Source organism: Telmatherina bonti (assembly GCF_933228915.1).
Source record: "Telmatherina bonti genome assembly, chromosome: 9".
Lineage (NCBI taxonomy): Eukaryota > Metazoa > Chordata > Actinopteri > Atheriniformes > Telmatherinidae > Telmatherina > Telmatherina bonti.
This window is the reverse complement of record NC_136627.1, coordinates 17,528,301-17,600,389: the sequence shown is the minus strand read 5'-3', so window position 1 is coordinate 17,600,389 and position 72,089 is coordinate 17,528,301. Positions and strand designations below refer to the sequence as shown.

Sequence of the window (72,089 nt, the reverse complement as noted above, 5' to 3'; positions counted from 1 at the left end):
ACGAGAATAATAAACATTTCAATAACAATAACTTCGTATGGCTCGGACCCTAAATATGATGCATACATATACACTTTAATCAAGTGTCTTCCTGTTAACCTTCTTTGTGGGCACTGTGTTTCTGATATACTGCTTAACAATAAAGACATATATGACAGTGTTTATGTAGATTCATTTATCCAGTTAGAGGATTCTTCAGAAATTATTTTATTTAAAAAATGGAAAGATTGGTATTAATAATAAGCAAGATGTTTCAGTGTTCATCCAAACACCTTCATCAGTTCTTTGGTGCACTGGCACTTGTAAACACAAAAGAGTCACATGACAAGTGTTGTGTGGTCGTGAAAATGGTATGCCAGTAGCCTAAACAGATGCTCCTCCCTCCACTTGTGAGGTGGTTGCTTGATCTCTAATGTGTCGGCCAGCGTCTGATGTCTCAGTCCTCCCATCGTCTATTCAAAGTGGGTCACTTGACTTTTACATTGATGGACTCCTTAACAACTCTCTCAAACCCTCAATCCTCTTGGATAATATGACCAGATTCCCAAACATCAAAAGACTAACCTTGCGTATGCAGTGAAAATGCACAGAGGAGTAAAAAAAAAAAAACTTATACACCAGGAGAAGAAACAGCCACTCAGAAATTCCATGTCTCAATAAATGAGGAAGAATTCTTCTGAACACGGTACAGCAGTTTACATCCCCCTATAAAAAGAACAACACAGTTGTAAGGGACAAATGTCCACATCCTAGGAGAGGATGGATGGTTTGAGAGTAAAAATGGATAGGATTAGTTAACAAGTAATGGACTACCCTGTCTCAATTCAATTCATTCATCTGCAGTTATGTTGAAGATGTTTCACCTTTGTTCAAGTCCACTTGCATCCTGCCATATTTCTATAGTTTAGGGCCCTAACTTTCTGTACACCTCTCACTCAGCTATTAGACTCTTCTATCTTTCTGAACGACAAGTTACTGAACTGAATAAAATCTTACTAAGTAAACAGGGACATAAAATTGAGCACAGGTATGGGTAATTTCTTGTTTGAAAAGTCAACTCCTGTGAATCCATCTAAAAACATGGTCTCATTCCCTGCTAAACAGCCTTGTTTTTCAACTCAGATAGTGCAGCTCATTCTGTGATACCTGAAGACATGATAATTAAAACATTCAGGAAAATTTGGAGAGGACTAACACAGCTGAGTAGCTGTCAAAGAAAACAGGGTTTTTGCTTCTTTGGGGAATTGACATTGTGCTAATGTAGAAATTGCTGACGATATGTCACATTTTATATCCCATGATGGCAAAGCATATGTGCTATGCCTCAGAAGGCCCCGGTCCAATTTAAATCCATGCATTAATGGTGGCTGAGTTAGAAGCAGAAATTTTTATGCTAGCGTAAATTCCTTTTTTTTTCCAACAGTGGGAAAAATGGAACCATTTCACAGGGAGATGTCCAACTCAGGCTCTTTGAACTATAAAGTTTCCGTATCTATGAGGACAGGCATAGTCGTTTCATGATATTACAAAAGTAAAAGTAGTAATGTAACACCTTACTTGTCAAGTGGGAAAGTTCTGCACTTTATATAATCAGGGTTTCTATTTACGACCTAAGAGTAATGTCCTGGGCTTTGGATTTAGCACCAACAGAACATTTCAGGAAGTGGTAGTATTACGTATTACTGCAAAAATGGCTAACACTTAAACTGACCTGATAGAGAGCCGTTATTTTTTTCTCATGGTGCAGGGCTCACAGCACCTTCTTGAGATTCATTGGAGGGACAGCTGGCCTTTTGTAGTGAGGAATAACAAAATGAAACTGGGACAAACAATCCCTGAGGGATGCATGAATATCTCAAGTTCAGGCAAGAGATCCTCTCCCAGCATTCAATCATATGCAAACGCCAAGAGGGCACACACCAGGCAGTTATTCAAGTAACATAGCGTGTATTCCTGCTTCAGAAGTACAGGGGAGTTGTCTTTTACAATGTCTGAAACGCAAAGCACTAAACAGAAAACTAGTCGCAAAATAATGCTGTGTCCTTATCATCTGTCCCTGAAGGGGTCAGACCCCATAAACAAAGTTTACCTAATCAGAAAATAAAGCCACTTGCCTAATATTTGGCTTGTCCTCATAATAGAATACCTCTGATAACTAGACCTCTGTAAATGCCCTGTGGTATCAGGTGAAGTCCACCACACCTCTCAGATGGTTGTCCATATGTCGGTCAGTTGAGTTTGGGGGGCATGTCCGACATGTCAGAGAGAGAAAGTATGACTCCTGGAATTTGCAGTGACTTTTCATTTAAGCTACTGTTTTGCCTAGCTGCTAACTTGAATCTCGTGTTTATTCTGCAAAAAAGTGAAAGACTGACAAGTTTGCATTGTTATTTTTTATCAGCCAGACCTTTACATCCCCCTTTCTTTGACACTGAACACAGTAAATGTAAGTGGACGATGAGCCACCCCCAAAATATTTTGTTGGGGTTTTTTTTTAATACATTTTTCAGTGTTATACATATTTTTCAAAAGCTGTCTTTCCAGACCCACAAGATATAGCACCGGCAAGCATGCACTATTTCCACATCTCACCAACATAAAGACTGCCACCCCTGAAGTAAGCAGGCCAAAACTGCAAACTGCCTGTCAAGCATGACAAGCCCTCACACAGATGTGTAACAGTGTGTTATGTCTGCTTGCAGGTAAGCTGAGTATTGTAAGCAACACTCAAGTGTAAGTCACAAGTTATGTTAATTATGTAAGTCACAAGCTGCAAGAGAATATAGGAGTTGCATGTTTACCCATACTGAGCCTTTGTTGTTTTATCATTTTGTCTATGCAAATTAGCAGCAATGCTAACAGTTAGCCGGCAAAGCTAATGTGCACACCGCATGTGGATATTGTGTAGCGATGAATGTGTTGTGATTTTCTATTTTTATGGGGAAATTAAACAGAAGTTACAGTAGTGACCTTTTGTATAAAAAACTTTATGTTAATGAAAAAAACTGTAAACTTCCTGAACCATTTAGAGTATGAGAAGCTCCCAGACAGACATGTAACAGTGTAGTTTGGTTGCAAGTTAAGTAGTTTCAATAAAAATTAATGCAAATTCATACTAGTTGAGCCATCTTTTTTGAGTGTGCAACATAAACAAATTTTTGATAAAAGCTATTTTAGGTTCATCCACACATAAGAATAAAGATCATTCGTTTTACTTTTGTCTACATGCATCCAATGTGTCCTAATGACAATGTTTGTTTCCTCTTTATTAAATATAGTCAGGTCCTGCCTCTGATAGATTTTATTCATTAGTTAAACAAAATTAAATAATTTGAATTGGAATATGTGGAACGAGATCAAGGGTGGTGTGGGACAAATTTTCAGTCTGGGAGTTTAATGGGCAAGACTGTCCCATTTTTCGCCACATGAAAAATTAGGCAACAATTTTTCACGTAGTATAAAAGTTTTATTACAGTATGGAAAATAATCATAAATGACAAATAATAACAAATCAGTAATTACAATTTAAAAAATTGCGGGTATTGTTTCACAGTGTAATTATGTAAACAAAGAAACAAAGGCTCAATTTAACTATTTTTTAAACATTTGAAAAAACATAACCATAATAACTCTTCAGCATAAGTAACCGCCTCAGAAGTCCACTAGTTTCTGCAAGTCTTACTTTTCTCTTGCTCTTCTTTTCTCTGGTAAAGATGCTTCCATGTTTACATGCCTCATTTCACAAATGGACCACTTGAAACAGGTGCAAATACCAAGCACAAAGAACCAAAAAGTGATTGTGATTTGTCGGAGTATGTTAGCCATTTCCAGGTTGGTGCCATGCTTGTTGTGAAAAACATTTAGAAGTAGAGGCTGTTTAACAGGCTGCCGAGGATGATGCTTAAAAAACATCTCTAGGTCAAATTGTTCAGTTTCGTCTACACTGGCCTCTTCTTGTCCATATGCCTATGGTATACCCTGGACTGTAGACTCACTGGCTACTGTCTCTCTATCCCTTCTCTCAGCATCTGCTTCACCTCTGAAATCGTATGCAGATGGACATCCTAATGCCAAGACACAAACAACATCTTTGGTATGTTAATATATTCAACATAATGAACTTTAAGCAGTCTTAAAAAACAACTTTTGTTGCAACTTTTTTTATGTACCACTCCTTTCAGCTGTGCCTGCCCCCTCCTTAATTTCAGTCTCATCAATATTGTTTGCCTGGCTTTGCTTCTCAGATGCTACGAAAAGCGTGCAATAAAGGGATTCTTTAAAGCACATTTATTATACTTTAAATTATTTAGATTATACTTTTAAAATATTGGCATTTACTTCAATAGCCATTGCCTTTGTATACAATGCAAAAAATATTTATCTTTTAAATGCTATAGTTTGGTTTGGTTTCTAATTGTGAGAACGTAACACAACGTTCAAAATGACAAGGTTTTTAGTTAAATTATCAATTAGGCTTCACGTTATATTTCCCTTACCATTTGCCTCTTCTGTCTGTCTTCTTTCAAATATGTCTGTGAGCTTTGCACATTTGGCAGCATCCTCAATTAGTGCCTTTCTCTTCTTCAACCTGGATTGTTCAGCCTCACCTGGTCTCTTCCTATCCATTTTTCCTTGCTAACCAGCAGCTGGCCTGTTTGTCTGCCCTGCCTCAACTTTTTGATTGAGACATGCTATGGTGGACACAACCAACTGTGAAAGGGTGTTTGTGCCACATAGTAGCTCCCAAACTGCCGGTGCCATTTCCTAAAGGGCAGGTCGAATCAGAGTGAACAGCGCTGTAAAGATTCATTCATTTTGTACCGTGAGTATTTTTCCTTGATGCCAACCGACCGACCCATGAAGGACGGGGCCCACCGGGAATCCTCCCAACTCTCACGATTACCCACTCCACCCTTGAAAGTGACATATTTGGATTCAAAATATCACTAAAATCATATTTCAAATGTTTCTCCTGATTTCTCACAAGAAAAAAATATGATCAAAAAGAGATGTAATATGAAAGTAAAACACCATAACAGAGAATAAATAAATTTATATAAATGCATATACTGTATGATTTTCTTGTTTCAGTATCTATACATCTTCTCATGTTGACTCCTAATTATATGTTTAATTTATTACAACAGGGAAGCAATGGGAAAGTCGTCAATGGCTGTAAAATATGGAATGTAACAACTTGCTTTGTCAAAAAGCAAACAGATCATTTTGAGCTTTGTCTTAGCTATAATATTGTTTAATGCTATTGAAGATTTTGCATGGCAACGGGCTTGTAGCATGTGGGATGGCAATACTTCTGCTAAAAAGAGTTTGTGTCGGTACATGCAGTTTCCTGTTGAGTTTTGTAGTTTTGCTTGTGTTTCCTGTCTAGCTTTTGTTCCTGTTCATTGGCTCACCTGGTTTCATTTAACTTATTCTTTCCACCTGTGTCTTGTTATGTTTTCTGTGTATACAGACCACTTGGTTTCAGTTCGTTGTCTTTCTAGTCAAGGTTTCCTGTCATCTTTGTTTTGCCAAGTCGGGTTGATATTAAACATCTTTCTTCTTCATCCTGCCTCATGGTTGGCATTTCCTCATCACTGCTCCATGACAATACTGTCATGCTATTTACACACCATCAGTGTTTCAGATAAATAATCAATTGTTGTGTGGGTACATATGGTAGTCACGCTTCCTGCTTCTTTTTTTTTTTCTGCTTGGCAGGCCCAGGGCTGTTGGTACACTGGCTGCCAAAGGTTTTTGCAATAATTTTATGTACAAAAATAGATGAGTCTGGGAAGTCTATGTGGGCTGAAACTGATGAAGGTGTTCTAAAGAAAAAAAAAAACCAAAAAAAAAAACATTAGCTCCTTTGAAATAACTTCCACTTCCTGTTGAGTCACAAGAGCACAAACACACAGTAAGATGCCAACACTCTAAAGCATATATTTATCAGCTTGTGTCTGCATGTATGCAAGCAACAGACTTATTGAAGTGATCATCAAATGTTTCTGATAAAAATAGCACGTGAAACATTTTACTGGCAAGGTGCTGGAAGTCGTGTGCTGTACACACAAACCATGTTACAATTTACTCAACTTTACAGCAAAAAAACAAAAACAAGATGCTTAAACTCATCTTAAAAACCCTCACAGACTACAATACTGTACATCTAATTACATTATACATAAAATAATCTAAACTGACAGTGTATGACTGTTACATAACTTTTTATTTGTTTTAGGTCTTTCTTGGATCTTCCAATGCAAGAAAACAATGATAACGTGATTAAAATGTGTCTTAACTTGCTATGTCAGCCCCACAAAGAGATGATGCATTAGAATCTAAGGCAGACAGTTAGCTGCTTGCATACTGAGAGATTAATGGACAAACACACTGCAGCAGCAGGAGCTACCCAGCTGAGAAGCCATGGGATAGATATGTGAAGGGCACCAGAGGTGGTGTGACCTTGGGCTGAGACTTCATTTAAAGTCATGTGAAGAGAAAACATGCTGATGTGCTTTCAAAGCAATACTTGTGTGTGTTAAACTGCTACCTTGTAAACTTAAGTGCATAAACGGTCCATTAACTCCACAATCACACAAAGCAATACTAGAGAGTAATCTTTAAAGCTGAGGCCTAATTATACAGAGCAAATAGCCTCCAACATTTAGAAATTGTCAATGAATTCAACCATTGCTGTTTCTGGAACTCAAAAGTGTGTGCAGGTCTTTGTCCCTAACTCAGTGTTTAGTTTTTTTTTAAAGGCATGCACAAAGTGCCTTTACGGCTTATGTAGCAATGTCATCTTTTCTATTTTGTTTACTTGAGTATTTGTGTTGTATTGCTCTTTTCCTTTTTTTCTTTAATTTTGGCATGCACCTGTAGGCATCAAAGTTGGCTGGACGGTGTATTGGTCTAACACGAGGCTGGTCAGCTGACTCCAGCAGAAACTGTTTTATCTCTTTTGTATAGCCTTCATTATGTGTACCAGACTGACAAAAGAACCAACTTCAATTAATTGCTTCAAGTGGTAACAAGCAAGTGAATGAAGTTCATTCAAAGGGACGATGTGTAATTTTCAAGCTGATTGAATTCACTCAAGTACACTGTCCTCACCAACCCTGAAAACTAAATGAGATTCAAGTGAATAGGTACTCTATATCAGCTACAGTTTAAAACTCTGTGGCCAAAGAAAGAAAATAAAATCAATTGCAAGTTTATGCTTTCACTTTTATTTCACATAAAACTTGGTGGCACACGGGCACGATACCATTAAATTTTGTGAACTCTAAGTATGTGTACACATATGCATACACACATAAAAGAGATAGACTGTCTTTGTGTAACATTTCTTCCTGTCTACTGTCTATGCAACCTAATACATTATTGAGACATCTAATACATTTTAAAAGGGGCGATGAAGTTGCAGCTTTCTCCTTGACAAGTAAACTGTAAAGCCTAAAATTAGTCTAAAGCCAACATTTTTTTTCATTTGTTTTAGACCAGAGGTCTCAAAAGTCTGTCCATGAGGGCTGCTGTCCTGCAGGTTTTCCATGTATTCCTTTTCTAACATACTTTGTTTCTATTAAATGTATCTAATAGCCAATAAAGTTCCGCAAACTAACTGATTCATTGAGTCAGGTGTGTTGGAGCAGGGATGCATGGAAAACCTGCAGAATTGTGGCCCTCGAGGACCAGAGCTGGACACCCCTGGTTTAGACAGCATTGCTTATCATAGGCAATGTAACAGTAAAATTTACTGAAAGTCATCAGCTTTATTTGTACAAAAGTGTATGTTTAATGTTCAAAGTTGCGGTAAATGCTCACTTTCGTCACAGAAAATGTCAGCTTAGAAAAGCTTTCCACAAAGCTTTTAGAAGAGTAAATGGATGTGGCCAGACTAATAATGAAATAGGGCTAGACAATGTAGAAAAAGTAAGTAGATTAAAAACAAAGTCAAAATGAGCAATACTGATAATTATCAAAATATTTCAAAAGAGATATTTTATGTACAGCAATGGCCATTTAATGCTCTTACAAATTAGGTCTGTCCATCTTCACTGGTCTCATGAATACATGCACTGTGCATTGCTAATTTGATCATCAATGAATATAAGCAGTCAGATAACTATGAATGCCCTGTGTATTTCTCATTATATCAGAAATCAATTTTAATGTCCTGATGTTGACAAACGTCATAAAAATTATGTTGTTTTCAACTTTATTATTTAACTTTATCGTTCCACTGAGAGAAAATCAAGAAAAAGTGGCTCACCGTTGGCCAGACTTTTTGCAGTGAAGTGGTGTGTTTTGGCCATTCAGAACATTAACTTATATTGCTTCATTACAACTTACATGGAAAGGGTAAACTATAGATATTTATCCTGTAAGTGTTTGTGTGCCTTGCTGAGGTGTAAACCATAATCTCTGTGCACCTTGTAGATGTGCAAGATCACAGATCACAGATGTTGCAACATAAAGCAGTGTACACAGTGAACTAATGATGAACTGTCTGTCTTCAGATGAATTAGCAAATCAAAGGGCATACATGTTTTAAAATACCTCATAAGGATTTGTCCCATGCTGTATGCTAAATGTTCAGTTTAAAAAGAAAGGTTATTTCCTTGTTATGAACTCTTTGTCCTTTCCTCGGGAAGAACAGATCCTCTTGGTGAGAAAGGTTAGAAAAGCCTAATTAAGGTGTTCCTTCTCTTTTGTATCCATTCAACTAAAACTGTGTATTTTCTTTTAATTGTATCAATGAATTGAAGTATCTGAATGAAATAGAGCCGAGCAGGCTGACTTGGTGGCTTTCTTGACATTTTCTCATTATTTATGTAAACCATTTCTTTTGGTTACTAATGTGGCAGTCACACTAGAACTTTACTTGCGATAAATCAACTTTAAATAAACAACAAACAACAAAACACATCCAACACTGATCATCCTAATGCTACAAAATGAATACTTTATTACATACGTCATCATCTGTATAATATTGGGAGACATTGACAAGTGAGAGCAAACATCCCTTCTGGTAGCATGGAATCCTTGTTTGTCTAACACTAACCAGATTAATATAGCACCATTTAAGGGATCCGCTGCCCTGTCAAAGTTAGCCAAAAACAGCTATATCGACTGATGACTATGTCATGACACAAGCAATGATCACTTTTTATTCACATACACACTCAGGAACAAACCTGCACACCGTCACTGAGCTGCTCTACAGACAGGCTTGGGAAATCTATCCTTCCCAGGGATATCACACTATTCAACAACACACTAGAAAGGGTCACCAGCAGGTCACTTTACTTTATTCTTACACATGGCACTTTCAACCATACATGTATATCCATGGTGTTTACTTATTTCTATAGATACATGTTTACCAATGTCAGTTTTTGTCAGTGGGTTGTTGTCTGTCGACAAATACTGCCAAATCAATCCTGCAAGATGGGTAACATACAGTGGAACTCCAGAGTTTGGGCACCCCTGGTAAAAACTTATTTTAATGTGCCAAAAAGAAGCTAACAAAAGATGGAACTTCTCCAAAAGGCGTCAAATTACAGATTAGACATTCTTATAACATGTCAAAAGAAGTTTGATCTTATTTCTATCATTTTAACTTTTAAAATAACAGAAAACAAAAAATGACCTCTGCAAAAGTTTGGGCACCCTGCATAGTTAGTACCTTCTATTCCCCCGTTTGGCAAGTATGACAGCTTGTAAACACTTTTCATAGCCAGCCAAGAGTCTTTCTAATCTTGTTTAAGGTATCCTCACCAATTCTTTCTTGCAAAAGTCTTCCAGATCGTTGAGATTTCTGGGCCATCTGTGACGCACTGCTCTTTTAAGGTCCATCCATAGACTTTCAATTATGTTTAGGTCAGGAGATTGTGAAGGCCATGGCAAAACCTTCAGTTCATGCCTCTTGATGTAATCCACCCTGGATTTTGAGGTGTTTTTAGGATCATTATCCATTTGTAGAAGCCATCCTCTCTTTAACTGCAGCTTTTTCACAGATGGCATTAGGTTAGCATCCAAAATTTGCTCACATCCCATTGGATCCATTTTTTCTTCTACTCGTGACATGTTCCCTGTGCCACTGGCTGCAATACAACCCCAAAGCATAATTGATCCACCCCCATACTTAACAGTTAGATAGAAGTTCTTTTGATTAAATTATGTGCCCTTTCTTCTCCAAACGTGCCTGTGCTCATTCCGGCCAAAAAGTTCAATTTTAACTTCATCAGTCCACAGAACTTGTTTCCAAAATGCATCAGGCTTGTCTATATGTTCCTTTGCAAACTTCAAATGCAGATTTTTTTGATAAGGACGTAAAAGAAGTTTCCTTCTGATGACTCTTCCATGAAGGCCATATTTGTACATGTACCTCTTTATAGTGGAAAAGTGCACCACGACTCCAGTATCAGCCAGATCTTCTTGGAGCGATTGTGCAGTCAAACTTGGGTTTTGACTTGTTTTTCTTACAATCTTGCGAGCTGTTCTGTCTGATATTTTTCTTGGTCTTCCAGATCTTGCTTTAACTTCCACTGTTCCCAATGACTGCCATTCCTTGATTACATTCGGAACAGAGGATATTAGCATCTGAAAACACTTTGCTATTTTCTTACACCCTTCTGCTGCTTTGTGAGCATCAACTATTTTCAGTTTCAGTGTTCTTGACAGCTGCTTAGAGGAACCCATGGTGCCGATTGTTGAGGCAAGGTCAGATGAGTCTGAGCATTAAAAACCTTTGAGACTGACATCACCTGGTCTTTCCAGACACTAACTGTAAACAGTCCAGGACACTGTCAGGTCTCTGTTGTCTAATTGGGGGAGTACAAGGTACTAACTCTGCAGGGTGCCCAAACTTTTACAGACGCCACATTTTGTTTTCTGTTATTTTGAAGGTTTAAATGATGGAAATAGGATGTAACTTTTTTTTTTTTACATGTTATAAGAATGTCTAAACTGTATTTTGATGCCTTTTCGAGATTTTCCATCTATGGCATGGCAGGACATCCATCTCCTTATTTGCACATTAAAATAAATTTTTACCAGGGGTGCCCAAACTTTGGAGCCCCACTGTAGCCCACAAGGACACAGTGAAACAGGGATATGTGGTCAGAGCGTGTGGGTGTGGGCAAAGCATCAATGCAGATAAATTCTAAGCATTTTAATCAAGTTAGTCAAAGTACCGTGTCAGCTCGACTATGTATTTGCGTCATTCAAAAATTGCAATTGATATTCACAACGAAGCTGAAATGATCTTGCATAAAAGCAGTTTTTGATGCCAAGCCTGCTGGTATGAGGTTCATTTGTAGCATATAAAGTGTGCATGCAATGTCACTGTGGCTTTGTTTGTCACTTTGGGGAACTCGGCTGTTGTTTAAATCTGCACTTTCAGGTTTCTCATAATTAAATAATGTTAAATGGATGTCCACACACACCACAGTAGGCTAACCAGACAAGCAAAATATTGTCTCGATGCAAAGGAGAACTATAGCTTTTGAACATTACAGTCTGCCACAAAACTAATGAAGTTCAGGTGGACATGTGTTACCACCACTTGTCTCAGATATAAGTGCTTTGTGTGTGTGTGTGTGTATACGTGTGTGTGTGTGTGTGTGTGTGAGTGTGGTTTCAGACAGCTCAATATAGTTTCTCTCCAGACTCAATTTCAGGCTAAAAACTAAAATGCAATCCCTTAACTGAGTCATTTGTCAAAAAGTGTCATATTTTTACCTTGTAGTAATTGCCTGCTGTCACTCATTTTTGGGGAAAAATGCTCATCAAGTAAGAGAGGAGGAGACACGAGTATATGAGACTACTATGGATACAGTTGAATTGTGTTTTTTACTTGGAACCTTCTAAATCATTTGAATTGCCTAAAGAATCTAAACAGACAAGATACGAGTTGTTTAAATGATCTAAATCCTGAGGGAGTCTTCTGTTCAGAATATCCTTTCAGACAGGAAACGATGATACAGAAGAAAAGTGCAGTCATGCTTGGAAAATGTCCTTCTCTCAAGATAACACACTAATTATCTTGCTGACTTCGTCTTGTCAAGTGAATGGACATCAAATATAGATGGTTGCTATCTAGTTTTATAAAACTGGCGTATTATTTTGCAGGTGTGTGTGTGTGTGTGTGTGTGTGTGTGTGTGTGTGTGTATGTGTGTGTGTGTGTGTGTGTGTGTGTGCAGGGCAGACCAGTAGTATAATGATAGTGGAGGACAGTGTTGATCTAATAATGTGGAGGTGAGGAGTGTGAAGTGGTGTGTAGGGTTCAGTAAGACTGTATAAGGACACTGTTCTGGGGGAAGGAGGAATTGCTCAGTCGGCTGATCTTTGCCCTGATGCTCCTGAAGTGCCTGCCAAAGGGCAGAAAGGAAAACAATCCATGGGCGGGGTGGGAGGAGTCAGTGAGAAGCTGCAAGTTCTGGAGGCCATCAGTGGTTGGGAGAGAAATTCCTGCAATATCTTGGCCAGTTTTTACCACTCGATCTAATGCCTTGCACTCTGCTATAGATCAGTTTCCATGCCAGACTGTGACACAGTGTGTAAGGAGGCTCTCGTCATGGTGGTAAGAGTTCACCAGGATGGCTAAAGACAGGTGTTTTTCTTCACTCTCCTCAGGAGGAAGAGGCGCCATCAGCGTAGGTGTTAGTAGTCCAGGACAGGTAATTTGAGATGTGGGTACCCATGAACTTAAAGCTGGAAACACAATCAACAGCGATCCCTTTTATGTGGATGGGGTCATGTATGCCTCTTCTCCTCTTCTTGATTCCACAGTTAGCTCTACGGTGTTATTAGTGTTGAGGAGCAGGTTAGTTTCAGTTATGCACAAGGCTGGTTGCTGTACATTTTCTCTGCAGGCAGCTTCACCATTATGACAGACATTCCTTTTTAGTAGCTAAAATCTGTTATTTTATTATTGTGTGTGTATGTGTGTTAATGACAAAACGACCTGTGTGTGTGTAATCATGGGCGTGTGGCACAAAATATCTGCTTTAAGGCAGTTAAGCAGTAGCATCCGTTGATCTATGAATGCCTGCAAATGAGAGAAGCAAGTGAACGAGCATTCATTCGCTTTTTTGCTTTGCCATTAAAAGTAGTAGATTCTTTTGTTCTGTGCACAACAGGAATTAAAATGGTCTGTTTAATCCAGGTGACATTTTATCAGGGCATAGAAAATTATGGTTATATGCAGTTTGATATGAATGAAGCAGAAAGCTGGAAGATGAAATGAGAGTGGACAGCTGTGTTTATATTTTATTCATCTTGCCTCAGCTTCTGTAATTCTTGTTAATGTTCTTACTTGCAAATACATTTCACCCCGTGAGATCTAAGAAGGAAGATCAAGGTATTCATCCAGCATCTCAAACTTATATAGCCAATGTATGAATTAATGTATACGGAAATGAAAATGTAAAGATATTATGTTGAAAAGAAAGAAAAGAGATCATGAGCAAAATGTCTGGCACAGGAAAATCTCTAGATGTAATATGTAAGAATATTTTAAGGCGGCCCACTACCTGATTCATTTTCAAACATTACATTAAATCACTAAATGATACAAAATATTATGTCAAATTGACGTCCACCTCAGTGTAAATTGTATCTTGATTTCAGAGATGTCATATTTGCCATCATTATTATTATTATTATTATTATTATTATTATTATTATTATTATTATTATTATTATTATGTTAACATAATACGAATAAGAACAATACAAATAAAAATTGAACATTATTTAAGGCACTGACCGTAAAAATTCAGTCCTGAACTTGTCTATTTCTAAAGAAATATATTTGTGTACATGTTGGGTCAAATGAAAAATCTCATTAGAACTTGCAAATTTGAAGTATTGCATATGTGAGGGAGGGTGGATGCATGTGTTTGTTAGCCCCTGCTAATGACCCTTCTCCTCAAAGCTCTCCAGTACATCAGCCTAATGATGAAGCCAAGCTCATCATGGATATAAGGTGAAACAAGTCTCTGTCACGAGTCTAAATATTCTAGAGGGGAAAAACTCTCGTATGCCTCTTCAGATGCAATCACCAGATACATGAATATGTGTGTCTGAACAGAGACAGATGAATGCAGACTCACACCTCACTGATGAACTCGTAATGTTAATGTGAAATTTAGATTTCTTTCTGACATAAATTAGAACTAGACTTGCCCATTTGTATTTTTAAGTATACTAGCTGTTTTGATAAAGTGTTTGTTGTTCATATTTTTGTAGTCAGAATTGCTTAATATATTATTGTTAAAATATTTATAGTATTTCCAGTTTGAGTGTTGATGTTATTTTTAAATGGCAAAAAGATATGTAAGGAAAAACAAACTGTCAAAGTTAACTTATGGTTTCTGGACAAACTATCCCAAACATTTATTAAAATCACAACTTCAGTTTGCCTCTGCACTACTGTCCCCTGTGTCCTGGTACCAGATAAGCACAACAAGTAGAGTCGGATTAATTTAACAAACAAACAAAAAAGAGCTAATTTAAATTAATTGCAAAATTGTTCATCGTAATTAATGTGAATGCCCATGTATCGAAATCCGTTCTGGTGATTGGACGAAACAGAATTCAGCTCAGCGATTGGTCCATTTTCTGCACCGGTACATAGGTATGTAATGGTATACAAGTGGGTATACAAGGGTTCAAATCCCATATTAAACATTGTGCTGCATGGTGTTGTGGTGTCAAGGTGTCACCCAGAGTGTCATGTACTAGTCCATCAAAAAGCTTCAGCTTTAGATGCAAACTGTGCAGTTAAAGTATGGGGCGGTCTGCACATGTAAGATAATGTCTGTGCAATGCTGGTCTTGAAAAGTTAAACACTTAATACAAAGTGTTTATATATTGTAAAAATTAAACTGTGCAGAAATGACAGTTCAATTTTAAATTATTAAAATGCTTCAAATGAAACAAAGTGGTCTTTCCTGCAAACTGTTTGAAAAGCTACTCCTCCTATATCTTTTGTCTCAGTTTAACCATTCAAGTATCAAACCTTTCTGCCCATTCAGGAGATATGTGCTAAGACTTTTGGTCTTTGGAACATTTCAACTTTTCAAGTTACTCAAGTTTTTGTAAATTTTTAAAATCTGTTCCTGTGATTGGACAAAACAGAAAATGCAGCTCAGCAATCGGTCCATGTTCTCCACTGGCACACAGGTACACATTGGTATACAAGTAGAGGGATCAAATCCAGTCTTGAACATTCACTGTAATTGTATGTCAGTTATGAACAGAGAGAGCTGTGGACTGATCTGATCAAAAAGCTTTGACTTTGGTTTGGCTGCAAACTATGCAATTAAAGTGTGGGCTGTCTGCACAAATAAGACATATCCTGTGCAATGTCTGTCCTCAAAAGCTGTGCAATTAATACAAAGGATTAGTTCAAGGGAAAAAAAACCAAAAACTGCAGAAATGATATTTCAGTTTTGTTGTTAAAATGCTTCAAATGAAACAACATTGCTCATGTTGAACAATAAAGTCTTTAACTGATTACACAAGCAGTTCTAAATGGTTTTCTGCAATGATTTTCTGCAATAATTAATTTAGTTTAAAAGGGTCCTATTGTGGTATTTCGAGTTTTCTGAGCTTTCTACAGTGTTACAGTGTTGAATCCTCATAAGACATGTGAACGGCACTGTTTTTTATCATCTAAACGCATTTTTGAGTTTGTTTTGAGTTCCAGCACGCTGTCTGTTCGGTTTCCATGGCAACGAAAAACACGTCGTTTTAGAGAGTTTTTTTTCTACTTGGAAATCCTTGTGACATCAATGGGGATAAGGTTCGGTGATTGGTTACCTTTTACTGGTTGACAAGGGTATCTACAAATACATCAAGCGGGTGGAAAACGTCGGATAAAGTTATTTCCAACTATGGCTGGTGAGTTTACCAAAGAGAGACATCCTGCTGCATTCGTTGCTGTTTTCCACTTTGTTTTCAGGGTCTGATTATGGTTCGAACATGTAGGGCTGTATGCTATGTGTTGACATTGTATTTTTTTTTTTTTTTTTTTTATTGAGTTCATATCAGCCTAATCCTTCTGTTTATGAGACGTTACAATGACAGTGAAAGCAGTTGCGGTGCACACTCCCGATGTAGTGCAGTGGTGGAAGGCGAGGCTTAATGCAGAAGAGTCTCAATCCACTCGTTTGGTCTCAGAAATAAAAATAAATTAGCCTGAAATGCACATAATAGTTCCATTTTAACTACTGACTTCAGAATTTTAGTTGTATTTACAAACTATTTAAAATAATCTTTGGCTTCTTGACAGCAGTTCAACCTTTCACGACTTTTTGCAATTCTGCTGACTACACACTGGTGGCAAAGGCAATCCCATACTAATACCAAAAAATAATTGTGCTCTTGCCAAGGTGCAAAGAAGGACTGTAGTGGCATAAAGGTAAAATGAATTGCCTTACGTTCAGAAGGTTGTGAGTTCAAATCCAGGTACTAGGTTATCATAAATCATCTCAGATGGTTGTACTTCTTCTCCTAATGCTGATCTATATCTAATAGATCTTGTGTGCTACTTTACACATTTAAATCTTGAGCCCTTTTGCCGATTCCACGCTGCAGAAAGTGTAAAAAAATTAAAAAAAATCATTTTCCAGTGATAAAAGGTTTAGATGATTCTGCCACAATGCAGTGGAGAGCTGTGCTGGTGTAGAGTTTAATTCAATTCAATTCAATTCAACTTTGTTTATATAGCGTCAAATCACGGCAATGCCATCTCAAGACGCTTTACAGAGAGAGAGGAAAACATATTGAAAGCCAATTCATAATAGCCTATATAAGGAAACCAACAGATTGACTTGAGTCCAACTCAATCTCCCATCCTTAGCAAGCACACTGGCAACAGTGGGAAGGATAAAACTCCCTTTTAACAGGAAGGAAACCTCCGGCAGAACCCGGCTCAAGAACAGGCACCCATCTGCCTCTGCTGTGTGGGGGGAAGAGGACAGAAAGACAACAGACAACAGGAACTGCTACTCCCGGCCAGGGAGACCTGCTGAGACAGGAGACATACATGTTAATGAGGGGGATAAAAGAGGGAGATAAAGAGAAAAGGAAAGAAGCTCAGTGTATCAGGAAATGTCCCTCAGCAGTCTAAACCTATAGCAGCATAACTAAGGGATGCTAACCATCCCTAGCTATAGGACTTATCAAAAAGACTGATAAGTTTAAAGAAATGGGCTCTTGATCAGATGTTAGTGGGTTCAAATCCCGATGCATTACCATAATGGTTATTTGATTGCATATCAATCATTCAGCATAAAAGGACATTCACATTTGCTCTTCTGCAAGAAGAGTGTTTTTTTTAGTTACCTTTGATTAACTAATCATCCAGTTAAATTATTTGAAATTATCTCTTCCTAAGAACAAAGTAAATTATTCTCCAAATATGACCTGCTTATACTACTGAAAAATCTCTAACAGATCAAATATTAATTTTCTATATGCAGGGCTTCTCACTACCAAGACAACCATGCTCCTAGGGTCAATTTAGAGTTGACATATTTTTAGACTGTGAGGGAAAGCTGGAGAACCCACAGTGAACCAAGGCATGTGCACAGACTATCCAAATTCCACTTGGAAAGACCCTGTCAAGATTTGAACCGAGGACATGTTTCCTGAGATTATAATGTCCATGATGTACGTCTGTGCAGTCCTAAGATTAAACAACTATTTGGGGAGGCTTTTTTGGAATATGCTTTCAGAGTTTAGTGTGCTGTCCTCTGTCCATGGAAAGAGATCTGTGCAAATTCCTTTCAACAACACCACTGAACACAACACCTCCCCCTTTTCTGTGAATTGCCCATATCTCTCTGTAGTATGCGTGTAGTATTTTCTGTGTAGTGATTTAACATCTGGTGAACCTTCAAATCCATCAACAGCAGCAACAAGCTAGCTTGGGAACCAAGTGAAACTCATATTTTATTTGTTCTGGCAGAATGCATCTGGCTTCCCCTCAGTTCAAACAGAGTTTTAAATACTCTTGTACACGCTGAGCCAATCACAACAATCTATCTCTTTTGTTACTTGTTTGGCATCTTGTTGAGATCTGCGATGGACTGGCGAGCTGTCCAGAGTGTACCCTGCCTGCCCCGTGACCCTGAATTGGATTAAGCGGTTCTAAAAATGAATGAATGAATGAATCTTGTTGAGATATTGACACTTATTCTTATCAGTGGGAAAGCCAGTCCAGCATTACACATGAGAACAACAGCCTTTAACAGGCTCAGGCTGTCCTACAGAGGGAGTAGGATTATTTCCAGAGGCCTTGCCCTCAAACGACCTTTTTGGCCTGTTTGTGTAAAAATAAAGTTAAAAAAAAATCATGATGCTGTACATCGATTCATTTGAATGGAGTGCCTGGTACTGGCATCCACCTCAGACTAAATAATTTCTTGTCTGTCAGTTGTCACTGATTGGCTAATGCCAACTGGTCAATAGCCCTATCAAGATGTTTTTAAAGATTAACTCACAAATACTTAAAGTGGGGTGGATACGCTGACAGGACATGGAATGCGCAAATGGACTGGTGGAAAAAAGAGCACTTTAGGATGAGGAAATGCTCAGACAATCCCCTCTGCTATTTCCTGTGGGGATTATCTATCTGGTAACCAACAGACTGGTTAATAAATGCCTGAGAATAAATGCAAGTTAGACAGCTGCAGAATTTATTTCTGATCACATTATGATGGCTAAAATAATGTGTCTTCATGACACAATTTTTTTTTTTTTTTTTTACCTGTAATAATGATAGCATGATAATACTAACTGTCAAAACTTCATTTAGTTGTTGTTGTGGTTTGTTGCAGCTATGTTGAATATGCTATTAGCAGAAACATTATGCTACTGGTTGTTCCAATATTGGATATAAAGCAGATCCTGAATGGGATTTCCTGTAATACTATATATAATCTCACACAGTATTATGTGGTGGGTTACACTGTCAGGAGAGCTATCTGATACATTGGCAGCTCGGTCTCTACACAAGTCCACATCTGTCCTTGTCCAACTCAGAAACAGCTGCAAAGTTGTGCAAATGAGATACATTTTATCAGTCCAGGTTTAAACACGGATGGAGGAACCTTTTAAATAAACCAGTGTCATCTGGTTGTAAATGGTGTGACCACAGCTTTTTGTAGTAAAATGCAGATGCCTGACAACCCTATAAAGTAATGACACAGCTTGTTATACTGAATGAAATACAGTATTTGATGGGTTATACTAAACCAAACAGACCTCCTCAGTTGTATTACATGATGTTGCTACATGATAAAGTTTGGAAACGCCTCAAAAAGTTGGGGAGTCTCATATCCATCCAACTTTAGTTGATCTTTATATTTTCTTCTATGTCATAAATCACATCGGGAGAATTGTTGGTGACAGCTTCATGTTTTTACTTTTCTAGCAAATATTGGTGACTTGTGTGTAATATGGTGAATTGACATTGAAGAAATATCCTGACTAAATGATAACCAGTTTATCTAAGCACAATACAAACATTACCACAGTCCAAAATTCTTTATGGACTTCTGTATTGAACCCTTTGATAATGGTAGAGAAGAGCAAAACCTTAGACCAGGTGTCTTCAGTTTGAGTTTGACCACCAGCCTGACCTTATGTACCAGACTGGCTCTGGTTGCTAAAAATAAACACTACCAGTCAAAAGTTTGAACACACCATTAAATCTTATAGGAAAGTGTGTCCAAACTTTTTGATTGGTACCATATTTCAGCCCGTGCAAGAAGAGACCAAAAGATAGGGAAAGAGATTTAAACAAAGCAAACAGGAAATGCTTTAATTAGAAAGTTAATAATGGAACCAAATTATTTAAATGGAATTAGACATCGGTATGTAATCATTTGTATGTTTGTGCCCTAAAGGAAACTGGTGCTGTCTGAAGAATTCAAGAACAGTCAGTATCCCTGGATTAGCATAAGAGCCTTCTCAGTTTGGGAAGGAAGCGGAAGGATTCCTGGCAGGCAAGACGACGCTAAGTGGTTTAAATAAAAGGGAGTAACATTTGCCTTGTTTTGTTTTAATCTGGATGATTTTTGGAAAAGCCAAAGACCTTGTTGCCACAAATAAGTTTTACCGTTGACAAATGGTAGCGATACGGTAAACAACTGTCTCTTGTCTGCAGAAGTTATTCTGTGTAGAATGCAACACTGTTGCTCCAGTTCAAACTATTCTAACATTTTTTCATAGTCATAAATTCCAGAATAACAATAATACATAATTTCTGTACAAGATTATGTACAAATAAATGGTTTCTACATGGCTCATTGTGAATGATTCTATTGCTAAAGGGTTCACTTGGACTATATAACATTTTTCATTGATATTGATTGCACACTCATGAAAATGACTATGCAAATGAGATGGTGTAAGGAATGTCAAAGCTTTACACTTGGTATTCCTTTTTTCTAATTGTGCTGTCATGAACTTTAACATTACATTTTCTAAATGAGGCTGTACAGTCTGAGTTAAAACTCTTGGGTTTTGTCCAATTTCCCCAAGCATTGTGAGTTAATTGGGTATAGCTAAGTGGAAAGGGCAGTGTTTGCACTCTGACCACCAGGCAGCAGCAGTGTGGACTTTTACAGTGCATTGGTGGACATGATATAAGGCGGTATAACTTTACAATCCATGTGACAGACAATGAAGTTTGAACTTGATTTTATATAAATATATATATATATATATATATATATATATATATATATATATAATTGACAGGTTTGAAATGAAATAAAGCCAAAATAAATATATATTCTGTGTACCTAAGTACATACAAAAATAGGACAAAAGTTTTTACACCAATGTACTTGCAAAGAAATATATAGGTGTGACTGGGTGCTTCACAAATTGGCAGTTTTACTGCTGTAAAACAGAATAAACCCTGAAAATATAAGCTTTTTAAGGTTTACACACGTTCATGCATGCCAACTACAAAGTCAGGTACATTAAAAAAATGTATGACAAATACAAAGCATAAATACAATAATCAAGTTGTCCAAGAATGTCATAAATCAGATTTGTGATTAAAGAACAATTACATTAAGATCTGTGCAGACTAGGAAATGCATAGGTCAGGTTGACCAGCTGAGAAAACTTGAGAACAGATGGAAAAACTGCGGCAAAAATTTCTATTTTGGAGACTATGCATGTGCTTTCAGTACTAAAACATCTCCAACTGACCCCTATTTTGCTTTAAAAAACTTGACCTTTTGAAGAGATAATTTTCATCTTGACTGTGTCTGTTTTCATATGATTATTTTTTTTATTTGATCCCAATTTTCAAGCACAGCACTCAAAGGATTTAACGAGAAGTTTGGAAATAGTGACTCATCCTGCTTAAGGTGTACCCCACCTTTGTGCTAATTTCAGCAGGAGTGTGCGTCAGTGCCACATGTCGAGCCTACAAACAATACGACAATCAGTGTTTACCTGTTGATATTAGTTATCTTTAATATTGAATAGTATGAAAGGTTTCTCTTTAAATATTTCCTAAGATTTGTTGCCATTTTTTTAAGCACATTTGTTAAGTGTATCACATCTCAGACAGATGAGTTGAGTCAACATTCACACAACTTGAATTCTACTGGGTTAAATGGTGTCTTGGGGTTACATTTTATGGTCATGTGATCCCACTTTTCTGTGCCTCACATAGAATTAACTGCAAAGTTAATCGTGTCAGTGCGTGAAGATGTTAGATAGTCTTGGATAACTGACAATACATTTTTACAGTTTCACTGGTTTACAGTTTCATCTTTTAACACTTGTGTTATGTTGAAAAAAAACACATTGATTATGTTGCGGGTCATTTTGACCCACACTGTGTAAATCTACTAACAACATTTAAAAAATCCAGTTCAACCAATAACAACTTTTTTCAGATTATGTAAACATTTAGAAAAGAGACATTTAATACAATCTTTTAACTACAACACCATAGTTAAGAACTATCTTTGTTTTTCCCTCTCCACAAACACTTTTAACTTACCCCATTTTCTCTGATGTTCTCAGTTTGAATATTTTCAATGTCCTCCAGATGATGGATAGACAGTAACTGTGTGTTTTCTGCAGATGTAATTCTTGCAAGTTCTGGCATGTGTTTTTCTGACTGTCACAAATATAAAGCTTTCTCTTTAGAAGTTCATGTCCAAGGCAGTAGGATGTAAAGAAGTTGTCACACGTGATGTTATGCACCTCCAGGTGGCTTTCCAGTGTACACTGACATATTTTATGCATAGCTAGATTTTGAATCACAGGCTATCCATATTTTTAAGCCAAACTTGACAGGATTATTGGGCATGTACTGTCGGAAAGGTAGAATTTCAACCCATTTATCCCATACATCTGATCGCAGCTAGCTTGTCTCTTTCATGTCAATTCTTTCTTGTCAAATCAGATGACTCAAGATTTTATGTCAAATGTCTCCAGAGACATTGTTGCTGGAAAGATCTTAATAAAGAAGGGACCCACTTTATGTCAAAAATGATTTATGACCCCCTGTCATCCAATGAGAAGCTGCCACGTCACAAGTGGGCGTGGCTTAACGATCCGGAAGCCCCTCCCCTTTGTGATCCAATGAGAAGCTGCCACGTCACAAGTGGGCGTGGCTTAACGATCCGGAAGCCCCTCCCCTTTGTGATCCAATGAGAAGCTGCCACGTCACGAGTGGGCGTATCTTAATGAACCGGAAGTCCCGCCCCCTCAGTGATCCAATCAGCGTGTGCCACGTCATAAGTAGGCGTATCTTAATGAACCGAAAGTCCCTCCCCCTCTGTGACCCAATCAGCGTGTGCCACGTCATAAGTGGGCGTAACCTGGGTGAGGGGCGGTCCCTGGACCACGTGATGTCCGGAAGTGACGTATGTCCGTACGTCATCTCCCTCCTCCCAGGCGTGGCTCTAAAAGTGACGTCATCCGTGGGCGGTCCCTGGACCACGTGATGTCCGGAAGTGAGGTCATCCGGCGGCGGTCCCTAGACCACGTGATGTCCGGAAATGACGTATGTCCGTACGTCATACCTGGGCGGACATGTCTTCTGGACGTACGGCATGCCTGGACGGTGTGCCTGGACATGCCCGGACATGTCTTCTGGACGTACGTCATGCCTGGGCGGTGTGCCTGGACATGTTAGGGGCATGTCCGAACGAGTCTAGAGGTATAAAGAGGGGTCCGGGGGGGAAGGGAAAAAAAAAAGAACCCTTACTTACTTACTGGGGTAGAAAAGGAAAAGAAAAAAGAAATGGAGCAACAGAGAAGAGAATCAGCTCTTTGGACCTGCAATATGGCAAATGAAGAGAATCGAATCAGACTGAATGCTACACCGCCGCCGTCTGTGATTAGCGAAACGGCAGTGACCGTCTATGAGGACAACGGTTTAATTCCTCGAGCTCCTGCAAAAAGTACTGTGTATGTCCAGCGGGTCCAGCAGCGTTCATTCAAATCTCTGCGGGATGAATGGTCTCTTGCTGCATACGGAGTGCGTGGAAGCTGGGGATATTATTTCAAGTATGAAACCGGTGAGCTCTGCCTGTACCAGGCGTGCGATGGAGAAAGTTTTGGGCCTTTAGCGAATGTCGCTTCACTGACATCAGGAGACTGGGCTGTCTTAAAAATGGTGGTGCCGCGCAGCAGCTCAGAGATTGAGCGGGATTCTCTGGTAGAAGAAGAAGCAGAAGAAAAAGAAGAGGATGATCAGGCATTCGCTACTCCAGCCAAACGATCGAGAAGGGAATTATTTACAGAGAGCCAAAGAATCCCTCGTTACAGCGCTATATGGCAGTCAAAAACCAGCGCCTCAAGTCGGTGGTTCTTCCGAGCCAGCTTCCGCTCCTCCGGGGAGCGCATGGGTCAAGAGGACTTTGTTTTGGAGTCTTTTAATTCAGAATGCGGTGTTTTTAGACCGGTGTTAGTTTTGCCGAGCGAATCCTGGGTGAGCAAGGTGGAAGAAATGAAGGACAAGTTTGACTCCCTTTTCCGCGAGTGTCGAAATTGGAAAGACACATTAGCGGTGAAAAAAACCTTATTTTTGTAGACCACGCCCCTTTTTGCTTTTCCAATCTTTTCTCATTGGACCTTCGATGTGTGCTGGAGGAAGCCCCCCCCCCTTAGCATGATATAAGTAGACCGCATGAATGTACGTCAACACTGTTGAACCAAGATGCCAACCCTGCGCCAGAGACGTCTGACAACCATGCTCTTGAAGCCGACCTCTGCAGCCACCGCGAATGACATCGGTGATGGGGTGGAGAGTCCTCCAGAGGCGGTCCTGTCGAGCGAGATGGAGCACCAGCAGCCGCACCAGCCCTCCTCCGCGGAGGAGTCGAGGGGCGCATTGGAGGATTCAGTCTCCACGGATGAGGGGTATGAGGACTCCCAGCAGGCGGGGTCTCTGGCTACGTGGCTGACCGAGTCAGTACTCACACCGCCGACTTCCCCGACCCCGTCCGAGGGGAGCACGAATGGCAACGATGATGAGCCGGACGGATGGGTGTTTTCATCCTTCATTAAAGTTGTGAAAACAGCGGTACTCCATCTGCTCACGATGACCCTTCACAAGTTTCGACGAGCTAACTGCTACGGTTGCGAGATCAATCATCCTAGCCAGAGAGAGCATCCTTGTCTAGAGGCGGTGGAGGACGACTACTACCGAGACAACTTTCACGGCATCATACGAGGGCTATGCACTCCTCGTTTTATTCCAGCCATCCAGCATCTGTTGACCCTTCGCAACATTAATTCCGATGACGGCAGAGTAAAAACTGCAGCGGAGACTATTTTATACGAACTGAGATCGGTGAAGAAGATTGAGGACCTTTACAGCATGTTAGACGATCTGATTGAGCAGGATCCTGTTAAAATAGGACAGCTCTTAATGCTGAGTGAGTATTGGAAAAGTTAATAAAGAAGGCGGAAAAATATGGGAAATTACTGGAGGAAACTAACTAAATATGCGGAGGAGTGTGTCATTGACTACTGTCTGATGGATGTTTTGGAGCGAGTCATCGAAAACAGAGTTTTAACTCAAAAAGGTGCGGAGAAGTTTACCGTAAAGTTAGAAACTCAAAGACTGGAAAACATTTTACACCAAGTCCGTTCTCACTCGATCCTGACACCCTGGGAGACGATTGTACAATGTACCGTGTGTATCGATGCATCTGGGATGTCAGAGACATTTGAAAACATTGTTAGGGAATGGACAAGAGTTTGTGTTGTTGTATCACCTATTCATTTATTTACACTTTATGCTCTGTTTGTCGATGTGATGTGTTACTGTGTGAAAAACAATCTGAGTGTAAATATCACGTCTGAATTGAAAAGTTTGCAACGTATTATTCATAGTCACTTGGAAGACGCCATTATAGAGCAAGTCTTCACCATCATTTATTCTTAGGTTTTTATTATTATGATGTTGAATGAAAAAAAAATAAAATAAAGAAATGGCATAAAAGAAGAGCTCTCATGACTTTTTCTTTTATTCAGTAAAAACTTAGAGGACAGGATGGTTAAGGAGAAAAGGATCATGAAAAAAGTGTATTACAACCCTGAGCATCCAGGCAGCTTCGGAGGAATAGATCGACTTAGACGGGGCGTGCAAGATGAAACGGGCGAAAAAGTCGGAATTGATAATGTCAGAGATTTTCTATCCAAACAAGACGCTTACACTCTGCATAAACCTGCCAGAATCCATTTTACCAGAAATATCGTTTTTGTCCCACGGGCTTTGAACCAATTTCAAGCAGATCTTTGCGATATGCGTGCCTTAGCCGAACATAACGACAATTTTAATTATTTATTAACGGTCATAGATGTGTTTTCAAAAAAGGCTTTCGTACGTGTCTTGAAGAAGAAAACAGCGGTGGAGGTGGTGAGAGCTTTCGAATCCGTATTTGAAGAAAGCGGCGTACCTAAAAAGTTACAGACGGATTCTGGTAAAGAATTTTTCAACAAAAGTTTCAGAGTTTTGTTGAAGAAACACGGAATTACACATTTTGCCACAGCTAGCGACCTCAAAGCATCGGTGGTTGAACGATTCAATCGCACTTTGAAAGGAAGAATGTGGAAATATTTCACCGCCAACAACACCAAACGTTACATAGACGTCCTGCAAGATTTGGTGAAAAGTTATAACCACAGCTATCACCAAAGTATAAAGATGACCCCCATGCAGGTGACTGATGAGACCGCCTCTCAAGTCTTTCGAAACCTGTACGGAGCAAGGTATGTTACAAAGGCTAGCAAGATGAAATTCAAGAAGGGAGATCTGGTTAGAATATCAAAGCTGCGAGGAGTGTTTGATAAAAAATATGAGCAGAGCTTTACGGATGAGGTTTTCTCGGTAGCAGAGTGCATTCCACGCACCCCGCCCGTGTACAAACTCCAAGATTACGACGGAGAGTCCATCGACGGGTCCTTTTATGAAGCCGAGCTGCAGAAAGTAAAGATTGGTAAAGACAGAACGTATCAGGTAGAGGAGGTTTTAAAACGGCGAACGATCGGGGGTGAAAAACAAGTTTTAGTACGCTGGAAAAACTGGCCGGAGAAATTCAACAGCTGGGTTAAAACCTCGGACCTAACGAATGCGTAAAAACCTGCGTACGTTGAGGTTCAAGCATTCAGCAATATGGATCTATTACATCAAGACGGATTTTACGTGACGCTGCCGTCCAACTCTAGTAAGGACGTGTTTAAAGATAACACGAGTTCCAGCTATACTGTTGATTTAGCAAAACCCATTGAGCTGAGCGGCGAGTGGCTCGTGGGTCTGTGCGAGATCGTCTACCCGCACACGTGGTATAATCTCCAACAGGACGCAGCATTTTTCGAGCTCATGAAAGTATCGGAAGATGAACAGACGGAAAAAGGTTCTGGAAAATCACAAACGCAAACGTTGGTGAGCGTAAAATTTAGCCGAGGAGGGTATTACGCACGGCAAAAAGAGCTGCTGGATCAGATTCAGCCTGCCTTAAGAAGATACATGCCCACGGCGAACGTTTCATACAATGCTGTGACAAAGTGTGTCGATTTTAAAGGCGACGGTCAATATAAAATCCGTGCTTACAGGCCCTTAGCATACATGCTAGGCTTAAAAGCGAATGATTGGTGGACTATCTCCAACCGCTCTTCTCCTCACCCCAGCGACCTGAGAACTGGGATATATAACTTTTTTGTCTACACCGATCTTATTCAGTACCAAGCGGTGGGGGACAGTTACGTACCGCTACTGGCTGTCGTGAATGTTAGCGGGGAATACGGGGACATTGTGAGCATTAGATATAATACAGTGCATTACGCGCGCGTCTCGAAAAGTTACGTGAAAAGCATACGGATAGAAATAAAGACTGATCGTGACAGACCCGTAAACTTTGTGTACGGAAAGAGCATAGTGAAGCTGCACTTTAAACCGGCTGCGTCAAATAAATAAAGATGGCTCTGAGACAAGATCCTCATCGTTTCGTAAATTATTATGAGGGTCAAGTAGGGGGATCCCTACCCGGTTTTTACGGAGCGCCTGTGATGTACGGCCGCGGAGTAGGATCCATTTTTTCCAAACTGTTCCGTTTCGTTACCCCTCTGTTTAAAAAAGGTTTCGCCATAGCCAAGCCTCATCTAAAATCAGCGGCAAAGAACATAGCTAGCGACGTGGTGAGCCACACAATGGGGAAAATTATGAATCCCGCTAATCAGGAGGGATCAGGTGGGATCATGGTCCTCTCGCGCAGACCGAAGAGACGTCCTCCGGGTGAGCGTTTGCGCACCGCTAAAAAACGCAAAGCTCCCGCCAGGAGAAAATCAGTCGCTGCCGGCAGAGCCCGAGAGAGGAAGGTCGCTCGGAGCACGGACATATTTTAAAAAAATTAAAAAATAATTTTCCACGTAGTCATGGCTCTTTTACATCAGAAATCATCGGAGTGCACCCTTTCTGAATTAGATTTATTTTCGGCCCCGATGACGCAGCTGTCTATAGAGGATAAAACCTACACTGAAATTTCTCCTCTTTCAGCCATTACAGACGGCGGTCCTATTGAGTTTTTTATTCCCGGTGATGGGGAGAAATATTTGGATTTAAATGACACTTTACTTCATCTACGGCTTCGGATTACTAACGCGGATCACACCGTTCTGGCCGACGACGCTCAGGTGGGGCTCATCAATTACGCTCTGAATACGATCTTCAGCCAATGCGACGTCATCCTCGGGGATAGACTGATTTCGCAGAGCAGCGCAACGCATCCTTACCGCTCCATGATTGAAACTTTGCTGAACTTCTCAGAGGACACGCTCAAGAGTCAATTTTCAGCGGGGCTTTTCATGAAAGATACAGCCGGGGCTATTGACTCCATCGTCACAAATAACGGACCGAACAGGGGTTTAAATCAGAGAGCGGCCCTCACAGCGAATTCCAGCGAGTTGCATCTGCTCGGGGCCCTCCACGGAGACATATTTTTCTGCGAAAGACTGCTTTTGAACTCGGTGGATTTGAGGATAAAATTGACCAGAGCCAGCGACCATTTCTGTCTCACAGCAGCCAGGGACTCCACTTTCCGTCTGAAAATCTTGGGGGCCTCCCTGTTTGTCAAAAAAGTAGCCGTTTCCCCCGCTGTGCGGCTAGGTCATTCTGCGGCCTTACTGAAAGGTCACGCCCTCTACCCCATCCAGAGAGTTACGGTGAAAACTTATTCTATTCCGGAAAATTCCAGAATTTCTAACCAGGAGAATCTGTTTCTGGGGGCCGTGCCAAAATACGTGGTGCTGGGGATGGTACACCACGAGGCATTCACAGGAAGAAGAGATCTTTCCCCGTTTAATTTCATCCATAACGACGTGGAATATTTAGCCTTATGCCAGGACGGCCGACAGGTTCCCGCCAAGGCCTTCCAGCCTCAATTCAACCAGGGAATCTCGGTCAGGGAGTTTTACAACATGTTTATAGCCACGGGGAGACATCTTAAAGATTTACCGCTGAGCATCGACCGAACTGAATTTAATCAGGGCTACTCATTGTTTGTCTTTAATCTGAACGCCACCGAGGACAGCGACGCCCTGTCACCCATCTCCAGCGGTAGTCTGAGGCTGGAAATGAGATTCAGGGTGCCTCTTCCGCACACGACGACTTTGATTGTGTACGCCTGCTACGACTCTATTCTGGAGATCAACTCAAAAAGACAGGTGCTGGTGGATTATTATTAAAACTGAAAAAACAAAAACAGAATGAATAACCATCAGCTGGAGAGTCTTTTACAGCGCGTGCTGGGGAAAAATTTATTTTGCGGCGTGTGGGCCTCCGACCAATTACATTCGTTGAGTAGCGAGCTTCAGCCACCCTGCTATTTTATAGTCAACACGCATCCTTCGCATAAACCCGGAGAGCACTGGCTTAGTCTTACCCTGGAGGCGGATGGAACGTCGACTTTTTTTGACTCTTACGGTTTCAGTCCCACATTTTTTCACTACCCAGCCAGCATTCTGCAGTTTTTGGAAGACCGCTCACATCAGATATCTTATCACACTCTACAGCTTCAGCATCCTCTGTCTACAGCCTGCGGACAACACTGCGTTTATTATCTCTGTCACCGTGCCTGGGGATTCTCTTATAAACAAGTTTTATCTTTGTATACCGACGACGTGTTAAAAAATGACCTGGAGGTAACTAACTTTGTAAAGCAGTATCAACGCTGTATCGGAAATCAACGGTCACAATGTTTTAATCACGGGACTTGCTCTCTACAAATGTTTAAAGATTGTTACCGACTTTGTTAATTCAGTGTGTATGAAAAAAGTATGACGCAAAAAAAAAAAAAAAATGTGATGAATAAAGATTTTATTGAGAAAGACAAAACAAATGTTTTTTTTTTTTCTGTTTTCACGAGGAAAAGTTTATCCAAGCAGGCGGCTTACGAATTTTCCGCAGTCTTGTGGAAACTTGTCCGCTTTCTTTCTGCTCCGGCGTAACCCAGCGCGGGGATAAAGTTAATTTTCTAGTCTTCTTCTGCTTCTTCCCTGCTTCCCAACCTGCGTTTACCGCTTCCGGTAAATCTTCATCTTTCTGGAGAAGAAGGCGGTACTGCTCGCGCGCGTCAGGATTTGTCACGGTGGATACAGGAACGTTAATCTCTCGCAAGCTGTTTAGAAAATCCATCCAGCCTCTCGGCAGTTGACTTTGAGATTTTTTTTTTTTAAAAGACTGAGTCAGGTTTTTCAGTAAGTCGATCATGTGCGAACCTTTTATTATTTTTCCCCGGTGAATAAATTCCCCTCTCACAGTCCAGCTTCCACCACTTTCGCTTAATTTCTTCATAATGTACTCAGCATTTCGACGGTCGCGCGGGGGCAAGTTTTTAATGACTTCGCCGGCAGTTTCATCCAAGTCCGAGTGTTTAGTATTTTCACCGGTGGGACGCTCGCTGGTCAGAGGCTGATCCGCAGGATGTCCGCTGGTCAGCCGCTCACTGACAGCGTCGTTTTGTAAAGTCAGAGTAACGCTTCGCTCACCCTGCTGACCTTGTTTGATTAGGGTGAGATATCTCTGTAACAGAGAGTTATATTTCTTAATCTTTTCATAAGAACCCAAGCCCGGTTCGTTTAATATAGCTCTCATTTTTTCATCCAGATCTTCTTCAGCCTTATCTCGAATACTCTCCCCTGGTCCGGAGCGGGTTAGACGGTTTAACTGTTGAGGCGTGATGAGAAACATTTTCTGCGATGACATGATTACCTTCTGATGATTCCACCTAAAATATTACCCAGAATTGGCACGGCTGCGGAGAGCAGCGGTAATAGAAATCCTCCAGATTGCTTACTTAAAACCGTCCGTTTACGGTTTATCCCTGCTTTCTTATCGGCCAGCAATCTGATAATTTTCTTCTGACCTTTAAGCTTTCTGTACTGGCAAGACGACAGTGGAATGTTGCCCTTTAAAAGATTTAAAGCAATCTCACTCAGAGCCTGGAGAAAGTCTGATGAGCAGTGCTTCAGGATCTCCTTACGCCGGCGAGGGGTTGCATGATACAGAGCTTTGAGTAAACCCGCATTCCGTTTTATGCGCGCTGACATCTTGATGATGATCTATTATTTACTTTTTGGGGATGTAAACGGCAGGCCACTGACCGGGGAGTATCCCCGTTCTCAGTCTGTACTGTTCTGGGCAGGTGGCTGTCAGGTCCAGCAATAAATAACCGTGGTTCTCTCTGGTGGCATCTTCGAAGCTCTGCAGAAAAAAGGCTCTCTGTGATGGGAAAACTTGATGAGCTAATATTTTCAGCTGTAATTTATCCCGAGGATTTTTAAAAAGCACCATATAGTTTGTGTTTAAACTAATGGCCCGGCTGTGTTTACCCTTATGAAAAAGGTTTTGAGTTAGCATGAAAACGCTCATGTTTCGGTGATGGCGGTACTCTGTAAAAATTTTCACCACCTCAGGATGTTCGGAGGCCTGGAACATGACATCATCCAGAATAAGCAAGTGCGTCTGATCAGAAGGAAACAACTCCTCGTCAAAAGAATTTGGCAGACCGTGAACAAACTTGATGTTTTTATTCAATTTCTGCAATTCAGCATACATGGGCTGGAAAGAGCTGTAAATCCAAACAATATTTTTTGGCACTTTATCCATGACATGATCACAGTTTCTCAAAACAATATTTACAAAATGGGATTTCCCGCAGGAACTCGGACCTGTTAACAAACATGAAAATGGAGTTTTGAGTCTGTACTCAAAGGCCTCTGCTTCATCAGGTGCTGAAAAGTGTGACATTTTCTTCCTATTTAGTAACCAAAAGGCAGAGTAGAACCGTCAGGAAAAAGTCTTCTCTTATCATACACGGCCCTAAATTTTTTTTGATATGAAAGATTCCTGAGTTTGAAGTTTGTTTTATCACGGCAAATCGTGTGCTGTGGGATGGTGATGTGCCCTGCGCTGTCGGCGTCGTTTAGAAAGCCCTCCACTAAATCTTTGATACTATCAAAGTTTATGTGCGTCGCGAAATCGCGCGTCTGCGTAATCCCTTTAACTTTCATGACAACTTTCTGGCGTTCGCGGGTCTGATACGCATAACTTTTAGGCCCGGCGGCAACAAATTCCTGTATGCTGTCGCCGTCCAGCTCATCCGTCAAATCACCTAGAAAACGTCCGAGTTCTAGACCCGTCTCACCGTTTCCCACGACATAGATTAAACTGTCAGTGTCTGTGTACAGAACCCTGTTCCCCAGCTGCTCCAGATAACTGTACAATTTCAGGCGCGCGTAAGCGGTGGTAAACGCTGCGATGAAGACGTTGCTGGTTTTACCTGGAGGAGTTATGACGCGATCGTGGTATGTCCACTGAATCATGGCTGTTTTTTCACTCAGAAAGGAAAGATATTCCACGTTGTACATGCCGGAGAACACATAGTGGAAAAATTCCTCGTCATCAGTGACCAGTGAGGTCCGAGTCAAATGGCTCCTTTGAGCAAATTTACCCCAGAAGGAGTTCAGTGAGATTTTAGCTATCTGACGTTTTGCGGGATTAACCTCGATTTTCTCAGGGTCTAGCCGGATACCTTGATGCGTCTGATAATCCGAGATGTATGCTTCACGGGACGCCTGATCCGCCGCGTCAGTCGGATAACCGGACGCTTCCTGCTTGTTTTTAAGAAAGGTGCGAATGTAGCCCTGAAAGATGGAATCGTCGCGTCTCTCAAAATGCCACACTTCAGTAATAAGGCAGACTCTGTACCCCATGTACAGAGCTTTCTTAAACTCTTCTGAAACCCAAACACCTGTCAGCGCCCTCTGCTCCTCGCTGTGATCGCATGCGCTCGACTGATTGTTGATTTCCGCGCAGGTCCGGCAGAGCGTAAAGACGAGCTTTCCGCGCGAGGTTTTAAAGGGCAGAACAGGGAAGAACAGAGCGCGCGGAGGAAGAACCACGGCTCTGATGAAGCCGAAATATTCACGCGGATCTAGAAATTCTCGCCTGATTATTTTTGGGTGTCCAAGCGGGTAGGCGCATGTATAATTGACGTACGGGTAAAGGGACGTCACGTCAACGTAGCGCACTGACTCACCAGACGCCGCTGTGTACCGAAGCTTCACGGCGCACGTCCGTCCCCCGAACAGAGCCTGACGCGGTGAGAGAGGTTCTGGAATGTTTAGGTTTTCAATGAACGCGCGCACTGTCGCATCTTCAGCCTTTAATTTTACCCATTCGTGCTCCCACATGACCACGACGTGCACGCCGTAAACTGTCTCCAGCGTGCGGGATCTCTGCTCAGTCGCATTGCGAAGCTCCTCGTAGGGAAGCCCTCTGATAGGAGAAATGCCCTGAGGGTCAAAGCAAGACGCACAGCCGTGCCAAAAGCAGCCGTGGTATGAAAACACCCAATGCTCACCGGCAATCTGCGCATAACCATCTACAAAGTAGGGTCCGACCCGCTTTTCTCCGCCTTTTAACGCGTGCTGAATGTCAATGTTTCTGACGGCCGCCACCCACTCGAGCCATTGAATCGAAGCGTTTGAAAAACTCTTACACTGCCGTCGATAATCATCGGGGGACGGGATAGCCAGTGTTTTAGCCGGCAGAAAGTTTGTACGGAATACTTTACTGCACGCCGCCGCTATTGTTACGGTGCTGAACGGGTCCACGTTCGTGTCGCTGACAAACTGCTGTCTGAATTTCAGGCATCCTTGTGCCAGAAGCTCGACGTCATTGCGACAGTAACGCAGAGCTTCAGCTTTAAAGTCAAAGGCCCCTTTACACGCATCCGTGTACCAGCTAAGAAACTCATCCTGTTCGCGCTGACACATGCCGTCCACGCCGTAATCAGACGCTTGTGGATACGTACCGATGTAATTTAGATGCTCCTCCGAGCTGAATTTGTGAGGAAACGTGCCTTTGCTACAATCATCGAAGCCCAGGGCTTTTGGCATTTGACTAAGTCGCATGGCGAGAAACGAGAGTGAGTCGATGTACCTCGTTCGGAAATCAGGTTCGCTAAAGCAGAGAACTTTTGCGCCTTGCATAATCAGCGAGGGCTTCAGGCCAAGCTCAAGCATCGCATTCAGCACCAAGTAACCGTCAAAGCCGCGGGAATTATGAGCTATAAAAGTAGATCCGCGGTACATCGGTCTCCTGAAATGCAAGATAAATTGCCGTGCGCAATCCAAACCGTAAGACTCCCATCGGACACCCTTCAACGTTTTGGTACAGACTAGAAATGGTACGTGCTGACCCTGTGCGTCTGTGAATGTTTCAAAATCGTAAAAAATCAGATTACTGTCCTGCCTCTTATCCTGGGTTAGCGGTTGAATGTAACACTGATGCACATCGAGGTCTGATTTGGCCGCTAATTTTTCGCCGCAGATGTTGCATTTTAATTTAGGGCAGGTGTGAGAAGCCTTCCCTTTGGCCACGCGGTATGTGGTGTGACATTTTTTGCAGCGTTTTATCAGCGAGCATATGCTATCAGCAGTTTGAGCAGAGGAGCAGGGTTTAGTTTGCTTATGCCGCACAAAACACGCATGTGAGCGACATACTCTGTTACAATCCGTACAAAATTCAGACGCCTCCTCTTCCTGAGTGCAGGAAGAAACGTTGCATACCGAGCAAAACCCTGGACAGGCGTGCGTGTATGAGTTTTTGTAAGATTTATAGCAAAAGTGGCAAATGTATTTACCCCCTATAAATCCTCCAATATTTTTAATCCCGTAATAGTGTTTCTGTGCGAGAAAAAAAAACAGCGGATTTGTTCGGTCCGGGAAATCTGTTTGAAATTTAGATAAGGGACGCTGGTCTTTTGTTCTGTAAAATATTATGATTTTACGCTGGACAATGTCCTCAAATCTACGAATGTCGCTGAAGTTGACGGGCGAATTAGCATTCAGACCTGCCCGAAGCTGCAGTTCTGTACCAAACGACGCAGCCTGCTGATCTGTGAAATGTGGGGAGATTAGAAAGGCTAAGTTTATCGCAAAGCACAGCTCATCCTGTCTATTGTTCACGACGTACAGATGACGTCTTTTTTTCTGAACAATTTCACAGTCTATTGTTTTTTCAAGTTTCCGTTTAGCACCGCCTGAAGGGTTTGTTATGATTTGCACAACAAGCTCTAGGCGAGAATCTGAAGCTACACTATCATTTGACTGTACCATACGGTCTAGCAAATCCCCGAATAAATCCATTATCTCTCCCTGGGATGGCTCAGTGACGGGTAATAATATATGATTCTGACTGTTCTGGCTCAGTATTTCTAGTTGGACCAGATCGCCGCGATGAATCTGAGGGTAAACTTCATCAACAAATTCCGCAATACCCGTCTGCACATCGATGTAAAACTGACAGAGGTCTGGAATGTCTCTGGCAGGCAGATTCAGTGTATGTCTAAATTCATGATTATTGAAGCGCTCGCGGGACAGCTGACGACCTGCTTCGAGCGAAGCAGCTTCTCCTGACCCACGTATACCTCCTCCAGACTGTACAGGTTCGTTCAACTGAAGAATGTCAGGGGAAGCTGCAGCTTCAGCAGCACCGCTCAGGTCTTCTTCCGCGATGAGACGGGTTTGTCCCCTGGATGGTGCTAAAGAGCTATCTTGTACGGGGAGTGAAATCTCTTCAACCTCAGTCCCAGGAAGACTTATGGGTTGTGTGTTAAAATTGTCATGCAAAAGCCGATGTAGGTTAAGAAGAGCGTGATCTATTAAATCAAAGTTGTTAAAATCAGTCGGTACAGGATCCGCGCTATTTTGAACGGGCTGATCGGCTTGAAACGGAATAGATGGGTTAGCGAACGCCGCTGGAATCTGATTGAGTGAATCTAACAATCTGTTTATCTCTTCCATGATAGTACAGGAGTAGAAAATGTCACACCTTTACAGCTTACCTTTGAAGCATGTTACCCAGCGTAGTTAAAACTTCAGACAGTGTACGGCTCAGATGCATGAATGTCTCCAGCGTGTCTCCTCGGCGTTCGTAATTATCCCTCCTGCTGAGCGGATTCCGATATGTCAGAGACGTCCAACGTGGACGTCAGCGGTTACGCCGTCTTTCCGGCGCTACATTTCAAGACAAAACGAAAGATAGATGATATATAAAACTTCTGTTAATAAAACAATGATATGTTAATAAAATAAAATGCTACGTTACTAATGTTATTACAACGTAGTTTCTGAAAGCCGGGTCTCCTCCTTCCGGCAGGAAGAGCGCGCCTAGTTCCTGTGGAGAGAAGCCCAAAAAATAAGAGTTCGGATAAAACTTTATTTATTTATTTTTTTCTTCCTATGAGAAGATATCTTTTTTAAATTTATTTTTATTTTGTGGGGCTTACTTCGATTCGTGCCGATGCTGCCTGTCGGTGCAGAAGTCCTGATCTCCTCCGTTTGAACTTCTAACAATAAAATAATAATCATTAAAATTAATATTAATATTTTCATTTCTATTCAGATTCAAAGACTTACCTTGACCAACACTGGCAGCGCCGTGTGAAGCGGCGTCCGGTGTTTCTGAAAACGTATCAAGAAGACATATTTGTATATATTTCTAAATAATAATAATAATAATAATAATAATAATAATAATAATAATAATAATAATAATAATAAGAGTCCAAAAAAAAACTGACCTTGTTTTACATGGGACGCGTCGCGAGAAGCGTTGGTTTGCGTCTCTGGAGAAAAAAAAAAAAAAAAAAGAGAGGAAAACATAATCTATTTTACTTCCAAAGGTGAAGTAAAAGACAGGATGCGTCGCCAAGAAGTGACGTAACATGCACGAGGTTGTTTGCAGAAGCTTATTGCAGCGGTGACTTTTGAAAAGAAATAATAAATAAATAATATTACCTATCGTGCATGTAGTAATGGCTTCCGATTGTTCACAATCAATCCGTGGAGCTGAGCCCTCATCTCCGGGAACCGGACCCTCGACGACCGGACGTCTGCGGAGCCTGTTGACGACTTGACGGATTGCCGGGATGCTAGCCTGTATGCCAGACCGGTCCGGGGCTGATCCAGACTCTTCAAGCTGAGGAATGGACCGGATCACGCCGGGACGTATATTGTCCTCTGGTTCCGGCAGCCGGGCCGCTGCTCTAAATAAATCTGGTGAGTAAAGCATTTGGAAAACAAATATTTTAAATCATGATATAATGACAGACGCTACGTTTTAAATAAGAAAAGAAAGACGTACCGTAATCTGTTTGCGTAAGCGTTATTCCCTCCCATTCATCAAAAAAATCTGGTAAAGGAAAAAAAGCAAATAATTTTAGTTAAAAAATAACTTTTAGAAAAAAGATGAATCGTTGATTTTAATACTCACCTGCCCCAAGATCGTTTCTCGATGGAGGCGAGTGGATCTGTGCGATCGTTATAATTTCTAAATACCGGATAAATTAAAGTTAATCAGTAAGTCTGATAAATGAAAAGCCTAGACATGAAGAAGTTTTTTTCCCTACCCCGTGACATGGTTGCGTTGTGAGGTTGTCTCTCGGAACGAGGTGATTTTTAGAAGTGACTAAAGGACTGGTTTTATATTTCTTTTGGAAACGTACATCGATAATTTGTTTCTCTGTTTTTTTTCAGATAAGAAGCAACCGTTGTTGACAGGTTTCTTGACCGTTACGGGGTCATTAAGCAATAAAAACTCATTTTTGACACAGAGAATGTTTTGTTTGTATTATCTCAGCTAACAGCTTGCTGACACTTCTCTGTAAGTTATGTATGTTTACCACACGTTTCTGTTAAATATATGAGCATCCATAGGTTAAAAAACCCTTTCTCTTAAACATGGACCAGGTGTCTGATTTTTAAAACTTTTTTCCCGGCTACGGGGGGTCATTAAGCAATAAAAACTCATTTTTGACACAGAGAATGTTTTGTTTGTATTATCTCAGCTAACAGCTTGCTGACACTTCTCTGTAAGTTATGTATGTTTACCACACGTTTCTGTTAAATATATGAGCATCCATAGGTTAAAAACCCTTTCTCTTAAACATCACATTTTTTTCTTCCGGCTACGGGGGGTCATTAAGCAATAAAAGCTTACTTGGCGAGAGAGAGAATGTTTTGTTTGTATTATTTCAGCTAACAGCTTGCTGACGCTTCTCTGTAAGTTATGTATGTTTACCACACGTGTCTGTTAAATATATGAGCATCCATAGTTTAAAAACCCCTTTCTCTTAAAGAAGGACCAGGTGTCTGATTTTTAAAACTTTTTCCCAGCTAGAGGGTCATTAATCAATAAAAGCTTACTTTGAGACAGAAAGAATGTTCTGTTTGTATTATCTCAGCTAACAACTTGTTGCCACTTCTCTGCAAGTTAACCCAAGTGTTAGAGGATTTAAACAGGGACAGTTAAAGGAACTTTTTTTCTCTTCCTTCAGTAAAAAACAGACTCAAAACGCATGAGCAGCAGATAGACGCGTGTAGAAAAAAGGTACTCGTTTTATCAGTTAAAACTCTACAAATATCATAATAAGTTAGCTTTTTTTTTTGCTCTTCTTTCAGACCAACAAGAGAACACATGTCCCACCACCGAGGGGAAAAAGGATTTTGCAGACTGAAGGAGCAAAAACAACGTTTTTTCTTTTCCCATCCATTTATTAGCACTTTTTTTTTTTTTTGCTAACACTTCTATTTTTTTACTTCTCTTTTTGCATTTATCATAATAGTTTAATTCTTCTTCTTTTTTTCCAATAGTTTATCAACGCGAAAGTCACTGAAAACACACCAACAGAGGGTCGTAAAAAGCCTGCTGCAGACAAGAGGGGGTGCTTGCCACACGGGCCAGTAGAAGAGCGGGGGTGTAAATACAAACAGACTCAGAGAGGATTTTTGCAGCCAGCAAAAAAACTTTTTTTCACTCTTCCCACCCTGTAAACTCTGTTTATACTACTTTTTGCATTTCCCATGATAAGTTTGCTCTTTTCCAGTAGACCCAAAAGACTCAAAGGCGAAAAACCACGTCTCATCGCTGAAGAAATACTGATTGCATCAGAGTGACACGCATATGGAGAAGGTAAGGGATTTTTTTTGTTTTTTCCCCAAAACTTTCTTTACCTTATTTTATTACTCTTTCTCTTAGACGTTTTTTAATTTTCTTCTTTTTTTTTTTTTTCCCTTCCCCCCCGGACCCCTCTTTATACCTCTAGACTCGTTCGGACATGCCCCTAACATGTCCAGGCACACCGCCCAGGCATGACGTACGTCCAGAAGACATGTCCGGGCATGTCCAGGCACACCGTCCAGGCATGCCGTACGTCCAGAAGACATGTCCGCCCAGGTATGACGTACGGACATACGTCATTTCCGGACATCACGTGGTCTAGGGACCGCCGCCGGATGACCTCACTTCCGGACATCACGTGGTCCAGGGACCGCCCACGGATGACGTCACTTTTAGAGCCACGCCTGGGAGGAGGGAGATGACGTACGGACATACGTCACTTCCGGACATCACGTGGTCCAGGGACCGCCCCTCACCCAGGTTACGCCCACTTATGACGTGGCACACGCTGATTGGGTCACAGAGGGGGAGGGACTTTCGGTTCATTAAGATACGCCTACTTATGACGTGGCACACGCTGATTGGATCACTGAGGGGGCGGGACTTCCGGTTCATTAAGATACGCCCACTCGTGACGTGGCAGCTTCTCATTGGATCACAAAGGGGAGGGGCTTCCGGATCGTTAAGCCACGCCCACTTGTGACGTGGCAGCTTCTCATTGGATCACAAAGGGGAGGGGCTTCCGGATCGTTAAGCCACGCCCACTTGTGACGTGGCAGCTTCTCATTGGATGACAGGGGGTCATAAATCATTTTTGACATAAAGTGGGTCCCTTCTTTATTGATCTTCATTCCACATACTTAAAGTACAGGGGCGAGAAAGTTTATCCCCAAGACACACCTGAGTGTCTGTGTATGAATGTCTATTCTAAAGCATTAAAAACATAAATAAACAATCAAAATTAAGTACATTAAAGAGACATTTTTTTTTTTTTACTTTAAGCAGCGACTTACCCACACTAAGGTGTCTGGGTCAAAATGACCCCCAACATCATCTTTGTATACAAACACTGCACAGATGTTCAACTACACATCAAAGTCTCAAAATTTCACTCAAAAGTTCATGACCCCAGAGGAGGAAAAGTCACAAATTTTCATTAAGAAAAAGAAAGGTTAACCATTAGTTTTTTCATCACAAAAACTGATATGGGTCAAATTGACCCTAAAGATAATATAAAGGTTAATCACTTTGCTGTGTCAGTAAAGCCTACTTTAAAGAATTCAACAAAGAATTTGCAACTTGCATGTGTGGTCATACATGAGGGCATGCACGCGTTTAGCATCATGATCATCCTATACTGAAATCAGCTCCAGCCGTGTAGTTTCTCTAAGAGGGATAAAAGTGATCATATGGCTCTCACATTCTTACTTCTGAATTTATTCCAGGATACAGAGAAAAGTGTCTTTCAGAGAACTGTGTCAGCAAATGCTGTGCACTCACATGGAAAGTTACAAAAATAGAACGAATCAAGAGTGTTGGAGGAGGAGGAGAATATTAAGGAGGAAAAATGAGAGTGGAGGTGGAGGGTAAAAGTGAAAAGTGGTATTTTTTTCTCCATTTTCACTGCAGCCAGATCAGAATCTAATGATGTGGGATAACAGCTGAAAACCTGTGTTTTGTTATATCCCCTCCACACCTCATTATCATCTTCCTCATGCCAGCTTTTTTTTTTTTCATTCCTGCTGCACTATTGCCAGTTATTTGATCACAAAATTTGTCTTGCCTCTTTCTTTTGAACTCACCATGTCATCTTTATCACTCTATCCGTCTTCATGGCCGTGCTTGCTGAAGACATTTTATGCCTGAAATGTTCCTCATGTTACACTTTATTCTTCTGTTTGTTTCCCGGCTCATGATCCTGATCTTATTAAATTTTGAACAGATTTTTTTCCCACTTATGCTTATTTTTCCACCCTTTATTTCCATCTGCTTGTTGCTCTTTCTGCTCCTTTTTCCTTTTTGTTTATTCTGAAGCTACAAATGGGAGGAAAGCATGTTGGAGTTGAGGGTGTACTAATCAATTGTGTTGTGCTGCTTATTAGAGTTGAACCGTTATGAATGGAACGTGTGTGTGTGTGTTCACACAACCAGAGACACCCCGTATCAATGGTATGCATTTAAATGCATTGCAGCTTTAAGGTGGATTCATACTCACGCAGCATATGTATGCGGTAGCGGCAGAGTAGCTGACCATGGTGAAACGTGCGCTCACATATAAATGTCGTGATGGCATTGTCTTGCAATTTTTCTTCTGACGAAGTCAGCTAGAAACTCCAGAAATCTAGATATGTGTAATCACAATCCAACTGATCAGTTTTTTCCTTTTGACTTTTTTTTTTTCAAACAATTGTATGACTGAAAAGGAATAACAGTTCATTAACAATACATTATCTTTTATATTGATTGTTGTTCAATTATTATTTATTTGATTAATTAAAGGGTCTGTTTTATTGTGATCATAATCATGATCAATAAATGAAAGCTAAACATTAAGCCCCGGTATGTGAGAATTACTCTGGTCCAATGGTTCCCTAATTGAAAACAACAACCGTTTAGTGCTTTCTGGCACCTTGCCGTGAAAGCACGATATTACCAGTACCAAAGCTGCTAAAAGTCATGTGAAAATACCAAATTTTTTTTACAATCTGAGGTGTTCAATCAGGAAAAAAACTACAGAACGATACATGATTCTGTTTTGTCATTGATGCCAATAAATTAAAAGCATGCTCTCCATATATTTTGTACAGAGATTTTCAATTGTAGGCTAACTAACAAATTGACCATCTCTTGATAAACTACATAACAGCAATTTAATAGACTTTAACATACACATATATATATATATATATATATATATATATATATATATATATATATATATATATATATGTGTGTGTGTTGTGTGTGTGTGTGTGTGTGTGTGTGTGTGTGCGTCAGTCACAAGAATTTAATTTCTGTTGATAGATTTTAAGTGATATATAATCTGTCATTACATTTTATTTTCTGCTCCTTATCACAACTGGGTCATATACAGTAGCCTAGGCAGAGGTCTTGACATATTTTCTTCCTCAGCCACCACCTCCAGCTCCTCTGGCTGGACACCAAGGCATTACCAACCCTGCGTAGAAACATAATCTATCTAGCAAGTCCCAGGTTGCCCTGAGGCCTACTCTTGTTGGGACATGCCCACAACACCTGCCTTGTAAGAGGTCTGGACCGCATCCTGATATGAGCCGTAGTTTTGCACAATGTCTATCCAGCTGATCTTTGAATCTGCCATAAGCCTCTAAATATGCAGCAAAGACCAAAACAGTCAAGTGTATACATTTGTCTTTCCTTGTCAGCCGCTGTTTAACAGAACGACAGCGTCAGGGCAACAGAGGTCTAGCCTGTCTTCAGTAAATTACTCTCTTACTTGCTCCAAAGGGTCCCCTCTCTCTCTCTCTCTCTCTCTGATTGTGTGTGTGAGTGTGTACCTGAACTGACCGCACACAGTAATAACCTTCAAGGTTAATTGACCGCAAGCAGAACACTTGTTCTTCCAAATAGACATTCAGGGTTAGGGTCTCCCTCCCACACTCTTTCCTGACCTACACAAGATATCATTATCAGTTCTCTGTCACTTTATCAGCCTCCCTTTTCTGGTGCTTTCTAAACAGAATCTATTGTACACTTCCTATCAACACAAGCCTTTATAAAAATCTGCAGTAAAGTTACAAAATATCTTGTTTTTGTCCATTACAAATAAAAATTGACTTGAGATCATAAAGTATGATAAAAAAAAAAAAATGCATCAGAGGAAAAGAAAACTACTTTATCGTAATTCACTTTGGAAGTATACAATTCAGGACACATGACTGTTACTCCCTTTTCTAATGCTGAATGCCAGCCAACTGTTTTTATTTTTGTTTGTTTATTTATTTTTTTTTTGGCAGTTGTATGCAGCGCTATAAGTGTGGCACGAGTGGATATTGTGTCTAATCATTATATGCATTAATCATATTTATTTGAATTCATAGATAAGAAATCATTTTCACTGTTAAGAACACTAAGTGACATTTATAAATCTTATATCTTTGTTCCTCAAGATACAATAAGTAAGAAAGTTAGCAAGAATGTATACTTTACAAACCATTGTTAAAGGTATTGTTCTTAGGAAATGAATGTCACTTTTTTTTTTTTTTTTTTTTCCAGAAAACAACTTTTCTTTTAAATTTTATTCAGAAAATTATAAAGTCACTGACTCATCTTGCTCTACTATCGAATCTTGTAGTCAGCTGAGGGGCAAGTATGTCCAAACACATCTGGGCCAGTCAGAAGACATAAAGGTTGGTTTGAGCCAACATATTGCTTGACCTTAATTGAGAAAAAAAACAAACAAACAAACTAAACTTAGCAACCACCTAAGTTCAACATTTCTTCCACATTTTGGAGCTTATCAGGAAGAAGGCTTTAAATGGTCAACAAAGTGTAGCTGTCAGTAGTAAAGCTGGGTTGAGATCCATGATAGCAGGTGTGACATTTCAATTCAACCCATGATGAACAACTTGAAAACAAGTTCTAACCTCCATTTTGCTTGTGACAACCTGTGATTAATGACCTATCCAGCTGGCTTAGCAAAACAGAAAGAGAGAGAGAGAGAGAGAGAGAGAGAAAGCTACTGTTATATTTGGCCCAGTATTGAACTGCTTTCTTTTTTACAAGTGTTTTTAAGTGACAGAATACCACCTATGTTGGGCAATTACTTTAATGATGTAAATTGGTCATAAATTTCTGCCTGCACAGGAAGTGAATGAGAGGAATGCAGTCATGATTATGATTAGGGAGCTAATTATAGTATCTGCTGAAAGTGGCACAAAACACATAGACAAACTGTTCACTTAGCTGACAGGGTGGGATGCTTGGTGTGATCACTGATTGCACTGTTGCATTGTTGAATATGTGTGTGTGTGTGCTGGGAGGACTTGTCTTTGAGACGTGTAGATGTAGCAGGTCATGCCTGATTTACAAAAAGAGGATAAACGAACCATTTGCATAAAAAATGCATGTGCACCTGCAGAGAAGAAAAAATAGGTCAAATACAAAGAAAAAAATGATTCAGTTAGTTATACATCCATTTAAGATATATTAATCACGTGGCCAAAGTAATCACAGCATGTTAATTCAAGTCATTTTATTATCTAAAGAAATACACTACAAGTGCTTTAATTACACTGAATATTGGTTAAATAATCACTTGACTGATGCCCTTGTAGCATAGGGCTTTATTGTTTAGTTGTGTGAGAGATCCCTGCAGACCTGTGATTCTGACTGTGCAAACTGACTAGCCTCCTTCCATGTATTGAGTTTGCATGTTGTCCCTGTGTAGGAGAATCACCCACAGGCCAAAACATGCAAAATAATTGGCAGAGAAACTCTCATTCTCCTATAACTGAGAATTTGACTGTATAATCTATGTGATATTCATGCGGTAGAACAGCTACCTATCAAGTTCCACTCTGCCTCTGGTCAAGTGTCTGCTTTGCAGAGGACATGAATGAATGAATAATCTAATGGGCCTATAGCAAAGTAAGCTGCCCAGATAATGAGAAGTGTACGGCAGTGAGGAACTATCTGGACTGACATACCGATGGTCTATGGTGTCTTATTTTAATCCACATTAGTTTTTAGCTTGCATTTAAAGCCTTGAGACAATGGAAGGGTCATCCCTGGTGATAAAATTTGAGCAATGTAAGTGCACCAGGTACTTCCTTTTTGCCCTGACAGGTAACAATGAATAAAGGAATGCAACCTATAAGGGCTGAGGTTATTGTCACTGCTCCTGTGTGTAAGACAGGGAAAGTTTATTTTAACAATTTGACATACTGGATTTGTATATTGGAAAATCCTCAGCCAAAAAAACACTTGCTGTTCAGTTAAAAAAAAAAAAAAAAAAAAAAAGCAAATTGTAAAATGGTCCTTTAGTGTGGCCACAGGGTTGCATGCAATCATTGTTTTTATTTATTTAACCTTCTTGGAAAGAGAGGGACGAATGGCATTTGATTGCCTTGTTGGTCTGCATGCTTCTGTGTTTGTCTGGAAGTGCCTTTAGGCCTCAGCAGGCCTGCTGGTTTTCCCAAAGTGATGTAAAACAGTAGAAGCAGACAGCAAAAAACAAAAGCAAACATGCTTGCAGAAAGAGAACAAGGAAGTCTCAGACCCTCCAGCACAAACCAGAAGATAAGCAGGCTGGTCCATGCTCAAATCCCAAAGACTGTATCCTCCCCACCCTCCATTATTTATGTATGTTCCCCATTTGTCCCTCCTTTTTCTTCCTCACATCTTAAGTTATAAAAAAAAAAAAAAGATAGATAAGAAATACTGAAGAGAGACTGGTGAAACGGAAAAGGCAGAGGAATAGACGGACATAATGTGTAAGGAAGAAGGAGGTGCAGGGAAATTGAGTGAGATGGCAGAGGGTAAAAAGCAAAGAGGAGTAAAAGGGGATGAGAGGGAATTGGTAAGCACAAGGCTGAAGGACATATGAATATGGCAAAGTTAAAAGACTGATTAAACATGCCATTCACAGACATGCATGTAGAAAGAGAGCGCGGCAAACATAGAAGGGCAATAGGGGCATATGTGCACTAAATGCATAAGTTCACAGGCATCCATCTAGATGCTGTTTACAAGCATCACTGAGGTGTGTTTAGTATATTTAGCTATGTCCTAGCTGTATGTATGAGATTCTTTACTATCTCCCTATAAATGTAAGTCTTGCATCAATCAAAAAGCAGGTGTGTGTGTGAGTGTAACATGTTCAAGTATGCTGCCTCACCCCTTGCCTGACTGTAAGGAAGATGAAGAGGATGGTGTCCTACCTTGTTATTGCAGTTTGGTCCTTTGTGAGAGAACAAGAGTGCAAAGAGCACTCTTTTGTCCCTCTTAGTGTGCAGAAAACCTGGGTTAGGCTACCACCTTTTGAGCAAAATGCTGAGGGATCAAGCTTAAAGTGCCACTACAGGGTAATTGGGCCGCCTTTCTTCTGGATGCTTCACATATAGAGCCTAAAAAACACACACAGCCTTCTCATATAGTGGGTTAATATGCATGTGTGAGCAATGGATCATTTTGTGCTGCATAAAATATATTGTTTGACATGAATAGTATATTTTACATATTATATAGTTGATACATATGTCAGAGAAACCAATAAAAACAACAGGATGCTGAATGATTGGCTGTGATACATTGACGTTATTTCCATAAATCATTTGGAGTCTTTACTGTAAGTTGATTGCACCCCAAACATCAGACATTTTCTGATCTACTTTTAATGTCAACAAATGACCAAATGACCCCATTAGAAATAACTTGGCCTTCTGTGACTTTCTCGTTCGTCTCTCTTTTCCCTAAATTAGACACACACTGAACACGGGATAATTGCTCATTTCTGAATGTGCCGGATTAGCTGACCCCATAAAACAATAGTGCCACAGAGTGCCTGGGAAAGAATTAGAACCTCCAAATGAGTTTTTATTTTGGGTTACCTCCATTAGCAATTAATTGAGTTGTGTGCAGTTGGTGAATGTGTTGAGGCCATGTCATGGGTTCATGAGTAGGTCAGGCATTATGAAAGAAAGGACAAGATGCTGGAAGGGGATAGGATTGTGGGTTAGGCAAGTTCAGTCCTAAAGAGCCGCGATTCTGCAGGTTTTAGATGTTTCCCTGTTTCAAAATATTGGATTGAAATGAATGAGTCACTGAGCAGAACTTGATAAGCCATTGGAATCACTTAATTTGGTTCGTCAAAGGGTTTGTCAAAGGACAAATGTTTAATCATTGGAAGCCTACACAGACTATTCAAACTATAATTATCACTGGTGTTACTAGGACATATTTAAATCATTATGAAAGTATTAGACTTAGCTTGTTCGAACAACAAACAACCAGAGATTTTACCTTTGCTAAAAAATCTTGTAAATTTCTTCAGGTTAATCCCTCTGTTGGAGGAATTCATTGTATTTCATCATTTGAAGGACTGATTAGCATTTGCTCTGAGGCTGTTTGGACTTTTAGCCACCACGTGGTTTGATCTCCTCACAAACACGGTACTTACACTTATGACAAAAACATTTACACACATTTGCCATCAGTCCTACTCAACGTCACGTTTGTGCTCACATGTATACCAATGTAACTTAACTCATTAAAAAGGATGCGCTGGGGAGCAGCTCGTTGGAAATACGGTGTAGGAAAAGCTGTTTGCTCCCCATGCTGCAGGTAAAAAGGCGTTGTTGGTTTTGAGTGACATGATTATGTTCTTATCCAGGAAGAACTAAACAAAAATAGTTCTAACACCCTCAAAAACTGTAAATTTGTTATGTTTCTGCATCACACTGAATAATTATGTCATGAATGAGGAATTACTATAAAAACTGAGAGTAAGACACAACGAGAATTTTTAGGGTTTTTATAGTATTTTATTTTATCTCTCAGGAGCTATCCGTGACTAAAAGTTGTGGTGATCACTTTTTCCTGTCCTCTCCCCTCCCAATCGATTGAGGCAGATGGCCAGTCTTTTCTTCCCTCCCATTTTTTTACGTCATTCTCATCCGCAGCCCGTTGCACACACAGAATGGGGGATGATTCGATACAATCCATTGGTTTCCTTAGACAGACCATTATTTTTTTATGGATTGGCTTGTATGTTTAATTAAATTTAACCACATAAAAAGTTAGGTGTTGTTAATGACATGATGTTACTCCAATAAAATCATTAATAAATTAAGGCTGATGTTATCTTGTAGGTCTTCTGGTATAAAGTAGAGTCCTTTACTGCTGCAGACAGACATTTATTATCAGCTGGGCATACTCCATTATAAGTGTGTCTGTTATTTTCACCCACTAATTCAAAATAACGTCAGTACTTTCCCACTGTAAATACCATAATCTCTGCCACCTAACTAGCTGGGTGAGTTGCACATGTGAACTGATGTGTGCAGGAATGCTATGCAGAAAAGACAGAGTTACAATATGTTTCGGTTAAGACATTGTCTCCCTGAAAAAGGCCAGTAATCAGAAACATGTATGTTTTCTTTTTTTTTTTTTTTTGACTGTTCTATGAAAACAACTTATTTTAATATATTTTAAAAGTTTGTTGAAGACAGTATTTGTATGTGAAACTTTGGCAGGAAACAAATGAAAATAGGCCTTCCTAGCAGGAGTGTTCAACTACATGGGTGAAAAGATAAGTTTGCAATAAGACATGGAGCATAGCTGAGAGGGATGGTTGCAAAATTGGAGGTCAAAAGAAAGTAGTAGAGAAGTTGAGGGATTCATGGACAAATTGCTGAAGGAGCTTATAGACGTAGAACTGGCAATTGGGATGATGGGCAACGAAGACAAGCCTACAACCACAATGAAGCTTGAGTGGCTGTAGATTAGGGGCCCACAGGGCTGAATGTGTATGAGTGTGAGAGAAAATGGTGGGTACAGGTTAGTAGAAAATCCTCAATGGTTCAATTACACAGCCTTGTATGACCTGAGGGGACTGTTTGAGAAGTCTATTAGCTCATAGTCAGGGTAGCTATGCTACCCTGACTATGGGACCTATGGGACCTATGGGACCTTTAACACACAACTGGTGCTTGAACATACCTACACACAGAAGTGCACACATATACTTAACCACACACACATGGGTCATAGAAAGATGAAAGGAATCTGCTGAGTTGAGCATGTTTAACACTGCTCATCTGTACAAATCTCTCATGAATTGGCCCAGTTTTTGAATGTGTTGCATTTTAAGTTTCCACTCCATTTAATATTTGACTAATTGTATTGTCTTATTAAGAATCAGTCTGAAGGCAAACTATACTGAATGTCACATGGTGAGTAAAGGTAGTTGTTATAAATGAAGCAAAAGAGCATTAATTTAAACATAAGAAGCTAAAGTGGCTTCTAAAGCCTTTAGGTAAAGAGAAGCACTTCATACATAAGTATGAAGTCCAGAGTGATTTAGGAATCACTTTACTGTAAAGGCATTTGTACACAGAATCAGTGTTTCTGCTGTACTCGGACATATCTGTAAACACTAATACACTCATAGCCACAGTTTCATGACACACCTGGAAAACATTATTGTTGATTAAATATAGGGGGAAAAATAGCCTACTTGGGCCCAAAGAATGGCCCTTTTTGATTTTGGTGAGACTATTGAAGTTTTGGTGATGCTGAATGGAAAACATTATGGGAGGAATCAAACAAAAGAAAATGTTGCAGAGCAAGAGTCAACATCACATTGAAACTACAAAACTATGAAGCAATTAGTACTCTTCATGTTGTGCCAAAGCTGGGAAATCTGTGAAATTTCTCCAATGTTTGAACTGAAACCATATTATAGATTTTGTTATATTGCTTTGAGCTTTTATTGGGATCAAATGTTGTCACTCTGAAAGACAGGCTTTCTTCAGAGACTCTCTGTAAGATTTGCCAAAATATGGAATTAATGGCTTCAGAAACATCCAGAAACATGAAAGTATGAATGTTTCTGAGTGCATGTTAATTTAAAAACATTGCTCATTAATATTTTTAAATATCTCATATCTAACATGGACAATGGATTTCCTACAAAAAATTCCCCTGTAAGCATAGAAACACTATTCTTTTTTTTTTATTTTATTTTGTTTTTCCTTAAATTCCTTTTGTTTTTTTCTGATACTCGTCCAAAAAAAAAAATTTAAAAAAAAACAAAAAAAAAAAAAGAATGATACTGTAATCTGACCATTGTGTGACCTGGTCTTAAATCAGGAGGAATCAATGTCACCCTGGACATTTTCTCTTTCCTAATGGTGACCACACAATGGCCAACGTATACAGTCATACAGCAGTTTGTAAAAATAACATGGTAAGGAGACAGGAGTGTCTGGGAAAGAATCATTTCTCAACATTCTTATGTGCATTGACACATTTTGACTCATGTTTAGTTTGCCAGCTAGCAGATGACCAGAATAAATATGAAGCTTCCTGAATTCTCTACCCAGCAAGGGAAAACTGGAAAATCAAAGAATAGTGGAGGAGCTTGGAAAAATTTCTTCAAAGGCATACTGACAATGTTAATTGTCAAAGGATAAGGAAAATATGCAGAAAGAAACTGCATCCCTTCCATCCTTCAACTATTGCCTTGTGTTGCATTATTGAAGTACACAAAAGGTTACATGAACAGCTTTGTTTGCTTACCAATAGACATATGCACACACTAAACACACAACTTAAGCAGGAGTTGGGGATGGACTGTGGACTTCTGTGAGTTTTTGTGTATGTGCACCTTTGTGTTTGCATGAGTACCATTTTCTATCTGGTACAGCCAATGTATGCTAGCTCATGCTAAGAAAAAAACAGAACAGGTCTTTTCATGTGTGTTTTGCATGCAGTGGACACAATGTATGCTTCCAGCAAGCTGACTTTCTTTAAAACATGCAAGCTGCTTAAAGCGTTTTGAAAATGGTGATGCAACCACAGGAAAACAGATAAATTGTTTAAGAGGAAACAGTTTCATCTTCTCTGCACAGCTCATCTCACCTAATGAAGGGGAATGAATAAGAATGACATTTTATGAAAAATACATGTTGCAATTTTTAGTTTGCGGTTCTCTTCATTATTTATCTTTTTTTTTTTGTTTTTGTTTTTACTTTTTTTGTTTTTACTTTTTCTGAGAAAAATATTCTTTTGTCTCAGATGACTCTTTTCTAAATTTACCTTGGCTTAAAAGAAATAGTTCTAAACTTGGACTTTATTTTCCTCTACTTTGCTGTTTTGTTCCTATACATCATTCTCAAGTTACCTGTGGGTCCTAACAGCAAGCAAACCTTCCTTGCAGGATGTACTTTGGGAAAAGCATCCAGAGAGTAAGAACAATGAAAAATATAGGGGAATAAAAGGAAATTAAACACAACAGGGCAAAGAGGTGCATATATTTAGAAAGAGTGAAGAAGTCCAAGAAAATTAAGAAGAACATAATCAAGTCTTTCACGTCAGGTTCTTCTCCTTCAATTTCATATATAAAAATGATGGTTCCATTCCCCATACAAAACCCCATAGGCAATTTAAAGAAAGTAGGCCAAAATGAAATATGGCTGCAATATAAAAACAGCACGTCATACACACAGCACCCTGACAGTATCCTTTTGTGTGTTCACATAAGCAAGTGAGAAAGAGAGCGTGAGTTTCGGGTAGGTATGGATGCAATGGGACACTAAATGGGTTGCAAGACAGTTAAGTGTTTTATTAAGATTGAATGCGAAGTAGGTTTTCAAATGAAATTTTCCGCCATCGAAATGGCTACATAATCTATCATCCTCTCTCTCCCTCATTCCCTCCCTATCATCTCGATGCCCACACACAAACAGAAACACACACAGGACTTTGGCTACCCAGTCGTCACACTACATTCACAGCTCCCTAACCTTTCAGCACCAGAGTACTGTAGCACAAACAGGCTAAACCCCTTATAATCTGTAGAACAGCCATCATGACTGATTTACACTATAACAGTGAATCCTGACCCAAATATGGATGTGGACATCATACATGAATGTGACCTATTAGTCATGTGATGTCATGTAGGATTGCATAAACTCTAATAAATGACTTAGTGTTTTGACCAGAAAAGAGGACATGACAGCCTCAAATTGCAGAGAGATTACTTTATAAAAATATCTGGTACTTAAAAGCTTAGCATCTAACTTAAAAATCATGCTCCAAATTATGTAAAGTGATTTTCAAATTTAAAGAGCAAGTTCAACCACTGTTGACAAATCTGATGTTGTGGATATCCCCCAATCACTAGCTCCCGTTTTGGAAAAAATTAGACTTACAAATGAGATGAAATTTACTTGCTTATACCAGCTCTCACAAAAAAGTAAACCTTGTCCCATTTCGGAATGTCTTCACTGATACGTTTTTAATATGTGAAAATGTCCACCATAGCCCTCTTACACTAAGTAATGAAGGTGGGTGTGGCTTTCTTCTGTGAAAGCAAACAACCAATCACTGATTCCCCTCCCCGGGAAGTCACTAGAATCTCAAAGTAGAAAAAAAACGACGCATTCCCGTCGCCATGGAAACCAAACAGAGAGAATGATGGAAAACTCAAACATGCATTTAGGTGACAACAAAAACAATGCCCTTCACATGTCTGATGAGTATTCAACACTATAACACTGTAGAAAGCTCAGAAATTCAAACTAGCATTATAGGGACCTTTTAATGTGCATGCCCAAACACTTAGGGTGTTCTCTGCTAAAATGTTCCCACTAAAGTGCAATTCATTTTCAATTAAAATGATATTAACAAGTTTTATTTATTTTAGAATTATTTTATTTATTTGCTTTATGTCAGAGATGTAGGTTGCAAGACGTTGCTTTATTCAAATACAAACATTTGTAAATGATTAGTACATGTATGGACGTTTTTGTAACCCTGCATCATAACATACAGAGTGACACTCTGTATATTTTGCGAGACAGATTTGCTCTGCCAAGCGAGACATGTCGTATATATGGTTCCCCTTGATATTCTGAGCAGTTTATTATTTCTTTTTATTACAATCATCAGTCCCAACATAGCAATGCTAAACCTGGCTGGGGAAGAAAAATATCAATACGAAGAATAGACAAATAACATTTAAAAAAAAAATAAATAAATAAATGGCGTCCTTTTTATCCATGAAATACTTCACAGTCTGAACTACTTATATAATAGGCTTTATATCTGCACATCAACTCTGGGAGGAGTATTGTTCTTAATAAAAAAAAAAAATAAAATAAAAAATCAAAATTGAACCTTTGCTGAACTGTTTTATATTCTGCATTGTCTAAAAACCTTTTTTTTTTCCCCCTGTGGGGTTTCTGGTTGTGTATGAATGTATATGACAGGCCCAGGGATTGTACCATCTATGACAGCGAAATTCAGCTGAATCAACAGCTTAGCTAACAGCAATGTTTAGTTTATTTACTGTTTAACAGTTGTGCAGCCCTAGAATACTAACCATCTGAATTTAATTTAAGAAAGATAAAATAGAGTAAGCTTAATTTTTTTGTGAAGCATTTGAAAAATGTAAAGAGGGAAAGAAACAAAGGTCATGTGGGCTGATGTGTCCTGATCAAACCTATTCCACTGTGATTACATAATCAGGTCACTTGTAGAGTAGCAGACAAACTGCTGCACTGACCATCCCTTATGCCTCCTGTACAGTAGTGTACAAAATGTATCTATTGCATCACTCTTGGAAGTTTATTATTATGATTTTTCTTTTCATAATGTGTACATTAAATAGATTTGTTTAAGAGGCTTTGTGTAAAAAAATGCAAGAATGAACACAATAAACAGTTATATATTGTAGCATAACTTTAAAGGTGGAGTATGTAAGATTTTCAATATTTTAAAAAGAAATTAACTATAAGATTAACTACAATCATAATTAGATAGTTTTTTTTTAAACATGTAGGTCCCAGTCTGTCCATATTTGATGCATTATTAAATTACAAGTTTAATTAATGACAAAGACCCTTCTTGAATGTTTTCTGACCAGTAAAAAAAAAGTACTTTTTTTCCACCAGTAGGGTGAGTACAAGCCTATTGCAGAGCGGCTCTGAGCTACAGCTCACAAGCTATTCTTGACCTCATTGGAGCTGGAAAGGAGGAGGGGTGAGGGGTGAGTTTTGCTCATTACTGCCAACCTGTGTTCGTTTGTGGAGGTAGCAGTTTTGTGGTTTTGCTCACGACCTGGTGTTTGCCACCTGGTGGTGGAAAGAATTGCCTTGGAATTTTACATACTCTGCCTTTAAAAAGAACAGAAAGAAAAAAAAATACTTGAAAATATAGGGAAAAAAGAAGGTTGTTGTACATGTAACTGTATGTCTGCATGCATATACTGTATATATATAAGTTCAGTAAGGTCAATCTTTATCTAAGTGTCACATTTAGTATAAATACACCTGTTCTAAAAGGCTGTAATGTCACTTATCAAGTGACACCATGAAGCCGATATGGTGAATTAGATATCCGGGTTCAGTTACAGCCTGGTAACCATAGTACCCTATAGTCATTGGAGCAGTGGGGGCTGTGTATCCCATGGTGGAGAAGTGGCTCTAACAGATACTTTGAACAAGACCCTTTAGCATCCAGGACTTGGATAAAAGACCCAAGCTTAAGATGAACAACTACCTATCCCACCCAGGGGCGACTGGAGGCTGGGCAATATATATGCTATACAGTTCCAGTCAAAATTTGGACACACTTTCCCATTTGATCTAATTGAAAAGTGTGCCCAAACTTCTGAGTGGTAGCGTACATATAATATAGATATGCCTGGCAGATCGAGGAAAGATCTGTGCAGCGCATTGTTCAAAGAAGCAGAGGGCAGGGAAACTCCCAACACTTTCAAGACTGTGCTTGATGATCAGTGTTGGCCACTTCTGCTGTAAGCAATGTTTACAAGAAACCAGTGGAATCATGTAGAGCTCAAATTACAGCGGGGATCTCTAGAGAGAATTATTTCTGGGCACTGTCACCTTGCCAGTCATGTGCATGTTAGTGCTCATAGCTCAGTCAAATAGGAGGTTTGAACAGTGGCCATTCTATGTGGCGTTTGCATATTCTTTGCAAATATGCATGGGTTTTGTTTGGTCGCTCCAGTTTCCTCCCACCATCCAAAGACATGCATGCTACATTTATTGGTCCCTTTAAATTCTCACTAGAAGTGAGTGTGTTTATGAATGGTTGATTGTCTCTCTGTTTTGGCCCTGTGTTGGACTGGCGACCTGTCTGGGTTTACTCTGCCTTTCAGCTGAATAATACTGGGATTGGTGTCAGCTTTCCTGAAACCCTGAATTGTACTAAGCAGTAAGAAATTAATGAATAACCTTGGTCAAAGATATGGTCACTATGTTAAAAAAAAAAAAAAAAAAGAAAACCTTTACTACTACTATATGCAGCTTGTTTAATCAGAAGTGCAGCAAATCAGAAGCTAACTTCAGAGTTGTGTCAGGCGCTGTGCTGAGCACTGTCATGTTTTGTGAAATGCACAATTCATTTTTATTTACTTAATCAAACTAGATAAAGCAAATACAGGGAATGGAAAAATTATAACTCTGCTGAATTATGGTGTATGGGTGGTGTGTAGATAATGCTTTAAATTTGCCGGGGAAGACTTCAAGATGTCGTTGGGAATGGGTCAATTTGGACAGTTGGCCCTGTCTTGACATCTGGTACTTGACAATGTGAGATTTAATGATTTATTAGTCCTAAAAAATAAGGAACAATTAGTGTTTTGATTGATATTTTTTTGCATATTTCTCTGCATAAGTAAAGAAAGGTTATATGATGACAGAATAAATCCTCCAATGCCATATTTGACACAGTGTCTGGGACATTTTGAATGACTTTATAGTAAAAACTTGGCTCAAAACCCAGTGTACACAATCCAATACTTGTCTTCTGTTCTCTGGTGGATACAATAATAATATAATACAATACAACAATTTAGACAAAGCACAAGATGATAAATTGCAAATATAAGAAAAATGATAAAAGTTTATTATTTTTTATATACTTTGTTGAAGGGCAAAATATAGATTTTAGGTTATTTAAAAATAGATTCTTGCCCCGTTTTATTTTCTTGGGCCAGGCTTTCAAGGGTTAAGACAGGCTAACAATGCTTGGTTGGTTGCTTTTTTCATTGTGTATTTGTTTGCAACATTTAATGAATGTTCATGAAATATTTAGAAAAGCTTTAATCTCAATGACCCAAACAACTTTCTACAAGCATCCGAGCCAACACAGCAGTATTTGTCCATACAACCACTATTATTGAAGAGAGGACATAAAAATAAATTATTATGCCATCAGAAAAAAAAAAAAAAATCTTCCAAGAATCGCATCATCACAGGCATAGTGATGGAAGTAAGATATTGGGCGGATATTGTTATCGGCAGAGAACGAAATTGAAACCATGAATGGAAAACCTAAAATAAAAAAAAAATAAAACAAAAAAAAAAAATAAATAAAAAAACCCTTTTTTTTTTCTTTGCCCACCAACTTGAATCATGTGCGGCAGTTTATTTTAAAGAGAGACATACCATTTGAGTCTTGAAATTGATGAAAGTGGATCTAGTATGGAATTTGATCGAATATATGCATAAATGTTCTTTTTTTTTTTTTTTTTTTTTTTTTTTTTTTACAATGAAAAAAAAAATATTTTTCACATCACCGCTCACGGAATGACAAGGCCTTCGTCATGTACTTAATAGCTTTGGCATATTTTCAGAATGACAATGCCAGGGTTACCTGTTTCAAATACTGAAGTGGTTGTCTATGGAACTCTTACATCACCAAATATTCAGGGCTTTTAACCCATAAAGGAAATTTCTGAAAATAAGTTTACACAGCTATCCTATAATTGCTACAAGATAACTGAATGCAGATCTAGCTGGTTATAAATATTAAGCAAGCTCATTTAAATTTATTTTTATGTTTTGACAAGCAGTACGAGCATAATTAGTTTCTGTTTAACATAATACTATCTGTTGTATTCTCCCTACACTAGGCAGTTCTAGTGGTGCACTGGGCAAACTGCTGACAGAAACTACAGCATTCCATCTATTTCACATTTGAATAGTTTACTAATACCATCAACCTTTGCTCACTATGTGCTTTACCTGCCTTTGTTCTACCAATTACAAAAGTATGATTCAGTGAAGGACAAAAACTGTTGGCTATAAAAAAAAAACTGCACCTTTAACACACTTCCCTTTTTAATCTGCTGTTCTTGCATTAATATTTCTGGAGTGGCTGGCTGAAGAATAGTTTTCTATTCAACAGTTTTCTTAAGAAAAAGAGTCTTATAGTTTATACACAAGGCCGGATTGAACTGTGGGCATGAAGACCATTATGCTCTCTTTTTGCGGGAATTTTCAAAACCATCAAAGTACCAGATACCCACACGTCACCAAGTATTTGGATGGATACTCTGTGGAAAGAATGGCCATTAATATACATGATACATAAATGTGCACTTAAATTTAACAAGTATTAAATGACGGTGAAAAATGTGTATTAATAACCTAGATGACTTGATCACAGAGCATGCAGTTAATTACATTAAATATATGAAAAATAATTACATTTTATAATGTTTCAATTACAGACAGACATATATGGCATAAAGCACATATTCAAATAAAACTAAGACAGAAAGAGCATGACATAAACCATTATCCCTCTCTCTGACATTATGATTGGATATTTGCTATCTTTTTGCTTCAGGCTTTCACACACACACACACACACACACACACACACACACACACATACACACACACACACACACACACACACACACCATACACACAAAAGATTCGCTTAAAAGAAAAATCCCTCCTTTTTTCAACTAGTTTTCCAGCTTTGCCTTCATAACAGCAGACTGACATTAAAGGGGCATGGGTGAAATGAACTTGTGTGTTTGAGGAGAAGGATGGGCGCTTGCATTTCCCTCCACAGCTTATTTTGATGATGTTAAAATGAGAGACATTTTCGCAAAGCCTCACACCACATGCCTGTCATTTCTTCCTTCAATTACCTAATCCCTGATGGTGTGTGGTTAGGGTGTAGATGTTGCTGGCTTGTATCTAAAACAAACTGGTTGATCTCTTTCTCTCTCTCTCTCTCTCTCTCTCTATCTGCCTCTGTCTCTTTTCCCACATCCAACTGTGCATCCGTCCACCGCTCCCACTAAGCTGTGCATAACTCTAAAAAGCCAGACCTCCTGTGGACCTCTTCCTCCCTGGTTGATGTCCAGAATTAGAGCTGACTGACAGGCTGAAAAAGACACAAAAACTGAAAAGATGCAGACCTGTGAGAGAGATGGCAAAGGGAAACAAATTATTGCCTTGGGAACAGTGCTAAATATTCTCACATCTAAAATGATTTGAGTCTTCATGAACCACCAAAGTGAACATATTAATTAGGTTAACATAGAGCAAAGCTTGTATCAATGTCTCAGTCTGCTGTGCCAATGCATTGCATCAGTAAAGCACGCTTTGTATATTGTTAATCCATTTACATATGAAATGCTATAAATAACATGAATATATGCTAGAGAATACAAATGCTCTTTCTCTTACACACATACATACACACGCACAAACATAGTCACCATATCCTGAGCTATTTGCTTATCACTGAAAATTCCAAAGAAGTTTACTTTTCTCTCCAGTTTTTGGTCTCTGGATGAGCGGTGGAGCCTCAGAAAAAGCAGACAGTGTGGGAAATTAACAAATGATATGCATATGAAGATATGTAATAAGAGGTAACTAATGACTTATATTACCATGGAGGACTCGCAAGAAAATCAAGTCCAGCACGTCAAATCAACTGCAAGTTGTATTTCCTGTTTGTTTATCAGTGTTGTACACTGGCACATTTAGTAATAAAACCTCATTATAGGAAGAGCTCAAATGCAATTTCAGTAAGTAATATAGACCTTTTCTCATTTATGAAAATTGTTCCGAGGCATGTCATCAGAGTTAAAATGGTTCTTTAAAGTCTGCTAAGCCCTTAGTGACAAACACCAGTGAATAGTAAATCATATATTACAAGTATACATGCAACAAAAGCTGAGCTTAATCTGTAGGAAAAATCACTTTTTCGGAGAACTAGTTCAGCCACTGAATTAAAAAGAGAATAGAATAGAATAGAAGTGAACAAATTAGAATAGAATAGAATTAAATAGATTAGATTAGAATAGAATTAAACAGGATAGAATAGAATAGAATAGAAACAAGGATTTTGCAACCCTCAACTAAACTAAGTTTACCGTCACAATGCAGTAACTTATTATGTGTGTACACAACTGTACACACACACACACACACACACATATATATATATATATATATATATATATATATATATATGTGTATATATAAAATATTATCATTCGGGTAGGCTACCATAGTGTTACATAACTGAAATGTTTAACTGAGCAAGTGAAACTGCAGTAGCAGATCAGTGAGTGGTGGATGGGACAGCCAAGGAAAATCTAAACCGTGCGTACACGCCCATCTCATCCCATAACTACCCTGTCTTCACTCATTCAAGTCACACACACAAACTTTCAACTAACAAGGTAAGACATTTCCAAATCTTTAGCCGACACAAGCTCCTAACTTTTTTTTATTTTCTTTTTTTTTATTATTATTTTATTTTTATTTTTTTATTTATTTCAGTCGCTCGTTTATAGTAAGAGCGCTTTTCCTCAACGTGTGCGCAGGCGCTGCTTGTACGTGCCACCTTTTTAATCTGCTACGGCTTTACTCTATGCAGATATTTGACGATTATAAGCGCAACCAGAGTTAAACAAACACCCACACAAACACACGCAGACATTTGCAGCGGGGTTGAGTGTCCTCTCTGTCTGCATGACACGCAGACCCGCACGCGGACGCGGGTGCGTGCTGCACACGCAGCCTTTGCTATGTGTGTGGGGCTTAAAGCTCTGGTTTGCTGGTTTGGATTGGCGCAGCCCTGACAGAAAAGTTGTCTTTTAAATGGATTTTATTTATTGCATCTAGAATGACTGTTTAAAAACAGACCTTATGGAACTTAAAACACCCAGACATAAACAAAAGGGGAAAAAAACAAATTGATGAATGAAACATTAACTAATCAACCCTGATCCTTGAACCCTTGATTGCTGATAATGAACACAATAGGTCACTATGTATTTGTTGTAAAAGTAGTACATTGACCAAATAATAGTGTTTTGTATCCTCTCACCCCATTTACCCCCCCCAACCTCCACCCCTACCCCATCCTCCTCAGCTTTTCCATGGCGACTGTCTTTCATTTCACACATTTAGCTTCTCTTCTTCTCCTTCTTCGCTTCTTAACTGTATCATGTGCCACACGAGATGACCTTGAGATCAGCACCACGCATGGGAAAGTGCAAGGGAAGTTGCTGTCAGTGCCAGGTGGTGCAGTTAAAGCATTTCTTGGAATTCCTTATGGAAAACCGCCCCTCGGAAAACTGAGATTCAAAGCTCCAGAGCCAGTAGAGAAATGGGAGGGTGTGAAAGATGCCACCAAATTTCCAAACTCCTGCTACCAGATGCCAGATTTATTCTTCCCAGGTAGGACCCATGATACCTTAATACATGTATCAATCATATCACTCCGGTACTGAACAAAGCACCATTTAAACAATGTCTACATTTTATCTTTATTTTTGTTTTTTAGATTTTTTGTTTTTTTTATTTTTCTCCCTAAAGGACAGCTAAACTTTTAATAAATGTTGGTGCATTTTGTGTGTAGCGTATGTAAACATGTCCACCATTATAATGATTCAGGCTTTCTGCCCCCCCTCACCCAAAAGATGAACTGGGGCTGGGGAATGCATATACACTATTAATAGACACGACCATCTGTCAGGGATTTTTTGAAAGCCCTTATTGCCAGGCATGTCTAAAATGCGTTAACATAATTCCAGTCCTAATATAACACCACAAATAAAGATGCAAATAAGGTACTAATATTAGGCTTGCTTGGTCCAAAGCCTTTCCCTTTATAAGGACAACAAGCTACAGTTTTAAACATTACTTTGCCAATTCACCTTGTATGAAATACTGTTATGATCATAATATTGTGTGGAACTGTGGTAGAAGTGTTTGACAGTTGTTAAAGCACATTCCCCATCAGCTTTTCTTAACACTATATAAATATTGCTTACAGGGTTCCATGGTTCAGAGATGTGGAACCCAAACACACCTTTGAGCGAGGATTGTCTTTATCTAAATGTCTGGACCCCAGTTTTCAACAAAACCCAGGTCTCAAAACCAGCTCCTGTCCTTGTTTGGATCTATGGTGGAGGGTTTGTTGTTGGAACATCCTCCCTGGACATCTACCAAGGTCACTTCCTCAGTGAATCTGAGAGTGTTGTTGTGGTCTCAATGAATTACAGGTGAGAAGTCATGTTTAGCATGAAGATGTGAGTCAATAACTTGTGTATTTACATTCCATGCATTTGTAAACCACTTATGGTTAGCATAAAGAAACATGTTTTGTACTAGAACAATAAAGGGCGAATGCCACATGTACTCATTTGTAATACAGTGGAACAGTGTTTCTCAATCCTGGTCCTCAAGCACCACTGCCCCACATGCCTTAGACGTAATCCTGCTCCAACACACCTTAATGAATCTTCTTACCAAGTTTTTTTTGCTAAACCCACTAAAATGCACTATAAACACTCATTTAATTCAGGTGGGTTAGAGTAGAATTACTTCTAAAACATGCAGGGCAGTGATACTTGAGGACCAGGATTGAGAAACACTGCAGTAGAAACTTGAAGAATTGTATGTTACATCTTATGTTGGATGGTCTCCCCATCTTCCTTAACTGTTGGTCAACGAAAACAGACTGGGAGCTTTAGGTTTTCTGTCGATTCCTGACAATGAAGACATCCGGGGCAATGCAGGCCTGCTGGACCAGCGCTTGGCCCTCAAATGGGTAGCCAATAACATCGCTGCATTCGGCGGTGACCCTTCTAAGGTAACTCTGCTTTGCGTTTTTTTGTTTTTCTTCTTGCCTTTTTTAAAGTTGACAGCAAGATTGGTTTAACAAATAACGAATAAATCTTTTGATAACCAGGTGACTATATTTGGGGAAAGTGCTGGTTCAGCGTCCGTGGGTTTCCACCTGCTTTCTCCAGGCAGCCAGAATCTTTTTCAGAGGGCAGTGATGCAGAGCGGCTCCCCTAATGCACCTTGGGGAACAATCAGCTCAAATGAAGCCTGGGATAGGTATTGTGTGTTTATGTATTTCTCACCTTCAGGCAATGACTATGTTTGTCAAATGGTTGGTCTGCATTTATTTTTTTTTCTTAACTCTAAAATCAAGAATATTTGACAAGCAGTTAATTCATATACAGCAGGTTGATTCTGACCAAAGCGATTAAGGATGTATGTTATCATACAGAGGGGGTAAAAATGTGTCTTAGTTCCACTGAGCCTCAGTGCTGCATTTCTTACAGCTGACCACAGTATATTACTCAAATGACTGGGGAGCAGGGTGGGTCTCTCTGGCACTGTACTAAATCGGTTCAAAACATACTTAGGGAAGATGAAGTAGTGGCAATAGGTAACTTTACATCTGAGCAGACAAGAATTACATTTGAAGTTTCCTAATGTTCTATCCTGGTGCTTCTTCTGTTTAATATTTACATGCTCCCACTGGCACAGTTCATAAAGAAAAGCATTAGTTAGCACATGTAAGCAGAGAACACACAGATTTATATTAGGATGTCACCAGGAGACTGGATACTGATACTAGGGTTTTGATAACTGGGGAGCTTAGTAATTGTTAGCACATTTCAAATGTCTTCTCAGTCTCATATTTTATTTGGAAGGCAAAGCAAGTCAAGTTTTGTTCTATTGCATATTTCATGTCCAGGAGGATTCATAATGTTCTAAATCAAACATTACAAGCATTACAAAGTAGGAAAAGGCGGGATCAAAAAACAAAAATTATAATACAATCATAATAAAGTATTGAAAATGCATTTATTTCCTTCTTTATTTCCAAAAACATTATCTGGCTGTATTTATAATCTTAATTCAGGAACCTTATATTTAAAAGATTTTTTTTTCTATTTTTTTATTAAAAGGCCTTTAAGGTATATGATGAATTTCAAAATGAAATTTTAAGGGCAGAAGTTCAGGGTGTTTTTATTGCAGCTGGTTTTTAAAAAGCAATCATTAATTGGGATTGTAATAAAAATTTTGTGGAGTTTTTGTGGAACTTTTATCATGTCCTCTGTGGATTAAATCTGCCAACTAAAATCTGAATGTCTTTTCACCGCCTTTAAAAAAATCAGAATTTTTCATATCACTTCAAATGTTTCTTTCATGTCTCATGTCGGATTTTCTCCCTTTTAATTGTGAATTAATTTAATTTAATTGTGAAAAAATCTCAGTTGCATAGATACATTTAGATTAAATTCTTCAAAGTTTCAGATTCTCCATATGGTTCATGAATTAATGATTAATTAATGCTTTTTGGGTTATGTGAATTGCACTTTCAAAAGATTACCAAGATATTTAACAGCGTGCGAAATTCAAATCCGTTTCAAAATAGAAAGTTTGTTGCACTGTACATTAAAATTTTAAATGGTGATCATAATGCAAAGAAGGTAGTATATTTTTTGAATTTTCTGTTATTTTGTTAAAAAGCCACAAACTTGCATCTTTTACTCCATTTCCAAATGACCAATTTAAAACATGTAGCAAACTAAAGGGACCTAAAAGGTAAGATGACTATCTTATGTTGAGTTATAAATCGGAGGAAAGGTGTATTACCAATTCTAGAACTGAAAATAGTTGCTTTGAATGATAAATAGGAATTATTCGATATGTGTGTCACCAGAGTTCATAAGCAGGTATCCAATGGTTTTATTAATCCCCCTTTAGAAGCTCTTGGCATAAATGTAAGAAGTTGTAGGAAGGGTTTTAAACTCAGTAGCTTTTTATTTTGGGGTATGTAAAAGTAAAATAATTTTGAACAAAGTATACTAATACTAAATCAATACACACACACACACACACACACACACATATACATATATACACATATATATATATATATATATATATATATATATATATATATATATATATATATATATATATATATATATATATTGGATTATTGGAATTGGATTTGCACCAGTAGAGAGATTGAAGAGCGAGCACAATGACCATAGTAGAACTTCAATGTCCACATCTTAATGGTATATATATATATATATATATATATATATATATATATATATATATATATATATATATATATATATATATATATATATATATATATATATATAAACTCCTCTCTCACCCTTCCCTCCCATCTCCCAGTGTAGGGCGGGTTTGGTGGTTGTTTATCTCTCAAGCTCGGGTTCTCTACCAGAATCCTGGAAGCTTGAGGGTCCTATGCAGTATCTTAGCTGTTCCTTGGACTGCACTTTTCTTGACAGAAATGTCTGATGTTTCACCAGGTATCTGTTGGGAGCCACTTCTCCAGTGTGGGGGACACAGTCCCCAGTGCTCTGATCACTCTGGGTACTACTGTTGCTTTCACCCTCCAGGCCTTCTCCCGTTCTTCCTTGAGGCCTTGGTACTTCTCTAGTTTCTCATGCTCCTTTTTCCTGATATTTCCATAATTGGGGATGTTTACATCAATACTGCGGATTTCCTCTGCTGCTTATCCATGATCACTATGTCCGGATGATTGGCCACCACCATTTTATCTGTCAGGATCGGGAAGTCCCAGAGGATCTTGACCCTCTCACTCTCCACCCCCTTGGGGGGTGTTTCTCGCTGGGACTTAGGGGTGTCTAGTCCATATTCTATGCAGATGTTCCTGTACACTATGCCAGCTACTTGGCTATGGCACTCCATGTAATCATTGCGTGCTAGTATCTTGAACCCTGCTGTGAGGTGCAGGATTGTTTCAGGGGCTCCTTTACATAGTCTGCACCGAGGATCCTGCCTGGTAGATCTGGGCCTTGATGGCTCTGGTGCTCTGGGCCTGCTCCTGTGCTGCCATGATTTGTGCTTTTGTGCTGTCCTTCAGCCCAGCCCTCTTGAGCCATTGGTAGGACTAGTTTATATTGGCCGCTTCAGTGATCTGCCGGTGGTACATTCCATGCAGCGGCTTTTCCTCCCATGATGGTTCTTCTATCTTGTGTTCCTCCAGATTTCATTGTCTGAGACATTCACCAAGTGCTTCATCCCTCAGTGCCCTCTTCCTGATGTATTCGTGCAGCCTGGATGTTTCATCTTGGATAAGGGCCTTAGTGCTCACTCATCCCTGGCCCCTTCTTTGCTCTTAGTGTATAGCTGGACACTGGACTTGGAGTGGAATCCTTCATGCATGGTGAGCAGCTTCTGTGTTTTGACAACAGTGGTCCTTCCTCCTTTGGCCAGCTTACTATCCCAGCAAGGTATCAGATCGCTGGCACGGCATAGCTCTTAATTGTCTGGATCTTGTTCTTGCCATTGAGCTGACTTCTCAGTACTTGCCTCACTCGTAGGTATTTAGCTGTAGCAGCTTTCCTTTTGGCTTCGTCATGGTTGCCATTCGCCTGTGGTATGCCCAGGTACTTGTAGCTTTACTCCACATCTGTTATCCTGCCCTTTTGGAGTGCAATGCCCTCCATGTGGATTACCTTTCCTCTCTTTGTCATCATTCGCCCACATTTCTCCAGTCCGGATGACATTCCGATGTCCCTGCTGTAGATCCTGGTGGTATGGACCAGTTACTCGATGTCCTGCTCACTCTTACCATTCAGCTTGAGTCATCCATGTACAGGAGGTGGCTGATGGTATATGTATATATATATATATATACACATATATATATACCATAAATTTTGGACCAGAACCAATGTCCTCTATGCCAGCAGCAACATTTTCAAACCACTTCTTTGGCACACAGGGCTGGAGTGTAAAGATCTGATAACTGTAGTAATGTGTGCAGGAAGCAGAGACAAAGGTGACAGTTCAACTTCTAAGCACATTAATGATTGTCTTACATCATCCCTGAGTTACCCAACTTGAACTGTAAAGAATATGTGTAGAGAGAAGATGAAGATGATAGTTACAGAGATAATCCCCAGCTAATCTGAATCTCCTATTATGTCTTCAGTGAAAGATGATCCAACACTAATAGCTGCTAAAGAAGCTGTTTTACAAATGCTTTTGCAAAAGGGTGATTAAAGATGTACATTTTATTCTGAATATTTTCTAAAATCATTTTTAGAAAAGTAATTTTTGGTTTCTGAGCTTTGATTAACCTTTTAAAGTCCTGGTCAACCATTTGGTAGAGGCAAATTTGCAAACTTTGATGAATTTCTTTAAAAAATGTCAAAACCAACCTGCTGGAGCCATCTTAACCAATCTGTTTGGATATGTAAAACCCAAGCTAAGTGTTTGGGTCGAACACTAATTTGAACCATTTCACTGTTGTAGCAACATGATTACTTTCTTCTTACATTTCAACCATTTGCTAAAACCATGTATTCTGTTCATTCTTGTTCAAAACAAACAGAATAAAAAGCAAATAACTTTTTTATAGACTTTTTGTTCGTGTGAAAGTTAAAAGGTGAAACGGGAATTGCACAAACTCACACACACATATAAGTCCTGATTTCCTAATGACTGTGAAAACTACTTTGTTTAATAAAGTTTGGATACAAGAAAAAAAATCTCACCATGCTCTTTTTCAAAATGTCCCCAATCCATAATATTTGTCCTTTTCATTCCTCCAACAACTGCTTTCCTCTCCTTTGTTACAATCCAGGTCCCTGATGTTGGCGAATTTACTGGGCTGTTCGAATCTAGCTCAACTGGAAACTTGTCTGCAGCAGGCTGATGCTCAGAAAATCATAAATAAGCAGTATGAAGTCCTGAAACAGCCTTCACTCATAAGCTTACCCTTTGTCCCTGTTGTTGATGGGGACTTCCTACCAGCTCAAGTTGATGTGGGTATCTGTGTGTGACTTTATCTGGTTTTGTGTCGATGTTAAAACGTCAGTTGTACATAAAGTACATTTTATACATAATCTTGTCATGCTAATGTCAATTACTTACCTTTAAAACCAACTTGATCTATTTATTTTAGATAAACTGTAGGAGCATACAGGCTTTTGGTGTTGGTAAAAATTACTTTGACCAATAATAGCACGCTTTTAGCCTATATTTAATTTTGTGCTCACAGGAGAAATTTTGTGTTGTAACTTCGGATTGTTTTTTTTAATATCATGTGACAAACCTTTTATTTTTCATTCTTTCATTTTTATTCCCTTGCAGGAGCTGTTGCTTAGCAATAATCTCCCAAAAAAGGAGCTGATGATTGGCTTAAATAAAGATGAAGGCACATACTTTCTTGTTTATGGAGTACCTGGTGTTAACATCACCCGGAGTCTGATCACCCGGAAACAGTTCATGGAAGGTGTCCAGCTAGAGATGACCTTTGCAAGTGATGTCACAAGAAAGGCAGCTGTTTTTCACTACACTGACTGGACTGATGTGGAAAACGGGATGAAAAACCGGGACTCACTGGGCAGTCTGGTTGGAGACAATGAGTTTGTTTGTCCTGTGTTGGACTTTGCTTACAAGTGAGGAGCAAACCCTTGTTTTTAAGATATCCAGTGCTCAGATGGTAATGATTAAAATGGCAGAATCAAAATAGTTAACAAAACTTAGCATAGTTCTTTTTTTTTTTCTTTTTTCCTAGTTTTGTTAACTAAGTTTTCAGAATAAAATATCAACTTTATCTGAAGAATTAACTTTTATTCCGTCTGCACCCTGGTTTTAAACCTGAAAATGTCTCTGATATCTTGTAGAAGATGTAAGTATTAACTTTTACAATATTTTTTCAGGTACTCACAACGTGGTGGAAAGACCTTTTTATATTTTTTTGACCATCGATCATCCATCAATACTTGGCCAGAGTGGATGGGAGTTATGCATGGCTACGAGATAGAATTTGTCTTTGGAATGCCTTTGAACCCATCACTCGGATACACCAAGAATGAAGTTAACATGACAAAGAAGTTTATGAAACACTGGGCAAACTTCGCTCGAACTGGGTAGGAAAACAAAATGATCAGCTCCATATTCAACGTGTGTGAGGATCTTAATCTTTATCATACTACTTCACCCCAGTGATTTTATTCCTTCATTTCAGTAATCCAGAGATTAATGGTGGTACCTGGCCAGAGTTCACTGCATCGCAGCAGGAGTATGTCACCCTGAACTACAACCATCCAGAACAAAAGAGGATGATGGGAACTAGAAAATGTCACCTATGGAACAAATTACTGCCTCAAATACAGAGCACCTCAAGTAAGACACATACAGATGACTTATCTGTCTAAAGTCCTTACATACATACAAACACATAAATCCACATACATTTCTATACAGTCTTAATAGAGAGAGGTGTTGTGTCAGGCTGTGCAGAGGAGGCATTTCGCCTTATTTAGCCTGTGAAAGAGCTTTTGCAGTACTGGCCTGCTCCCTCTTTGCTTAACCACAGTTTGGGAGATCTGAGTAGGAGGAATGGATAGTCAGTCATCCCTTCTCTGAACACTGCTTACTCATAAGGTGAACACTTACACACCTCCAGACTGACTTCTCTGTTAACTGATCCAATAAAACTAATAATGGTGCAGTGGTTGAATTGTTTCACCGAAACATTCAACAATTCTCATACAACATGACCTCTTTAAAATAGTTTCTAGAGACAAAACCAGGTGAAGTAGCTATAAACACCACCAAAAAGTCAACACTGCCTTGATAATAAAATTTATATGTGCTCTTATGTGATTTCTTTAAAATAATGCCCTACTCCCCTCCCTTTTTGTCTTTTCACAGATGAGCTGCAGTTATGCTTGAATAGAAGTGGGATTACTGTCTCTTGTAATTACTTAATCTTCCTTATTTTACTGGTTTTAAGTTTAACCTGTTCATTGAGTGAAGAGGCCCACCTTCTCCGGACAGGAGTGTCAAGCTATGGTCCGAAATGACCTACAGCTTTTCTATTACTACACTATGACCCAATAATTTGAGTCAGCTGTCTTAAAGTTGGAAATATTCAACACTTGCAAGGTAGCTGCCCTCAAGGACTGGAGTTTGACATCCTGATAAGATTTAAGATACCTCGGCAATATTTAAGGGTGTCAAAACATGCAATGATTTGTGTCAAAATTTGGCAGGTACTCCTCTAGTGTATCCTGTATGGCTATTGTTGATGTGAGAATTTCTTTTTTTTTTTTTTTTTTGTAATCACAAAAATGTATGTAGCCAAAAAAAGTAAATAAATGAATGAATAAATAAATAAATACACATTGATATTTGTTATAATTGAGGAACATTGCAGCTTGTATGATTGAATATGCTAACATTGAAAAAGAGATGATACTATGTAAATATTTACAATGCAGTTCAGTGTACTGTACAGTGATTTTCTAAAAGCAAAATGTTAAAAGTTGATTTAAACAAATCTGAAGGGGAAATCAAGTTACTCTTTGGTGGAATAACTTCTTATTTCTTTTCAGATCAATTGATTTTAAATCCATCTTAAAGGCACAGTCTTAGGAAAACACCTTACCAAAATGTAAGGGTCATACATCTACATAGTCTAAAATTAAAGTAAAATCTGATTTCAGTGCATATAAGTTCAGCGACATGTGGGATCTCTTCGTTTTTATCACAGAACAACTTTTTTCAACCACAATATTTGCATATGAAATGTTGTACAAAAGAAATTTATAACACTGGAAACACCCTTGGAGAGTGCAGACCTCCACTAAGCAGCTCATTTCCACCCACAGGGTCATTTCCACACTATGTTGTAGTCCTACATTCATTTTTTTTATGTAAAGGCTATTCATTGACAATCAAACATAGCATTTGGCATACTGAAGATATTATTAAGTAGGATATTTATATTTTCAGTCTTTTTTATTTTAGTAACAGTTAAATAAACAATAATAATATATCTACAAACAAGCATTATGTATTGAAACTTGAAAGAAAGATCAGAAGCACTAGGCCTTGCTGTTCTTTCAGTGTGTAAAATAACACAATATTCATGTAGTGAAGCTTTGTCATCTTGCCGACAGATTCTCTTCAGACTTTAATCTTTGAAAAGAATCTAATTAAATGTATAGTATAACTAGCAGGTCCATTGCCCCATATTTTATCTATGGCAAAAAACATATATAAATCTTATTTAGCCATAATAGTAGTATATTTTAAAGGATACTATACAAATATATACATGTACTTTTTTGGTATGTGAGTATAATGACACTGTAAATTAATAATGTTGCGGAAGAAAATGTAACACCATTTTTTCTATCTTGCGGTGCTAAAGTTTAGTGTCAAGCTCTGCACTGGTCTACTGATTAAGTATGATATGTGTCAGGTGTGTTGCAGCAGGAAAAATCTGAACACTTGCAGGACTGTGGCCCACAAGGACCGGTAATACTCAACCCTGCTCTATGTGAATATTTTTAATAAATTGCTATGTCTTTTGTAAAAAATTGCTTGAGTCAATCATCTACACTTTTTTCTATTTATATATTTATTAAAATTTAAGTATTTTTCATTTTTCTTACTTTTTTTTTTTTTTTTGTAGAAAAAGGAATTGGACGAGCTAAAAATCAGTGCTTTATGAACAGGTGGAGAATCCTAAATAAGATTAAAATTATTAGTAATCATAATACAATGCACACAGATTCAGTTCTGGGGAAAAATATCTTTAAATGGTATAGTAGGTCCAAATTCCATACAAACTACTTATTTTAAAGAAAGAGGAAGAAACGACATAAGTAGATAGAATAAACAATGAAGTCCTCAGGATTGGATTTAAAATCAGTATATCATTTTTTTTTTATTTTATTATAAAAATAAATAAAATAACAATAATAATGAAAGAAAAACATTTCACAAAGAGCATGTTTTGGAACAAACAAACTCAATCCAAGCACGGAATCTGTAATGTAAAGAAGTATTTTTTTGTATCATGAGAGTACTTTGAATTCTTGAAGCATGGATGTCAACAATGAAAGTTCTGGTATGACTCTTTATTGGTCAGCTTTCTTACAGTCAATGTGCCAACATTGCATTATGAAGTCATGAACTTTGGTCTAGTCCCATGCTTTCATTTACATGAGCTGAAATGGATGTGCACCAAAACCAAACACATTTATACAATTATATTGTAGTCACATCTGCAGGTGATTTTTCCTTTGTAGATTCCAGACTTTTTGGAAATGTACACACCTGAACTGGACTCAGATCTGACCCTGAACACAGGGTCAGAACCAGCTAAATGATCATTGCAAAGCAGATCAAATATATCAGTGCATATGAGGAAACGTGCTGAACAAACAGTGAATCATGGCAACAAACAAGACAAAAAAAATAAATAAATAAAAAAATATTTCTATTTTTTTTGGACAGAATTTGAAGACTGGAGGATGTGGTGGAGACAAGACAGGAAATTCTATTTGGTGGCCTTAGTGGCAATGTGTTGCATGTGCAGAGCAGTCTGTCAGTGCAACTGACAGAACTGTAGCAGGAAAAAAAAAAGAAATGGTTCAACCTCAAAGTGAAGGAAGAAGAAAAAACAAAAAAACTGTTACCCAATCAGAGTGTGTCCGCATCCAGAAAGGGGCAAGCACACTCCCAAGCTCACACTGCTGGACCAAAACAATTAGTGTTGTATAGTGTTGGAGAGTGACACTGACTTAGCTACATATGGCCTTAGTAAAGCATGTTTGCACATTTTATGACATAGTTGTGTCAACAATTTCATATATGAAGGCTGATATGTCCTTCAGCTCTTCCTCTGTAGGGGGCGACAGTTGGCGAGGACTATGACGTCCATGACAAGGGAGACGTAGCAGCCAGTTGTCCCCAGCTCAAATGCACCTGGTGCACATCTTGAAGTGGTCGGGTTCTGACAGAACAAAACACAAAGTCATAGCTGACATACAGTCATAATGTCAAATAAATTAGAGCTGTGATGTGTGACATAGTGACAGTTATCTGTGGCCTTACGCACTAAAAATATCTTTTAAAAATTCTCTACATTTTCACTTTAAATGCACAATACATCTTCAGGGATACTTTCTCCTTATCTAGATTCTTTATGTTTGGGGAGGATGCTGTCTGTTGGGCTCCTCATAGCAGGGTGGAGTGGCAGGCCAGGAGGGAGGGGAATGCCAATCCTCAGTGCTATGTTATAATGTTATGGAGAACACCCCACGCCTTGCCAATCTTGCAGGTTCGTAGGTCCCTGCACTCTTCCTGCCCAGGGTCAAATTCCAAATTTCTTGCCAATTAGTCAAAAAAACCTAAGGATTATACTGGTTGAATAAAGAGT

General features: G+C 39.2%; 2 protein-coding genes and 1 long non-coding RNA gene across 3 annotated transcripts; all 3 read left to right on the top strand.

The window, feature by feature from the left end:
- Positions 1-28,012: 28,012 nt before the first annotated feature.
- LOC306760135 (uncharacterized protein F54H12.2-like) lies at positions 28,013-29,254 on the top strand (the record flags this gene model as incomplete). The annotated part of the gene is made up of 1 exon (XM_079245927.1): positions 28,013-29,254. The coding sequence occupies one exon, from the start codon at positions 28,013-28,015 to the stop codon at positions 29,252-29,254; it is 1,242 nt and encodes a 413-aa protein (XP_079102053.1).
- A 7,500-nt stretch (positions 29,255-36,754) lies between these two features.
- On the top strand, positions 36,755-41,246 carry LOC306760447. Its single transcript, XR_013771445.1, has 3 exons — positions 36,755-37,135; positions 38,537-39,047; positions 39,181-41,246. It is a non-coding gene; the product is annotated as an uncharacterized lncRNA (long non-coding RNA).
- Positions 41,247-59,210: 17,964 nt separating this feature from the next.
- On the top strand, positions 59,211-69,042 carry LOC306760917 (cholinesterase-like). The gene is made up of 10 exons (XM_079246967.1): positions 59,211-59,262; positions 59,958-60,265; positions 60,864-61,092; positions 61,550-61,682; positions 61,782-61,933; positions 66,492-66,672; positions 67,001-67,308; positions 67,573-67,782; positions 67,881-68,038; positions 68,570-69,042. Exons 2-10 carry the CDS (start codon positions 59,965-59,967, stop codon positions 68,719-68,721), a joined length of 1,824 nt encoding a protein of 607 aa, XP_079103093.1. The 5' UTR covers positions 59,211-59,262; positions 59,958-59,964; the 3' UTR covers positions 68,722-69,042.
- The last annotated feature ends 3,047 nt before the right edge of the window (positions 69,043-72,089 follow it).

Excerpts from the sequence above, each read along its gene's own strand:
- LOC306760917 (XM_079246967.1), top strand. The coding sequence starts at position 59,965 with ATGGCGACTGTCTTTCATTTCACACATTTAGCTTCTCTTCTTCTCCTT. Across the intron at positions 61,683-61,781 it reads TCGGCGGTGACCCTTCTAAG|GTGACTATATTTGGGGAAAG; the intron begins GTAACTCTGCTT and ends TTTGATAACCAG. Across the intron at positions 68,039-68,569 it reads TCAAATACAGAGCACCTCAA|ATGAGCTGCAGTTATGCTTG; the intron begins GTAAGACACATA and ends GTCTTTTCACAG.